General features: G+C 45.9%; 1 protein-coding gene and 1 long non-coding RNA gene across 4 annotated transcripts; one reads left to right on the top strand and one right to left on the bottom strand.

The window, feature by feature from the left end:
* Positions 1-478: 478 nt before the first annotated feature.
* Positions 479-41,811, top strand: LCMT1 (leucine carboxyl methyltransferase 1). Of its 3 annotated transcripts, XM_042971505.1 has the most exons (12): positions 628-729; positions 10,809-10,893; positions 16,859-16,950; positions 19,381-19,502; positions 24,545-24,621; positions 27,115-27,176; positions 28,342-28,444; positions 32,192-32,312; positions 36,100-36,201; positions 37,295-37,386; positions 39,328-39,425; positions 41,601-41,811. In XM_042971505.1, exons 1-12 carry the CDS (start codon positions 711-713, stop codon positions 41,621-41,623), a joined length of 996 nt encoding a protein of 331 aa, XP_042827439.1. In that variant the 5' UTR covers positions 628-710; the 3' UTR covers positions 41,624-41,811. The 3 variants fall into 3 exon arrangements, with proteins under 3 accessions (XP_042827438.1, XP_042827439.1, XP_042827440.1); XM_042971504.1 differs by lacking the exon at positions 10,809-10,893 and having other exon boundaries at positions 479-729; XM_042971506.1 differs by lacking the exons at positions 628-729; positions 10,809-10,893 and adding an exon at positions 12,602-13,377.
* On the bottom strand, positions 22,176-24,618 carry LOC122234573. Its single transcript, XR_006212404.1, has 3 exons — positions 24,528-24,618; positions 24,114-24,219; positions 22,176-23,339 (listed from the first exon to the last, which is right to left on the bottom strand). It is a non-coding gene; the product is annotated as an uncharacterized LOC122234573 (long non-coding RNA).
* Positions 41,812-60,948: the final 19,137 nt, after the last annotated feature.

Here is a 60,948-nt window from a genome sequence, read left to right as displayed (position 1 = left end):
AGCGACCGCCTCCTGATTTCAGTTGGGGTCGTGATCTCACGGTGGCGAGATGGAGCCTAGCGTCAGGCTCTGCGCTGCGCATACAGCTTGTTGCAGATTTTCTCTCTCCTTCCCGTGACCTTCCCACTTGTCTTCTCTCTCTTTCTCTCTCTCGCTCATAAATAAACACACACACACACACACACACACACACACAAATGAGTAAATGAATAAATAAGTAAATAAATAAATAAATGAATACCCAATGCACTCCCAGCGCACCCACGACCACAATTCCCAGAAAGCATTGCGGTGCTCTCGTTTTGCGTCCACTTGTTTCCTTCCCCTCCTCAGCCTACTTCCGGGTGGTGTGGGCGGGACCAATAGAGCTATCCAGTGAACCGTTCCCGGGGCTAAGGGGGCGGAGAAATTGTCCAATGAGCGTCTGGGCAGAGGCGCCAATGAGCGGGAAGGTTGCTGGGGCAGCTGACGTGAGCGGCGTCACTGAGCCGCGCCCGCTGAGGCCGCTGGAGCCCAGCCCCTGTCTCCAGCCTTCTCGGAGGCTCGCTCCTTTCCAGGGCGTTTGTGGAGCTCGCTTCCATGTCCCCGGTGGGCACGGCACCCCGGAACCTCCACGCCCATGGCCGCTAGCCTGAGGAGGCCCTCTTTCTCCGCCTGTTCTTCCTCCTCAGCCGACCCAGACGACGAGGGGGTGCGCGGCACTTGCGAAGATGCTTCTATATGCAAGAGGTGCCTGCCGGCGCGGGCTTAGGGGCCAGCGTCCCTGGGGGGCTGGGGCCTAGGTGGGAGGCGGGCCTGTGATGCCAGCGTATTAGGAACATCCTGGTGCGCCGGAAGGTAACCGTCAATTTCGGGCGACCCTGGTTTCACACCTGTGAAGTGCACAGAGCAGCGGTTCATTTATTTAACTGGTAATTGTCTTACTCTGCCGTGTGTCAGGCCTGGGGAGAGCGTGACTGGGAATCCGGCCCTAAACCAGGCACACGGGGTCTTGTGGCCTTCGTGAGGCTCAAGTCTTCCTGGGAGACAGACTGCACTTCACAGACAGTGAAGCAAATAATTCTAGTCTTGAGGACTTAGAAGTGCAAGTTCTTCCTATTTAATAGGTTACGTTTCATTGGGGGTTGTTACGATCCCCATCGTGCCCCTGAAACTCAGGCCAATCGAGATGGGGGGGTGGGGGGGGGGAATGGCCTGCCGGGGCCCCATAATGTTGCTGTGCAGAGCCAGCATTTTCCAGAGCTCTTGCCTCTATGCCACAGGGGTCTACATACTTGGGGGTGTAGTGAGGGCAGTATCGTGAGCACAGACATGTATCACACACCTGGAAGCGCGAGGCTCGAGTGTACTTTATTCATTCGTTCCACAGAAATTATTGAGCGTATCCGTTGTGCCAAAGCCTTCTTTTTTGAATGGTTGGTGGGTATTCAGTTATTGGGAACACATGATGAAAGGACTGACGTGGCGTCTGAGGGCAGCACCATCTCCTCGGAAAAGACAGGAAGCAAATAATTCCCTGTGAAATCCATAATTACGGTTTTGTGTTGAGTCCTGAGAAATACGGCATGCCATTCGAGTTTGTCATTGAGGCAATAATGTTGAAGCTGAGATCACAAGGCTGAATGCAAAACGGGGATATAGGAGGGTGTTGGGGCAGAGCAGAGGAGTGCGAACTGTTAAAGGAATGGATAGAATGCCCTTGAAGCTGGGGCCACTAGGGAATGGAGGTGGGGAATGCCAAGGTTTTGGGTTAAGGCTCGCACTTTTTGTAGGTTCTTGGAGACTAAGCGTAGTGATTTAAAACATGGACCTTGGGGCCGGGCTCTGTCAAGCTGATCCTAGCTCTGCCACTAAACCATTCTGCATCAAGTTTTTTGATCGGGCTCTGCTGCTGATGCTGTGACTCCCTCTCTTTCTGCCCCTCTCCTGCTCATGCTGTGTCTCTTTCTCTCAAAAAATAAATAAATGTTAAAAAAAAATTAAGAAAGAAAGAAAGAAAGAAACCACAGATGCTCACGTCCTACTCTAGACTCACGGAATCAGAATCTGCTGGGATAGGTCCTGGGCTGTAAAGACTGGGCGTGTTTGCCATCTGGGCGCATTTCATTGAAGCTTCTTTTGCACTGGCCTTTCCCTCATCTGAAAAAAACACGCAAAAAGATTTTAGAATTCTTAAGTTAGTGTTTTAAGACATGTTGTAGGTCTCTCTCCTTCAAGTTCTGTGATATCTTCACCGTAATGTGTTAAACCCTTCAATCTTGTCAAAAGATCACGTTATTAAATAGGGATTCCTTGCATGAACCGTGGGCTGTCTGTCGTCTGAGTTTTGAAGTGGGGGGATAACAATGGTAACCCACCTTCGGGATGTAAGGATTCAATGAGATCACAGACACGAGGCAGTTAGCACAGGATCTGGCACAGCGTGAAGCCTTCAATAAATTGTTACTACTGGTTTTGATTTCCCTCCATTCCGAACACTGTTTGGTTGAAGTTACTGAATATGTCATACCTGTGGATCAGGCTGGTTCCCCCCGCCTTAGGTTACGGCCATAAAAGCCCTAATTTAACACAGGAGCCAGTTAGCTTCCCAGGACTCGTGCGGTTCTGTTACTTCTCTTGCAGGTTGTTCCCTCCTTCCTTTCAGAGCCCTCCCGGGGATAGTAGTGACGTGAACGGTGTCAGACGGCTGTCGGCAGGATTAAATGTGGCGCGCTCCCCACAGTGCCTGGCACACGGCAGGTGTCGAAGACTGGTGGTTATTATCAGCACTGTCCCAGTCGTCATCGTCAGTGCCGTGACCATCAGCATGGGCCTGTGCTCTCAGTCCTGCGGTCCTACAGTGAGAACTCTTCTGAGCGGACATTCTGGGCTTATGCTTAAAAATTCCATGGGATTCCGCAAATATTTTTCCAGCACTTACTGTGATCGCTAACTCTCGCCACTACCCATCTCCCCTCTCCTTGTCTTCTCAGTCCTGTGCTGCCCGCCCAAGGCAGTTCCCTCTGTTGTTTACCCCTGACCCCCTCTCCCCAGACCCTCCCTGTGTCCTGGGAAATTCCCACTCCTTAATCGCCAGCCTCGTCTCTTTCCTCAGCCTCTCCTTAGCCATCTCTTCCCTCTCTTTGCTTTGACCCTGGTCCTTCCCCGGGGATATCCTTTTTTGAAGTCCTCTCAGATGGTGCCTCTGTTTTCTCATACCCCGGGGTATGAGATTTCAGGATCGGGGGTGCAAGATTTGTGTCCTTGTTCTTTGACCCCCCCCCAACCCCCCGTTTCCTTGAGATCCATGGTCCCCAGGCGGAGCATCCTCTCTTCCTCCTCATTACTGTTTTCTCCTGGTTATTAACTTGATTCGTGGACGCCTTGGGTGCCTGGCCCACAGTCCTCCTGTCTGTCTTGACCTTCTTGCCATCAGCCCAGTCGGCTTCACTGTGCGTGTGGAGGACCCAGGCTACACACAGGGCACTCATTTTCTGGAACGCCTCGTCTGTAGCGATCACCTCTTCTCATCCATGTCTGTCACCATCGCCGCGGTGGCACCCTGCGTTTCCGCCCTGGTGCCGCACCACCTGATGCGTGAGCAGCGCGGCCCCTCTCGACCCCGATCTCTGCTTTCCACCTTGCTTGGTCAGTTATTTCTGCTATGTCCTCAGGGTGTTTTTCTTTAGGACCTGAGGGTTTTGTTTTTTTTTTTTTTTTCTGTCCTTTAGATGCCACTCTAGGCTGGTATCTCTGAGTAGAGCTTAGAGTTTCCCCTGAGATGGCCCCCTGAGAAGGACAATGGTGGGGACAGACTTGTAGGAGGTGAGGGAGGGAGCCCTGTGGATGTCTCTGGAAACGGTGTCCCAGGCAGAGAGCAGGGAGGGTAGGAAGCCCCATGGAGGGAGCAGGCCTGACTTGTTCCAGGAAGGACCAGGCCAGCATGAGGGAGAAGGAGGTGGGCTGAAGGGGTCTTAGGGACTTGTGGTGGTGTCCAGTGGAGAATTTTGAACCGAAGAACGAGGTGACCTGACTTGGGTTTTAATGGGATCACTCTGGCTTCTCTGTTGAGAGCAGCCTGTAGGGAGCAAGGACGGAAGCAGGGAGATCAGTTAATAGGCTGATGGAATATTCCAAGACAGAGGCGCTGATGTCTTGGGTCAGGATGGTAGCACCGGAAGGGCTGAGAATCGACCAGATTCTGGGTACGTTTTGAAGGAGGAGGTGATGGGATGTGTTGACAGATTGGATGTGGGTGAGGCCAGTGAGTGAAAGAAGAAGCCAAGCCCTCTGGCTCATCTCAGATGCGGCTCCCACCAGGAGGCCCCTGACACCTGCAGACCAGGCCCAGCCCCTTCCGTGTTCTCTGTGCGTGTCCTTGGCGGTAGTCAGTCCAGCTGCGGCGTAGGCAGGCGTAGTGTTGAACATTTGTCTGCCCCCGCGAGAAGAAAGGTGCGGGGAATGACCGTGTCTGCCTTAGCCACGTGCCTGCTAGACCCATTTCTCAGGCGGCCAAGTGACGAGGAACTGAATGCCGATGCTCAGGGTTGCACTTCCTGATGAGGTCTCAACATTCTGCTGTTCTGTTTCACTGGATTTGAGTGGTCTGTCTGTTTTAGAAGCCAGGCCAGGGGCTATAAGACTGAAATCCTGTTGTAAAAATTACAGAAGTTAATCGGATTTCAACCGAATCCAAAAATGTCCCCCTTGAGGTGCAGGTGGGTCACAGGATCACCTCCCTGGAGAGGCGGCATTTTCCCAAGGGCCTAGGCCTTTCCAGCACACGGATTGCATCTTTGCAGCCATGCCCAGAGAGCAGGGCTTGAGATCGTGATCTGAATATTTGAAGGTGGGGGCTGCTGCTTTCCATCCTCAGAGAAGATGTGTCACTTTAGAATTAGAATATTCTGGCGAGGATAAATTAGCTGCCCAACTTGCCCATCACGAAGGTCCCGTAAATCGTGGATTTTCTGCAACCCTCCTCATTTTTTCAAAAAAGCAACAAATTAAATTTTGGAAAATATCTATGAAAAACAATGGTTTCTAATCTAGAATACTAATTGTTTTTAATGATTATGTTTTTAAGATTTTTTCAATTTTTTAAACATTCTTATTATTGATGTTTTGTTTATTTATTTTTGAGGGGGGAGGTGGAGGAGCAGAGAGAGGGTGAGAGAGGCTCCATGCCATCTACGTGGAGCCCAGTGTGGGGCTCGGTCCCACAAACCATGAGATCGTGACCTGAGCCAAAATCAAGAGCCAAGCGCTTAACCAACGGAGCCACTCATGTGCCCCTAAGATTTTTTTTTAAATTTTTTTTGTTATTTTTTTAATGCTTATTTATTTTGAGAGAGAGTGTGCCCGAGCGAGCATGTGCAGGCGGGGTTGAGGAGGGTGGCAGAGAGAGAGGGGGAAGGAAAGAATCCCAAGCAGTCTCCACTCTGTCAGTGCAGAGCCTGATGCGGGGCTTGATCTCACAAAATGTGAGATCATGAGCTGAGCTGATACCAAGAGTCGGATGCTTAACTGACTGAGCCACCCAGATTCCCCCCCACCCTCAAGATTTTAAGTAGTCTCTACACCCAACGTGGAGCTCAAACTCACAACCCTGAGATCAAGCATCACATACTCTTTGAGCCAGCCAGGTGCGCCTTAATGGTTAATTTGTTAAAGGGCAAAAGTGAGTACTTTTCCCCAACTCATTAGTCTAATTTGAATATACTGTACATATAAGTTTTCGTCTCCATTTTTTTTGTTGGTGTAATGGCTGAACAGTATTCCACAATATGGTTTTAGTTTATGTGACTGTTCTTCTGTTCATTTGGGTAGCTATGATTTTGCTATTAAAGCGGGGCTGCAATAAACATCTTTGCATGTGCGTTTCAGTTTTCCAGTGAGATGGATTTCAGGGGAGAAGCCTTTGCAAAGTGGTCCTCGAAAGAGGTTGTGTCCGTTTCTGTTCTCATGGTAAAAGAGATGCTAAACACAGAATATTCTCAGTCTCTTAAATTGTTTGTCAGCTGGCAGGTGGATAATACCTCTTAAAATTTTTTATTTTATTTAGAAAACTTTTTTATTATACTCACTAGTAAGACTGAGTATTTTTATTTAAAAAAAAAATTATGTTTATTTTTGAGAGAGAGAGAGAGAGAGCAAGCGGGGAAGGGGCAGAGAGAGGGAGAGAGAGGATCCGAAGCAGGCCCTGTGCTATTAGCACAGAGCCTGGCACGGGGCTCGAACTCACAAACTGTGAGATCATGACCTGAGCCGGAGCCAGACGTTCAACCGCCCGAGCCACCCTGGCGTCCTAAGACTGAGCATTTTTAGTTCTCCACTATCTCTGATATTTTTTTACATGAGCCTTTCTCCTTATCATTTTCCTAACTGGGTCTTTGGTTTTTTGTTTCATTTATGTTTTTATTGGTCTGTAAGATCTTGTCATATGTATGGTAGTAGTCCTTTGCCTACGTATGTGTTCCATTATTTTCTCTCAAACTGTTGCTTGTCTTTAAGATGAGCTTGTACCATACATTTCATGATGCAGAAATTCTGAATCTTTATGGTGCCAAATCTGACAGTCTAACTTTATGGCTTGGGGCTTTTGGGTAACGTTTTATGAGACCGTTTTCAATCACTGCCTTTTCTTTTAGCACTTTTATGGTTTTGGCTTCTATTGCTTAGAGCATTCATCTATCTTTATAATTTTGTATAAGTTAGCAGTTTTTGTTCCTACACTGTCCGTTGATGGTCTGTATCCTCCATTGTTTTGAAATATCACTTACATACTAAATTCTTATTTATACTTTAGCACAGCAATGCGTAGATCATTCTTGACTTCCAGTCGGAATTGCTTTTTTCATTTCGATGCATAAACATTTTGACTTGCGAAGTGTTAGTCGTGACTTGCCAAGAGCTCCTCTAGCTTGGGGTAAAACAGGGTTGTATCAGGGACTAGCACAATCTCCTTAGTTCATTTGAGCAGCTGTACTCCAGGAAGAAAGAAAAGAAAACGATACTAACAAAAGCATGTGTTTGAGTCTGTGAAAGCAATAGCTTTTCAGGGAGTCCCACCCTGTAGACTTCTACATACTTCTCATTGGCCAGAATTGGGCAGGTGACCTCACCCCTAGCTGCAAGAAAGTGTGGGAGGGGAGAATTTCTCACGGGGCAGATTGATACCTCAAACAAAATGGGGGTAAGGAGGAAGGGGTAAGTGGATATTGAATGGGGAATATCCCCCATCGGAGGGTCAGCTATATTGCTCATCTTTCTTGTTCTTCAGAATTTCCCCAGGTATTCTTAAGAGACAGAGGGAGAGGGGAAGGAAGAAAATGGAGGTGGGAGAGCAGGGGTGAGAGGGTGATGATTTATAAAATAAAATGCTCAGGTCTTTAGTGTTCAGTTTGATGAGTCTTAACAAGTGTATATGGTTGACTCTTGAACAACATGGGTTTGAACTGCACTTATATGTGGCTTTTTCAATAAATGCAGTACAGTACTCTAAACGTATTTTCTTTATGATTTTCTTAATATTTTCTTTTTTTTAGTGCTTATTGATTTTTGAGAGAGAGAGAGAGAGAGAGAGAGCGAGCGCACACGTGCATGAGGAAGGGAGAGGCAGATGAGGGAGAAAGAGGTCCAAAGTGGGTTCCGCACTGACCGCAGAATGCCCAATGCAGGGCTCGTATCCATGAACTATGAGATCATGACCTGAGCTAAAGTCAGACACTTAACCAACTGAGCCACCCAGATGCCCCTCTTAATATTTTCTTTAGCCTACTTTATTGAAAGAATACAATATATAATAAATCTAACGTACAAAATACATGTTAATCAACTGTTAAGACTTTGGTCAATAGTAGTCAATTTGTAGTTAAGTTTTTGGGGAATCAAAAGTTATACTCAAAGTTTTGATTGCACAGGAGGTTGACACCCCAACCCGTGTTGTTCAAGAGTCAACGTACACGGTATATCTGTGTACCACCGCCCAAAACAAGATATAAAATATATTTGAAACTCTAGAAACTTCCCTTGTTATATGTTTCTAATTAGTCTCCTTACCCTCACCAGTCATTTTCTGGTTTTGAAATCTGTGGTAGATTAGATCTGCCTGTTTTCGAATGTCATAGAAATGGGGTCATACAGTATGTATTATTTTGTCTTCTTTCACTCAACTGTGTTCCTTGAGATTCATCCATGTTGTTTGCGTTATCAAAGATAAAGCCAGGGGCACCTGGGTGGCTTGGTCACTTGAGTATCTGACTCTTGATTCCAGATCAGGACATGATCTCACGTTTTCTGGGATTGAGCCCCATGTCTGGCTCTGCATTGACAGTGCAGAGCCTGCTTAGGATTCTCTCTCTTTCTCTCTCTCTCTCTCTCTCTCTCTCTCTCTCTCTCTCTCTCTCTCTCCCCCACCCCCTGCTCCTCCTCTGCGTGTGCATCCACGCACACACACAGTCTCTCAAAATAAATAAACATTAAAAATTTTTTTAAAGATAAAGCTAGATACTAGTTCACGTGATGAGGACAGAGTTTAATCAGTAATTAACTATTCCAATAAGGAAAAGAGTCCAGAGTGAATGAAACTCAACTTCAGTTTGTACAGAGGAGATTTTATCGTTTTTTATTTATTTTTGGCACAGAGGGAGACAGAGCATGAACGGGGGAGGGGCAGAGAGAGAGGGAGACACAGAATCGGAAACAGGCTCCAGGCTCTGAGCCATCAGCCCAGAGCCTGACGCGGGGCTCGAACTCACGGACCGCGAGATCGTGACCTGGCTGAAGTCGGACGCTCAGCCGACTGCGCCACCCAGGCGCCCCATGTACAGAGGAGATTTTAAAGAGAGAATGAGGGAGTAAAGTTGGGGGTGAATAAAGTCAGAAGTAAAAAATTACAAAATCCAGGAAAGGTATTGGTTCATGTGAAACCACCTGGATTTGCTCACTGGGAGACAGGGACCTGATCTTTCAGTTTTGGCTAGAAGAAACAATGGATGCTTTTGGCAGCCTTGAGTTTTCTCGGGCAGGCACTAAGGGGTACCGGAATCATCCTAGGGGTGGAGCCTTGAGCTGTTAAAGTCTACGTTAGTGTTTGTTCGAGTCTCTATACAGTAAGTCAAGGTTGAAGCCTAGTCGAGAAGAGGGCTCGAGGAACCTGGCTAGAGTTTGGTCAAGGAAAGGGTCTTTGTCAGTGTAGTTTGTTCCTATACATGTATGAATACACCATGATTTGTTCGCGTGTTCTCCAATGATAGGACATTTGAGTTGTATCGAAGTTTTTGGTCATTGTGAATAGGCTACAAGGGACATTCTTATACAGGTCTTCAATTTCTCTCAAATAAATGTCTAGTAATAGAATTGCTTAGTCACAGGGTGGGTATATATTTAACTGCTAGACTAATTTCCAAAGTGGTTTATCGCTTTACACTTCCCACCAGCAATATATTGAAACTCCAGTTGCTCAACATCCTTGTTAACATTCTGTATTGTCAGTGAGGGTGAAAGAGCATCTCATTATGGTTTTAAATTGCATTTCCCTGGTGACTAGTGATCTTAGGCATCTTTTTGTGTGTTTATTGGACATTCCTACATCTCTCGTGAACTGTCTGTTCAACATACATGGGTAGGAAAATTAAAATTGAAAATATTGACAATAGCATCCAAAAACCTAAAGTGGGTAGGAATAAATATAACGAAAGACGCAAAACAACTTTACACAGAAAACCGTAAAACACTGTTGAGAGGAATTCAAGAAGACTGAAATAAATGGGAGATACGCTTTGTTCATGCATTGGAAGATTTGATGTTTTGAGATTCCTGTTCTCCCTGACTTGATCCGTGGAATCAGTGCAATCACCGTCAAAATCCTAGCCATCTTTTTTTTTTTTTAGAAGAAATTAACAGATTGTTTTGAAAATGTATATGGAAACGTGAAGGGTCTTGAATAGCCAAAAAAGTCTTCAAACGAAGAGCAGAGTTGAAGAACTTAAACTGCTTAATACTGCTTGATTTGAAGACTTGCAGTAAAGCCACAGCAATCAAAGTCTTTGGCATAAAGATAGATCAGTGAAACAGAATAAAGAGTCCAAGAAATAGACCAAACACAAGTACTGCTGGTTGATCTTCACCTAGATTGTCAAGCCAATTCAGTGGGTGAAAGGGACGTCTTTTTAATGAATAATTCTGGGTAAAGTGGATATTCAAGTGGAAACCAAATGGACCTTAGCCCCTACCTCATTCTGTACACATGAATTTGGGATGGATCATAAACCGAAATATAACAGCTAGAACCATAAATCTTTTAGATGAAACCATGAGAGCATATGTTGACAACCTTGAGGTAGGTAAATGTTTTGGATACAGAACCAAAAAAAGCACTAGTTACAAAGGAAAAATGGATGCACTGAGAAAATGATCAGGCAAGACAGACTGGGAGAAAATATTCAGACTACATGAGCTTAAATGTTTTATTTTTTCCAAAAGAACTTTAGCATTATTCAGGCCCATGACATCCTGTTACTATATTCTGTATTAACTGGGTTTTTTGCTTGCTTAAGTCAGATATGAGACATTGTACCATGGGAACTTTCTGATTGACTTCTCCTACTTAACTCACTCTCTTGTGAATGTTGGTTCCTTTTTCATAAATGCCTTGCCCACTAGTCAATGAGTACTTACAGTGGAGGCAGTAGATTTTAGGACATATTAATCCTTGTAAAGTAATTGGGTGTTAGCTGAAGCCAAAAGGCAGTACCAGTAGCCTCTGTTAGGAAGAAACGATAGCGTGTGAGTTCATTGAGGCTCAGTTTTGTTTTGTTTTTTTTTAGGTGATTCAACACTTAAGGCCTTGCGGATCTACTTAAGAAAGCAACAGAGCTCACAAGAAAGGAAACAAACTGAAAGTCTGTTTAGGTACAAAGTCTGTTGCCCTTAAGACTTTGCTTCCTGCCTTCCATGTATAACCAAGAATAAAACTACCAAGAAATAGAAACAAAAAAAAAAATGAGACTAAAAAAAAGAACAATAAAATTAACAATAAGAGGTAGAGCAGTATCTTAGGCTAGTATGCAGTATGTAGTTCAAATTTCAAACTTAAAAATTGATGCTAAGAGTATCGGATTGATTTTTGCAATTGCATTTAAGTACATTGTATATATGTGTATGTGTGCATACGTTACATATATATGTTTAATGTACATATATATGTGTGTGTGTGTACATATATACACACACACGACCACGTAAACACACACACATACACACACACACAGATATCATTTAAGCAGCTGAAGTGTCGGGGGAGGGATCCAAATCCAGGTGAGTAAATAGGTCGAAAAGCAATAGAATGAAATTTTCTTTTTTTTTTTTTTTAATTTTTTTAAAGTTTATTTATTTTTGAGACAGAGACAGAGCATGAACAGGGGAGGGTCAGAGAGAGAAGGAGGCACAGAATCTGAAACAGGCTCCAGGCTCTGAGCTGTCAGCACAGAGCCCGACGCGGGGCTCGAACTCACGGACCGTGAGATCATGACCTGAGCCGAAGTCGGCCACTTAACCGACTGAGCCGCCCAGGCACCCATAGAATGAAATTTTCTACAGGGTTCTGCAGCTTGAGGGACCGACCTTCACCTTAGTCTGTAAAGCAGTGCCTTCCACGGGGGGTCATTATGAGGGTTGTAGGCGTTCCGTTCCTATCGGTCAAGCATTTGGACTGATGCCTGGCATTGTAGTCAGCTCTCAGGAGTGTTGATAGAAGTAAATGAACCTGGCCTTGATCCTCACTGGCTGGGAGAGCGCGGAGGGCCCCTGCCCTTTCCTTCAGATGAAGAAATCCCTGGCGGAGAGCATGTCACACCTTTCCTGTTGTAGGTGGTACTCATGCCTATAGGGCAGAGTCAGTAAATGCTCTCGAGTGAGTAGGCGGTTGGCCCAGATCAGTGTTTCCCACGGAAGGAATGTGAAATGACTTTAGGTGGCACACAGATGTTTGAAATTTTAATAGTTACGTATTTATTATAGTGTGTGTTATAGGTAGCACGTCAGACCCGAGTACTAAAAAAAAGCGAGTTGATTTAGAGAAATGTTACACTGAACAGGTGGTACGTGAATGTCATGAAAATTTCAAAAGCAATAGGGATTGACCGAAGACTGCGAAATAGGTCTTTCCAAATCGGAGATTTTTGATTCTTTGGGTTTTAAACAAAGTCAGGATACCCAAAAAGAGGGGATATTTTCTGGGTTTGGGCAACAGAGGACTGTGGTGGGGACAGACAGACAGCAGCGCTAGGTGCACAGTGTCAGTGTAGAGGCGACCACTGTTCACCTTTTGGTGCCTACTCTGGGAAGTCTTGATATGTGTACTGTACATGTATGTATATTCACGTGTACGTGAATGTACGCATTCATCTAACAGAATTGGGAACATTCTGTACGTAGAATTTTGTAGCTTGCTTTGTTCACCTGATACCGTGACCCCAGGTTCAGTGTTCTTACCGAAACCTTTTTGTGTTCATTCTTGACTATTTCCTTAGGGTAAAATCCTAGAAGTGGGATTGTTTGGTCATCGCGTAAATATAACTCTTCAGCCAGCAGCCGAAGTGCCTCGTGGCATGGCAGTGACAGTTTACAGTTCTGGCGGCTCAGCTGCCCTCTTTCTCATCCTCACCAAAGCCAGGTTCTATTAAACGGTTTTGTTGCTGATTTGATAGCAGATTTACTGCTTGCTGTTTCTGCTTTCATTTTGCATTTTTTGGTTTCTTTATTTTGTATATTCAGTGATCACTTGGCTCTTTGGTGATCTGCCCATTTTTGGCCTTTCTTCGGGGATATTAGGATTTTTTTCCTTACTGATTCGTAAGTTCTTTATGTTTTCAGGATGTTACTATGTGATGTCACAGGTACTTTTCATCGCTTAATATTTGCCTTTTGCTTTGCTTATGATATCTAAGCTCACTGTTGCTCACGTGGTGAAGGCAACACTGTATTTGATCCATGCCGTGACACACGTTCTTACGTCTTTGCCATCAGCTGTGACTTATTCTCGATGTGTCCCGCAGTCACTGCCAAGTCGCGTTAGAGTTGTCATCACCTGTGCGAGTGGATGTGGTCATTGTTGCTTGCGGCAGGGCCGGATGACTACACCGTCAGCTCTTGGGTGCTTCTGCCCACGTGCCTTTTAAGGGCCATTTGCAGAAGGAGCACAAATCCTGATGCTGTTGGAGAACCATCCATGGATACCTCCTGATGAGATCAAGAAAGGCTCAGTAACAAAACCTGCACCTGGAGGGTCGGCAGCGTGGAAGGAAATCTTGGAGAGGATGATGGTGATCTCTTGGGGATGCAGCCTTGCCAATGCCCTTGGCGGCCCGAAGGTCAATATTGTGTGGAAACTCACAGGTACCCCAGAAGGGAAGACTTAACCCTCTTACTGCATTCATCCATTTCCTTTCAATCCGCTCAAATAAGCATAAAAGGGCTTTTGCAGGAGCGTCTGGTGGCTCAGTCAACAGAGCATGCAACTCTGGATGTGGTTGTGAGCTCAGGCCCCACGTTGCACACAGAGCCTACTTGAAAACTAATTAAACAAACAAACGGGCTTTTTCCAACAAGCACAAAATTAAAATTGTAAGCAATAAGAAAAACATTAACTAACTGGCAGTGTTTCTTCTTTCCTTTTTCAGTCTTATAATTGATAATGTCTTAGATGAAATATGGCATATAGTTCATGGAGAAAGAGTTTAAAACATAGAGATAAAACACACACACCAGAAATCGCCAGTACCCTAGTACTTGTCCTTAGATACGCACATACGCACATACACGTGTTCACGGGCACATTGGCTACATCGGTTTTTGGCCCAACATTTTTCCATTCACGGTGTCTTGAACATCTTGGCATGTCTGATCCTTCTAGTTCATATCTGAGATGACCGGTTAGTGGTTCCTTGTGTGGATCCACCATGTTCAGCTGGACTCCCAGGGGTGACAGAATTCTAAGCTCTGAAACAGGTTGCCCATCTCCCTTTGGAACTCCCCATCAGCAGTGCCCGCTAGTTCTTTGACCCGTACTCTTCTTAGCAGTGCTCTGTAAATCTTCTCATGTTAGCCACTCTGAAGGGCAGATCAGTGACATCCTTTTCCTCCCAGAACCCACTGGCAGTCTTCTAGATCTGGAGACCAGAAGGAGACGCATGTTGGAGACATTAGAAAGTGGGAGTCGTAAGGACTCGTGACCGGATACGTTTGTGTTCTGTCCCCACCTGTTACGTTTGTGCACCTCGCCGTGGTTTGGGGCCGCTGCACGTGGCTGCAGAGGTCTCTCCCTGGCTCCCACCACCCGCCTCTCTAGTTTCTCCTGTTTCCCCGCTGTTCCCCAGCCTCCCTGCCGACGTTCTGTTCCTGGAACATTCCAAGGCGGTTCCTGTCCAGAGCATTTCTGTCTGCTCTTCCTCCTGTCTAGGACACCTTTTGCACAGCTTTCTCCAGTTCTGTAAGCACCCAACTCAGCCCATTCCCTTTTCAGAGAGGCTTTCCCTCTCACATTCTCTAACGTAGGTCCGTCTGTCCTCCATGCTGTTGTCCTTCATCTGTCACAAGCCCTTCCTTATCTTTGTGGCTGGTTCACTACTGTGTCCCCAATGGCTGGCACTTAGCAGACACTCACCAAAGATGGCTTGATGGAATCAATAGTATTAACTTGACGGAGAATACAGTTGAGAGGAGCGGAAACTGCTCCTTGTCATCCAGAGGAGGGCGGTAGCAAGTCCAACGCAGAGCTTGTGGAGGGGGGCAACTCGATCAGCTTTTCAGCAGCTAGGGCTGCTGGGCATTGGAGTGACTGCCTTCTTTGTGGTGCGTAGTCAGGCAGAGGCTTGGTGTTGTTGAAGGATTCTGGCATCGGATGTCAGGGTTGACCAGGTCAGTTCCAAGGCCCCCTCCAACCCTTACGTCCATGTTTGATGTTCGCATCACTAGTCTGTGGTTCTTGGACTGCAGACACGGCCTTTACCACTAGATGGCACCAGGTGATTCCTTTGAGGCCGGTGCTCCTCAAATCCGCCAACAGGGAGAACACCATCTTCTCTCTTTTTTTACTTATCAAAGTGTAGTTGACATACAATGTTACATTAATTTCAGGCGTGCAACATAGTGATTTGACAAATCTACATATTACTCAGCCCTCACCACGGTTAAGTGTCGTCACATCTGTCACCGTACTGTTACAACAGTATTATTGACCGTATTCCCTATATTCTACTTTTCATCTTTGTGCGTTACTTATATGACTGGAAGTTTGTACCTCTTAAGCCCTCTTTGCCTATTTTGTCCATCCCCCCGCCCCCTCTGGCAACCACAACCTTGTTCTCTGTGTTTAAGAGTCTATTTTGTGTGTTCGGAGAACAGACTTTTCATTGCATTTTACCCCAAACACCCACTTCAACAAAAGCTTCACAAAACCGTCTTAACTCTTACAGTGTGGAATGCATACTGATATTGTCTATTTCACTCTATTCGACTGCATTTTCACAGATGGAGACTTGCAAACTACTACACTGATTTTATTATACGGATGGGTCATAATTCATCATTTGAAAAGCACCGTTTTAGACAGCCGAGCCTGTTCACACTTGTAAAACTTGGACAGTCTGGGCCCGTAGCAAATCGTGTCCCTTAATGAGTACTTTGTGCATTTCCGTGCTGACTTGCTGCCTCGAGAAGCCAAAAGTATGTGCTTCCTTGTGTGTGTGTGTGTGCGCGCATGTGTGTGTGTGTGTGTGTGTGTGCGCGCGCGTGCGCGGATGTGTGAACGTGGACATGAGAGAGACTGGGGGGGATAGGTTTGTACAGGATTAGCAGCGACCACAGTCAAGGCAGCGATAAGCCTCGTCAGTGGACGTAAAGAGAAGATGTCTTATCTGCCTCTGGGAGCTCAGACTCTAGCTGGGTAACAGTCACTCACCCCTTCCCCTCTCAGCTTGGTCGTCAAGAAACACGGAAATGAGCTCCTACACTCAGGATATCACTTAGGATGCTTCAGGGTGTAGCAGGTAACAGAAGCCTGACTCCGTTCGGTTTAAGCGATAAAGACATTTAGAAACTCTCAAAATGTCTGTTGAGAGGTAGAGCGGGGTGCAGGCCCACAGTGGCTCGGCCTTAAGGATCCAGGTTTCCTCCATTACATGTCCTTGTCCTAAGGCTGGTTCCACTCATGGTTGCCAGGAGACCTTAAGTGGTCATTGGGGTTTCAGATCCCTGGCTTAGAACACTAGAATTTTGATTCCCTGTCGTGTGGCCTGGGGAGAGGTTAGGTTACTGTAGCATTTTCCAGGTTGTAGTGCATGCCAGAGAGGGTAAGCTACAACGGCATTTTCTAGGTTGTAGTTGTTCTGTTTATTTGTTCCTGGTTTTTCCTTTTACTCCTTAAGGGACGTGAAATGACAGAAATGACAGAGCCGGGGGAAATACTTACGGAGTCATTAGCGATGTTTACAAAACAATTCTAGATCTCCTTTCCTGTGGACCCAGAACTTCTGGTTGAGTAGAGTTGTCTGAATAGTTCTGGCCAGTGAGTTTGCTGAGTGAATAGATGGTTGCACGTCTTCTGGGTGAGCTATGAGGTGAGGTTATATGCTCTCCAGGGTCCTGGAAACGGAATTAGCAGTCAGAATAAAGAGAGGTGACACATGGCCGCTGTGGGAAGGGTGAGAGGAGTGTAAGTGAGCACTCGGCGGATGGCTGAGTCTGTTTACATTTGTAACGGAGTGCTAAATGGGAGTGTGTTGGCCTTGTGAAGTAGATGGTTTTCCTCCTTGACCTGGTTCCTGAGAGCCTGAATCTACTGACGTCTACTCACCTGCCTCCTTTTTATCCCTTCCAGGTTTGCAGTAAGCATTGGCTACTGGCATGACCCTTACATCCAGCATTTTGTAAGACTGTCTAAGGAGAGGAAGGCCCCCGAAATTAACAGAGGCAAGTGACCCCCTCCCTTCTCACTATTCCCTCATCAGCTGAGAGGCCTGGGGTTTTAGGGATTCATTCTTTTTTTTTTTTTTTTTAAACAATACAAATTTATTATCTTACAGTTCTGAAGGTCAGAAGTCAAACACGGGTCTTACTAGGCTAACATCAAAGTGTCATCAGGGCCGTTTCTTTTGGAGACCATAGGGGAGAGTCTATTTCCTTTTCTTGTCTACCTTCTGGAAACCACCTACATTCCATGGAAGATGGCCCCTTCTCCATTTCAAAGCCGGCAGTAGAACATAGGGATTCATTCTTAACATGAGAGTTGCAGTGTTCCTTCTCTCCGGTAGTATATGAAAGTGCTTATTTCCCAACATCCTCACCAACACAGTGTATTATGAAACTTTTCATCTTTGTGAATCTGATACATGAAAAATGGTATCTTACAGTAATTTTATTTTAGATTCCTCTTATTTTTGGGTGAAGTTGAAGATCACTAGGATTATTTTTTTAATATATTTTTTAAATGTTTATTTTGAGAGCAGGCGAGCGAGCGAGAGTTCACTTGCTTGCAAGCAGGGAGGGGCAGAGAGAGAGAGAGAGAATGAGAGAATGAGAGAGAATCCCAAGCAGGCTCCATGCTGTCAGCACAGAGCCCGATGTGGGGCTCAAACCCTTGAACCGTGAGATCATGACCTGAGCTGAAATCAAGAGTCGGACACTTGCTTAGCCAACTGAGCCACCCAGGTGCCCCAAGATCATTTTATATGTTTAAGAGCCATTTATATATCTTTTACTGTGAACTGTCTGTTCATGGAAGGAATGACTTTTTTTGGCCTTGTTAAAGTGATAGTAACACTGTTAGGCTGTACAAGTCATTTCTATCAAGGCAGTGAAAGGATTTGAGACAGGAGGGTGACTTAGTCTCAGCTAGATTGAGAAATTGGCCAAATGACCCTAGTTCTTGTGGGTGCAGGGCATCTTGGCCCTAAAGATGGATCCTATGGGTAGTTTCAATAAGAAATGCAAGAAATTTTAAAGTGGTGCTTCCTGAGAATAAGGACATGGTACTTACTTTGAGCTGAGGGTGAAACCAGGCATCAGTAAGATTGGACGAGGCCTGGCTAAGAGGCCTTAAGCCTCCCTCCTGCGTTCTTGAGGACACTTTCCTAACAGACGCTGCAGAGGCAGGGCCCCAGCATGGTGCCCTGGGTGCTGGGGGCCCTGGGCAGCAGGTCAGCCCTCCGGCCTTCCTTCTTCCTCTCCCTGGGTTGGCATCGCTAGACTAGGGCCCCACAGTAGGAGAGTGCTTCCCAAACAGCGTGTGGGGAGCATTTTAAAAATTTTTCCAATGTCCAGTCCATTGCGGATGATACTCTGTAACCCACGGTAAAAAGGATTTACTAGAAAAGTAAAATGGAAGAGACACGTAACGTTTACTTATATTTGAGACAGAGAGAGAGACACAGCATGAACAGGGGAGGGTCAGACAGAGAGGGAGACAGAATCTGAAACAGGCTTCAGGCTCTGAGCTGTCAGCACAGAGCCCGACAGGGGGCTCAAACTCACAGACTCTGAGATCATGACCTGAGTCGAAGTCGGACGCTTTACCGACTGAGCCACCCAGGCGCCCCAAAAGAGACATGTAAAAAGACAAGCTCAAATTATTTACTAGTAGAATCCACAGACATGAAATCCCTATGTCAATTTGCAGTAAGTGTCTATAAATGCCACTCAAATTTTGTTTTTAAAATAGTAATACTGTAAGCAGAAGGGCTTTAGAACCCAGATCAATTTTATCTTCCTTTGACCCTCTTTTATTTCTTGTCTCCTCTGTTCCAGCTTCCCACGCCAGAGCTTAACAAGTCAGTTTATTAGGCACCATTTGCCTGTGCACCGCCCCCCGCCCAACCCCGCCTGTGATGTTTTACAAACATCCAGGCTCTAACCCGCACAGGATGGAGATGAAGGGAGCACGCTAAGAAACATGGCTGTCTTTGCTTTGACATTTGTCTGCCCCATTTCCTGACCCCAGAATACTTTCCAGACGGTCTCCCAATTTTGAGTTTCAGCCGAATTCTGAATAGCTTTCACTTAGCCACGAAAAGACACATTTCTAAGAGGGACATTTAGATCCCATGTTTTGATGTAAACTATTTTTCTTTCATATGTAGAATTGGGGGGCGTTGCGTTTTCCTTAAGGTAGTTGATCCAACCATTAGATAGATTGTGCTTATTTTGGTTCAAATGGCTTTAAAAAAAAAAAAAGAAAAAGGAAGAGAATTTTAAAGTCATTACTTCTCCCATAAGGTCTCTGGATAACCTAAACCGCTACCCCTGAAGAAGGGCAGAAGGGTTGTGTTTTGTCCTCCTGGTGTGGTGAACTTTGCAAGGCTTATTTCCATCATCACTGAGTCATGGCTTGTCTCTGTCTCTCAGGATATTTTGCTCGCGTCCATGGCGTCAGTCAGCTTATAAAGGCATTTCTACAGAAGACAGAATGTCACTGTCAGATTCTAAATCTTGGGGCTGGGATGGATACCACCTTCTGGAGACTAAAGGTAAATTAAAAAATACCGCCCCCTTGTTTCCCAATTGTTTAATTTTGTGAAGGTTCCCAGCGGGTTCAAAAATGTCAGGGGCGCCTTGGTGACTCTGTCTGTTGAGCACCCGACCCTTGATTGCGGTTCAGGTCATGATCTCTCGGTTTGTGGGTTCAGGCCCCGCATTGGGCTCTGTGCTGACGGCACAGAGGCTGCTTGGGATTCTGTCTCTCTCTCACTCTCCCTCTCTCTCTGCCCTTCCCCCATCTCTCTCGCAAAATAAGTCAATAAACATTTTTTTAAATGTTAGAAATATATTCAAAAGGAATGCGGTGACTGCCTGTCTCGCCTCCCTGTCCCCATCTGCTTGCACCTGCTGTGCAACCACTGTCAGCCATCAGTACGTGATGTCACCAGGGCCCTAGATATGTGCCTTGCTTCTTAGCTCCTGCTGTTACAAACAGGGGTTTTGATAAAAATCCTTGTATACATTCTCTGCGTGTGTGCGAGAGCCCTGCCAGTGGAGTAGCTGAGACCAGGGGCCCATGCATTTGCCGTTTTGACGACAACAAAAGATTTTACTGTCGTCGTGACGGTGTCTTCAGTATAGTTTGGAGATTTGCAAGGCTGTAACATGTAACATGACACAAAGCCCTTTAAAGTTTAGTTATTCATTTTGAGAGAGAGAGAGAGAGACAGAATCCTAAGTGGGGCTTAGATGCGGGGCCTATCCCACGGAGCACGAGACCGTGACCCAAGCCGAAATCAAGAGTCCGAGCCCAACTGCCTGAGCCATCCAGGTGCCCCTCCATTCTCTGATTTGGTCCTTCACCTCCTTCGTTAGGGTTCAAGAGCAGATATAATTACACTCACTCACAGAAGAGGAAATGGGTCCAGTTAGTGGCAGAATCAGGACCACAGGCCTGGTCTTTGATTCCGGGCTGGAATTGTAGCACCAAACCTTTTCTCTACAACGATCTCACTGATTTGCTTTCATTGCTTTCTCTACGCAATCTCACTGATTGCGTTTTCTTTTTTGTAGGTTTGTACAGATCTCTCTGGGTTCTTCTGTCAGGTCGGTCATGTGGCAGTCATGGGTACGTGCATTTCCCCAGATTCTTGCAGAAGTACACCAAGATAAACTAGAGTGTGTGGGCCTAATGCGACCTGAGTGTGTATTTTGTCCCTCATCAGCTCACCCGATGAGGTCTTTGGTCATCGGTGCCCCCAGCGTCTCTCTCACTGAGGCGAGAAATCAGTGGCCTCAGCACAGCCTTAGTATTAACCGGTTGCCTCTGCATTCTTCATTCAGGATAAGATAGCTAACGTTTCTGAAGGGCGTGCACATCCACGACCTCGGGAATGAACATGAGAGCTCTGCAGGTGGGGGGGTGGTACCCAGACGGGGCAAGGCGGGCTCCGAGAGCTTGTGGCGTCCCCAGGTCGGACAGCCAGTGGCGCTGGAGCATGGAAGAAACAACGGACTGCAGTTCGTCCGCGTCCAGATTCCCTCCTTGTTCTCTCCAGAGAGCCCTGCGGCTGCTCGGGGGGTGGCGGGGGGGGGGGGCTCTTTGCTATAGGTCGGCGGTGCCTCTGGGCCTCAGAGAGCACAGCGTGGTGGAAGGAACTGGAAGAGAATGCGGTGGCAGAATGTGTGCGGTGTGAACAGAAGCCACGGGAGAAACTCCTCCTTTGGGCTTGACACCCTTTTCAACGTGGTCCCGTGGTTTGGTCTCTCCCCCCGCCGTGTAGGTGGGTTAATCGTTACTAAATCTGAGATTTTTATTTCTGAGCAAGGTACACTGAAGCTCGTGTGCCCCTTCCGAGGAAAAGGTCATCTGTCAGCAGTGAGGAAGGAGAATAGTGCAGGGTCTGAAAAATTTGGTGGAGTTTTTTCGTTTTGATAATGACATCAGTCTAAAGGGTTTTAAAAAACCTAAGTTTCTTTTTAGAAAACTGATGCTTGTTTGCTCTGTGGAGCAGGAGCTGAACGGGCCAAATTTAGGCTGCCACCTATGTTGGTAAATAAAGTTTTACTGCAACACAGCCAACTCCCAGTTCCTTCCATCTTCCCTGTGGCTGCTTTAGCCCTAGGGCAGCAGAGTGGAGAAGTCACAGCAGAGACTGGCTGTTTACAGCAAGTTCGCTGAGGCCTGTTTTTGAGCTCTACGTGCTTCTGTAAAAGAGGAGGGGAGATCTCGTCGGCTAGTCTTGTTGTCTGGTGCACCTTCCACCTGGGAGGGTCCCCTGGCTGCACCATTAGAGGCTTGGCTGTGGGTCACAGGCTCTTTGCTGCCGCTGGTGTGTGAGCTCGTTCTGTATGACGTCAGGCCCCAAGACCAGTCGAAGGGACAGTTGAAGGCTCCCACCTTCAAGCAGCGGGTGAGAGTAGGGTGCAGGAAAGCCAGTACAACCCCAGACAAAGAATAAAGGGTGAGTGAAACCCTTTAAGGGACCTCAGCTTCTTGGTGTCTCTTGAATCCTATTTCCACACGGCCAGAGGATCAAGGACGCAGGGGGTCAGTCTCAATATGGCAGCCTGTGCAGCGGTCGGCCACGTTGGATCTCCTTTGAGCCTACGGGATACTCTTCCTCATGGTTGTCCCCGGCTGCCCTCCGGTAGCTATGCACGGTCCTGCTTGCCTTCCATGCCTTCCATGCCTTCCATGCCTTCCATGCCTTCCATGCCTTCCATGCCTCCTGTGACATGCGAGCTACTGGCGAGTGGAGTGTCGGAAGGGCTCGGGGAATCCCAGAATAAAAAGTTGAAGCGTCATGTCCCACAGCCATTTGTTGCCCCTTTCCCAAAGGCAAGAAAGAAGATGTCTGTTCCTTAAAAGCTCCAGGTGTGCCTTTTGGAAGCTTTCCCTCCATGGTGACCCCTTAATCGGCATTCTTAAGAGGGCAAGTAGCTGATGAGTGGGAAAGCTTTTTAGAAAGTCAGAAGTCCTAGACGAGCTATAGGATCGTATGCTGTCCTGCATTTGCTTTTGTTCTCCAGGCCTTCTAGAATTTTAGCGTGTCCTTAACTTCATATCGTGTGAGCGAAATCCTTAGAGGGTGTTCTGGAATTTCCTAGCAAAAGTCATCTTCTCGTATGCTCTAAACGTTTCCTCCAAATATCTTCGGACAGCTTTTTACCCGGCCCTGCCCTACACACGGGCAGGGGAGCGCGGCAGCACCAAGAGAGAACGGTTGAGATTGGTGAGCATGTCTCTTCTGATGGGTCAGGAGACTGTCTTTGTCTCTGTCTTCCTGTCTCCCCCTTCCTCCCTCCCCCTTTGTCCCCCAGACCAGATCCCCTGAGATTTTCCAAGGGCTGAGGGGTAGCTGGCTCTCCCAGTTCTGACACTTGCCCTTAGGGGTCACCTCCTACTGGAAAATTCTTGCTTGTGATTGCAGCCCCCCCTGCCCCCCCTCCCCGCCCGTCATGCTGTCTTGGGGGCCGGCTCCCTCTCTGTCCCTGCTGTCCATCGCTCGTTACTGTGCACGTAAATGGTGTTCTGCGCAGTTGCTCAAGTCAGAAAGAGGGGTGTCATCCTCACCCCAGCTCTTCCTTAATCCCGGCCCACACCTGTGAGGCCCACCACCGGGTTCTGGGCACCAACAAGTGTCTTTTTCTTGGTCTTTCTTTCCACTTTAAGTAAGTGGCTCTGTACTTGTGGACTGTAAGTACAGGTGGATACGGAGGCATTAGAAGAGTGCTTTGGGGGGGCGCCGGGCAGGTCACCAGGTTGTGGAGCGCCTTGTTTCTTTCCCCAAGCCTCAGGGGCATCGGGAGCTGCTGCAGGCAACACGCAGGGTGTCTCTGAGAGTCCAGACAGCGGTGTCCTTACAGTGTGTGCAGTTGGCGAGCTGAGGAGGAGAGAATGCGTTCGTGAATACGCATCGGGGCTGAGGGATTGATTGGACGTGACAGAGAATGTGCTAGGATGGCCAGGGGGCCAAGGGGAGACCAGGCCGGGGATGCAGAAGGGGGAGCAGGGTCGTGTGTGTGTGTGTGTCTGTGTGTGTGTGTGTCTGTGTGTGTGTGTGTGTGTGTGTGTGTGCGTATCTGCCACGCTTTTTTACTGCAGCCCTCAGTAAAGATAAATGTACACCCCAGGCCAAGACCTAATTCTAAGTACCCATGTCAATAAGGTTTTTAAGTTTATTTATCTAACTTGAGAGAGAGAACCGGTGGGGGAAGGGCAGAGAGAGAAGGGGACAGAAGATCCAAAGCGGGCCCTGGCCCCTACGTGGGGCTCAAACTCACGAGCCGTGAGATCATGACCTGAGCCAATGTCAGACACTTAACCGACGGAGCCACCTCGGCGCCCCGTCCCCATGACAGTCAATGATAAAGGCACACACGTGGCACTTACTAAGGCAGGCCCCGTTCTGAGTGTCCCTTGTGTGTACTTATTTCCTCATTACTCCTCACAACCCCGTGAGGTGCTGTCCCTGTCTCTGCTTCGCAGAGGAGGGAAACTTGGCCCAGGTTGTGGAGTGACTTTGGGGCCTCGCGGCAGACAGGCGGTGGAGCTGGGATTCGAACCCCCGTCCCCTGCTCCAGAGCACCTGCCCTTTACTACCCGCTGCATCCTCCCCTCACAGAAAAAAGTAAACGTGTCACAAAACAGTACTCACCCCCACTGTGTGCGATGCTTCGGGATTTTTGCTGTTTTATTCCATTTTATCCCTCAAATGCTGGTCAGCATTGGTGTCCTGACCCTCTCTGATTCATCTCGATCTGCTTTTTGGAAAATTCTGTCAGGTCCTACTCCCCCAGCGCCTCCACGTACCCCCACCTCCATCCCAGGCACTGCTCCCCCAGTTCAGGTTCCCCGTGACTTCTTCCCTGGACAGCTGTGAACCCCTGACGCCCGTCCTCCATCCATTCCCCACGTGGAGACCACAGTAATCTGGAAAATACATCTCTGCCCATATCGTTCCTGGATGTCAAACCCTTAAGTGCCCTGATGCTCTTCGGGGCCTAGTACTCGCTCGGTACGTGAAGGTGGTCAGTAAATGTAGGAGTGAATACATAATTCTAAAGCTTACTGCGTGTTTTTCCTCAGGATGAAGATCTTCTCCCAAGTAAATATTTTGAAGTGGACTTTCCCATGATAGTCACGAGAAAGCTGCACAGCATCAAGTGAGTATGGCTTTGACTACAGGAGAGAGCCCGGCAGGATTCAGGGGCAGCGTTCAGGAGGTGGCCGGTCTGAACACCAGAGACCTCGTTTTAGGGGACTCTTCCCTTTTACCCCCTTCCCGCCTTCCTTCTGGCCCCAAGATCCCCATTCCAAACTGTCTTCAAAATGAAATGTCCCCTCCCTTGCAACTCTTCTGTCCGTTAACCTAATTTCTCTGAACACTTAATAGAAATGACCTATAGTGGTTTAATTTTAATCTGAAATTTAAAAAAGTGTTTTAATGTTTTATTTTTGAGAGGGGGGGGACAGAGTATGAGTGGGGGAGAGGCAGAGAGAGAGACAGAGACAGAATCCAAAGCAGGGCCCAGGCTCCGAGCTGTCAGCACAGAGTCCGATGTGGGGCTCGAACTCATGAACCGTGAGATCATGACCTGAGCCAAAGTTGGACACTTAACCGACTGAGCCAACCAGGCGCTCCAATAATCTGAATTTTTATGTGTGCTCCGGCTACTTCTGTATCTCCAGAGCGTAGAAAGGGGCCTGGCTCAGAGCAGATGTGTAGTAAATAGCGTTTGAATGAATAATGGGAGGCCAAACTGGCCATTTACTATATATGAGGTAGTATGGGGGCCACCCTGAGTCCATGTTTTAAGAATTCTGCAGTTATAGATGGCGAGTTTGTGAATCTTTGCTGAGAGCTTTTGTAGCACCATGTGAAATGCTTCACTCAGATGATCTCATTGAGTCCTCAGAGCCGACTCAGGAATGACATGCTTTTATTAGCAGTTGAGGAAACCAAAGCTCAAAGAAGTTAAGCTAATTTCCATAAGGTTACCTGTTGACAAAGGGGTAGAGCTGAAATTTAAACCCTGACCTCAAGCCCAAGGTCAGATTTTCTCAGTGGTTTTTAACGTATACTTCTTCCTCTTCTTTTTATTTTTTTAAAAATTTTATTTTAACGTTTATTCATTTTTGAGACACAGAGAGAGAGAGCATGAACAGGGGAGGGTCAGAGAAAGAGGGAGACACAGAATCTGAAACAGGCTCCAGGCTCTGAGCTGTCAGCACAGAGCCCGACGTGGGGCTTGAACTCACAGACCGCGAGATCATGATCTGAGCCGAAGTCAGACGCTTAACCGACTGAGCCACACAGGCGCCCCTTCTCCTTCTTTTTAAATTAGTCATTTAAACAAAATCTTAATTCTGACATTTAAAAAAAATTTTAGTGAACATTAAAACTTTCACCTTGTCCTTTAAAGATGTGTATTTCCCACAAGCTAGAAATAGTTTCCAAGTTTTTTTTCTAACTTACCCTATGGAATCAAGTTTTCCCCTTTTCCAAATACAAGATTGTATTACACGAAATGTGCATTTTATCTAAAAAAAATTTTTTTTAATATTTATTTATTTTCGAGAGAGGGAGACAGAGTGCAAGCTGGGGAGGGGCACAGAGACAGGGAGACACAAGAATCCGAAGCAAGCTCCAGGCTCTGAGCCGTCAGCACAGAGCTCAACGCAGGGCTCAAACTCACGAGCTGTGTGCGAGATCATGACCTGAGCCGAACGAAGTTGGATGCTCAACCGACTGACCACCCAGGCGCCCCATGTAGTGTGCATCTGAGATGCGCTATGGCATCTGACGCTGTGCAGCCACAGAATACGACCTAGCTTGTTAGGACACCAAGTCAAATAAGAGCAGGTGGGCTCTCACTTAAGCCTAGAGGAGGTTTCTGGGGTGAAAGATGTGTGTATGGTGGTTGCGATACTGAAATCGGCTCTCTGATGTCTAATTTTTTGCACATTCTGGAGGAGAGCAGAGTTATCACATAAATGTTACTGAACGTCAGGTCTGAGTAGGAATCGGTTTATTTAGTTGTCTGTGATTAATAATGGTTAAAATTTTTTTTTTAATTTTTTTTTTTTTAACGTTTATTTATTTTTGAGACAGAGAGAGACAGAACATGAATGGGGGAGGGTCAGAGAGAGGGAGACACAGAATCCGCAACAGGCTCCAGGCTCCGAGTTGTCAGCACAGAGCCTGACGCGGGGCTCGAACTCACGGACTGCGAGATCGTGACCTGAGCCGAAGTCGGCCGCTCAACTGACTGAGCCACCCAGGCGCCCCAATAACGGTTAAAATTTTTAATTGAGTGAGCAGAAGCGGGAAACGAGAGACGGCTTGGAAAACACTGGAACGTTTGGAGACACATCGCTAGCCTATCTTTGGCGATTTCTACGTCTTGAGTGTTTCATGATCAGTTTGTGACTTGATGTCAGATTCGGAGTGTAACGCTCACTGACGTACTCTGAGACCTGACCCACTGAATTTTTCATGTGTGTGCCTAGGGTCAGACGTGATTAAGCAGCAGGCCCTCTGGAGTCACCCTTGCTTTGAGCAGTAGCGGTACCTACTGGCCATTTCGGTAGTGGGTGTTTGCGTTTTTTCAGTAACTAAGCTACTTGACTCATTTCTCTTTCCCATCTTGCCATAGATACAAGCCTTTCTTACTACAACCCATTATAGAATTACATTCAGAGGACACACTGCAAATTGGCAAGTACCCTTAACCTAAGTAGTACAGTATGGGCTACCTCTCTGCTTTTCTTCCCCTTTCTTTTTAAAGATGGTGTGTGTGTGTGTGTGTGTGTGTGTGTGTGTGTGTGTGTGCGCGCGCGCGCGCGCGCGCACGTGTGCGTCTGAGTCTGCGCGTGTGTGCACATGACGTCATAGAGTGTATACTTCTGCATCACATCTACTGTGAAGGAACTTGAAACAATTGTTTGTATGGCCCCTCTTAGATGTCCATAGGTCCCAATCTGAAATCTTTTGAAAAACATTTCAGTGAGTTGCAAACATTTCAAATATAGGAACTTTTTCCCGAAAATCTTTCCTTGGAAAAATCCAGTCCGGCAGCCTCAGACCCTGACTCCTACATGGCTGCTTCGCTGAGGGGGAATGCACATCCCCACCAGTGTTGTCTCGTACCTGACCCGCTTCACCTGTTCCATTAGGTCCTTGGCCCCGGGGCTCAGTTTTTCCCTGTAAGTTTTCATTATGAGTGTTTCCAACAACTCTTTCCTCCCTTCTAAGCCTTTAAAACTAAGATCAAAAACACTCTTCCTGAATGTTCCATTGTGTTCAGTGTGTGTCTGACAGAGAAGTTCAAGGGGCTTATTAATAATTCAGGTCAGAAAACATGCTCAGAGAGGATGGCCTTAGATGGTAGGCACAGATAACACAGAAACGTCAGGCAACTAGACAGGCCTCTACTTCAGCACAGTGCCCTCGTCACGCTCCTAGTGAACAGACTCCCACAGAAAATAGTATCTCCCCCATCCTTTGTTTCCCTTGTACTTAACACTACTGTTAAGTAGGAAAAGCAGTTTTCAAAAGAAGAATTGGCCCTGTTTTCTTTTTTCTGTGTGATGTGTGTATGTATTTGTGTGACAGAAAATGTGCTTATGTTGTGTGTATGAGTTTATATTGTATGTATAGAAAAAAAGACTGGAATGTTCTATACCAAAACATTAATAGTTGGAAGATGTGATTTTCTTTCATTCCACCCTCCTCCTTCTTGATTTTTTTTTTCCTTTTTGGAGTGGGACATGTATTTCTGTAATGGAGAAAAAATAATTTAATTTTGAAAAAAAAAATCCATTGAAATGATCACCTCTGGATGAATTTCTGTTGAAATGATAATCTCTTCTTGGTTTTCCAGATGGACACCTGTTGGATTCAAAGAGATATGCCATTATTGGAGCAGATCTCCGAGATTTACCTGATCTCGAAGAGAAGCTAAAGAAATGTAACATGAATCCACAGTGAGATATTTTTTTAACCTCTTACGCGTTTGTGATTTCATGCGAATACGAAATAAGGTCAGGTGAAAGTGCACCATGATACCCGTGTTCCGTTTTTAATTCTGAAATGTTTATCATTTCATTGCTATGAGGGAGGTTTTCTAAGTCTTTGAGAAGCAATGTTTCTCCTGTTTTCACATCAGAATCACGTGTGTTGCTTTTATAACATACTGATGCCTAATACCATAAAGTTTGAGAGAAGATAATTATACGTATAGAAACCTATAACTGCAGGGCGCCTGGGTGGCTCAGTTGGTTAAGCGTCCAACTCTTGATTTCCGCTCAGGTCATGATCTCACGGTTGGTGAGATCGAGCCCCATGTCAGGCTTTGCGCTGACAGCTTGGAGATTATATTAAGTATGCGTGTGAAAGCAGTTAAACGGAAATTGGCGCATAAACTATAATCTGTAGATTATTACAGTTGCAGTGGTAACCAGCAGCAACCCGCTGCGCACGTAGAAACACACCATTTGGGCAAATGTGCTACATAGCCAGGGAAATAATCACTTACAAATCAGGAGAGCTCTTGGGATGCCTGCGTGGCTCAGTTGGTTAAGCATCCAACTTCTGATTTCGGCTCAGGTCGTGATCTCCTGGTTCATGAGATTGAGCCCCACATTGGGCTCTGTGCTGACAGAGCCTGCTTGGGATTCTCCCTCCCTCCCTCTCTGCTCCTCCCCTGCTTGCCCTCTGTCTCTCTCAAAATAAGTAAATAAACTTTAAAAAAATTAATCAGGGGAGCTCTTGATAGGGAAGTTTGCCTCACTTTTGGAGATCCACAAAATGGATAAGGAACAGCAGCTATCACAAGTATTAGAATTACATCCATAATTCTCTGGGGTTCATTTGTGCTCTGTGTTTTCCTCTGTGGGCTGTTTTTGCTTCGCTTAGATTTCTCTTCTGAAAAGTATTAATCCTGTTTTTAATATTGGCGATGGCTGCCTCTTAAAAATATATTGTAAACGTGTTTAACTTTTCATTTTAAAATAATTCAAATTTGTAAAAAAAGTTGCAAAAATTGTACAGGAAATTCCCACGTAGCCTTCTTCACCTGGCTTCCCCATGTGGTAATACCGTATGTAATAATCGGTGCCTTTTACATTATAAAGGTTTTTGGAGGGGCACCTGGGCAGCTCAGTCGGTTAAGCATCCGACTTCAGCTCAGTTCATGATCTCATGCTTCGTGGGTTCGAGCCCTACGTCAGGCTCTGTGCTGGCAGCTTGGAGCCTGGAGGCCTGGAGCCTGCTTCAGATCCTGTGTCTCACTCTCTCTGCCCCTCCCCTGCTTGTGCTCTGTCTCTCAAAAATAAATAAACATTTAAATAATTTTTTAAATAAATAAAAACGTTTTTGGAACTGTTTTTCTCTAATTACCAACCTATTGAGGTTTTGAAACTTTTTTTCCACTCACTCACTTTTTCTAATCATTTCTATTGATATAATCTGGGGTTTTAGACTTAGGTTAAAAAAAATTGCTTACTTTAAACTTCTTTTAAATGTTTTTCTTTCTGATTTTCAACTTCATGTGCAACTTGGACTTCATTGTCTATGCTCTGGATTTAGTTCTCTCATTCTTTGTACCATGACCCAGTTGGGTCCAGAGAGCATTTGTAGATATATACATACATATGTGTGTGTGTATGTATATACATATACATATATTTTTATTTTAGAGAGAGAGAAAGAGAGCATGTGCAAGTCAGGGAGAGGGGTAGAGAAAACGAGAGACAGATAAGATCCCAAGCAGGCTGTATGCTCAGCATGGAGCGCAACACAGGGCTCAATCCCACAACCCTGGGAAAATGACCTGAGCCGAAATCAAGAGTCAGATGCTCAACTGACTGAGGTACCCAGGCGCACCTGGATATATATTTTTAATTTCTTTTAATGTTTATTTATTTATTTTTTTTTAAATTTTTTTTTTTTAACGTTTATTTTATTTTTGAGATAGAGACAGAGCATGAACGGGGGAGGGGCAGAGAGAGAGGGAGACACAGAATTGGAAGCAGACTCCAGGCTCTGAGCCATCAGCCCAGAGCCCGACGCGGGGCTCGAACTCACGGACCGTGAGATCGTGACCTGAGCTGAAGTCGGACGCTTAACCGACTGAGCCACCCAGGCTCCCCAAATGTTTATTTATTTTTGAGAGAGAGTGCGAGCACGAGCTGGGGAGGAGCAGAGAGAAAGGGAGACACAGAATCCGAAGCAGGCTCCAGGCTCTGAGTGGTGAGCACAGAGCCCAATGTGGGGCTCGAACCCATGGACTGTGAGATTATGACTTGAGCTGAAGTTGGATGCTTAACCGACTGAGCCACCCAGGCACCCCTGGATGTATATTTTTAAGTCACTTGAGTTATACAACATTTCCTTGTCAAAAAAAGAAAAGAAAAAAAAAGGAAATCCTGATGAACAGTAACAGTGGATAGTCGGGACTGTCAGCTCAAAGCCAGCAGCACTTGTGGGTAGCCTTTCTCTCTAGCGATCATGAGTCCAGGCACTGAGTCTAACTGCATGGGTTACATTCTGACACTAACGTACACGATGTTCTTTTCAGCAAATCTCTTGGGTATTTTCAGTTCAGACAATTTACTTGTTTTGAAATTCCCCGCCAATAAAAATGGGCAAAAGTAACCTACTTGCTGTGTGAGAAAAATAGCAACCAGCCGTGAGGAACAGCAGCGTAAAGGGGCAGAGAAGGAGGAGGATCCAGTAAAGGAGTCAGAAGGAGCCGGAATAAATCAGCAGAGCTCACATGATTTAGGGCTGCCTGTGTTCCCTTCCAACTGTAAAGCGTTTAGAGATTTCTGTAGGAGTTTATTGCTTTTCCTGTTTCGTAATTTGTTCGTTACTTCGGGTCTGGTAACTCAGACCGCAGGCTAATGTGTCATTGGCTGAAGACTGTTCGTGTTGTTTTTAATTCTTGATGATAAAAGTTTGTGTAAGAAGAATTAGATTCCGTTAAAGGCATAGCAGTATTTCTGCATTTTATCAGTCAGCTTTTGATGTGTACCAAAATCTCTGCAGCCTCAGCGGTCTCGAACAACTCACAATTCAGAGCAGTTCACAAGTTGCTCGGGATTGTGTGAGGGGACCATTTGGACGGGGCTTAGCTGGGTGGTTCTTCCACTGGAGCCAGCTGCAGCTGAGGTCCCCTCGGGTTCACTCCTGTAGCTGAGGTCCCCTGGGGTTCCCTCCTATGTGGATGCCTCATTCTCAGGCACAGGGCCTCCCCTCCGATAGCAAGCCAGCTTGGGTTCATTGCCACACGGGTTCAGACTTCCTAGCAAGAGGGCAAGGGCCAACGTGCAAGTGATTTTCAGCTTCCGCTTGCGTCGTGTTTGCTACTGTTTTATTGGCCACAGCAAGTCACGGGCCTAACCCAGATTCCAGGGGAAGGGAACTAGACTGCCTCGGAGCAAGGGGTCTGCAGGGCCACCTCGTCACCATGTGCGGGCATGCCGGGGGAGAATTCGTAGCAAGCCAGACAAAACCTTGCTCAGTGCTCACGTTGTTACGGTCTGAAACTTTGGGTCACGACGGGGCTCTCCACCTCTTACCGCCCTGATAGTTGACGTGCTATCCGGGGCTTCTCCTCTTCCTGCGGTGTGCACGCCAGGGTTTTCCTGCCCTGCCAGCACTATCCGTGGCTTTCGTTAGAGTCCCGATTTGATGAATACATACTTATGTGCCTTTTTTCTTCTCTGAAGATTGCCGACACTGCTGATAACGGAATGTGTGCTGGTTTACATGACTCCGGAGCAGTCGGCCAACCTTCTCAAGTGGGCAGCTAACAGTTTTGAGACAGCTATGTTCATAAACTACGAACAGGTAAAAGGAAGCTCAAGACCTTTGCGTGCTGTATGCGTTCGCGTGGTGGCTAACCCTCTCTGAGCAACCTCAGTATAAATTTCCACTCACTCTTTTCCTTCCGCCTCTGGCCACACACACATCTCCTTTTTAATCGATTCTAGCAATTCCCAGCGCCCCTGATTTCTTAACTTCCTGCAAACTCGCAGCCAGGGTTTTTGGAACTTCTCTCTTGGCCTTTACAAAAACTTTGTAAAGTTCACATTTTACCGTTGTATTAATTATAGAGTCATAGACCGCGATGGAAGGAATTTTGGCTAACATATGGGTGTCAGGGTAGCAAACCCTGATTCCTTCCGAGGCAGGCAGCTGATGCAGTGGAGGAAGTTGGCCAGGTGTAAGGCAGACAGGAGTGCTGGGGACTCTGGTGAACCACAGTTCACCCCTGCTCAGTGCCACCTCGTTGTTCCCATGTGGACATGGGAGCCTGGAGTTGAGAACCCCCAATTTTTCAGGAGAAGCTACAGTGTAGAATTTTAATGTAAAATTCCTAATTTGTAAGATCCCCGAGTTTGGCCCGCTGGTTGCCTGTTTTTCTCTTGTGATGTGGTGGGAAGGGTTCTGTTTTAGAGCTTTGGAATTATTCAGCGTGGGTCCGAGCCCTGGCCCTGGCTCTTATGATTGGCCGGGTGCCCTTAGGCAGAATTGTAGGGTGGTTGGGAGTCCATGCTCTGGAGGTAGATTGCCTAGCTGTGTGACCTGGACAAGTTTCATAACCTCTCCGTGCTGTCTCTTTATCAGGAAAATGAGAATAATAACAGTCCTGACGTTAATAGGTTGTAGTGAGGAGTAAGCGAGTTAATTTGTACAAGAGCATTTTCAGGATTGCCCGGCTGCTGAGCAGGTATTAGCTGTGATTTGGATCTTTCTGAGCCCCAGGTCCTTGTTTTTGTTTTTGATTAAGTTTTTAAAGTTCTCTACTTATTTTGAGAGAGAGCATGAGCAGCGAAGGAGCGGAGTGGCGGTTGGGGGTGGGTGGAGAGAATCCCAAGCAGGCTCTGTGCTGGCAGCCTGGAGCCTGACGCGGGGCTTGATCCCACGAACTGTGAGATCGTGACTTGAGCCGAAATAAGGGTTGGATGGACGCTCAAGTAATTGAACCATCCCGGTGCCCCCGCCAGGGCTTTGTTTATAAAGGGATAACTTCTCTGGACTATTATGGGAGTTCATGAAATGATGTGTAGTGGGGGGCACGTGACTGAATACATGGCGCTAATTTTATTGCTTATTTCATTGTAACTTTATTGATTTTATTTTTTTCATCTCATTTTATTTTTAAATTCCATTACGGATGAGAGCAGTAAAGGCTTTGCCCCGTGTCACATAATTATGGACAGATCTACGGCTAGACCTTACCTTGGTTGACTTTCTCACCCCTTCATGCTCCAGGCCACATTCCCGTAGAGGTGGTTCTCGGTTGAGTTTTGTTCCTTCCCTCTGTGTAACTGGGGGCATTCCTCAGACTCAGTCTTCAGTCCTGGTGAGTGGACATAATGGTAGCTGGCCTCATCTGGCTTCTGTAAATCCTGGCAATCTGTCTTTGCTTGCAGGATACCAGGACTGGGGAAAATGAATTCTGCTTGCTTGCTTTTTTTAATTTATTTTATTTTTTTAGCGTTTGTTTATTTTTGAGAGAGAGAGAGCGCGCAAGCAGGGCAGGGATAGAGAGAGAGGGAGACACAGGGAGACTCCAGGCTCTGAACCGTCAGCACAGAGCCCGACGCGGGGCTCAAACTCACGAATTGTGAGATCGTGACCTGAGCCGAAGTCGGCCGCTTAACCGACTGAGCCACGTAGGTGCCCCTGAATTCTGCTTTGTTTTCACACATTGTGGGTGTTCACCCTGCTCTGTTCACCTTGTTTCATTCGTGCGCTCTCTTATTCAACATCATATAGCAATGGTGGATGAAGTGAATCTTGACCATGGACCCAGTCACTTGGGAGCAAGCCTGGGGATGTGTCCGTTTTCACTGAATTCCGCAATTTTCTAACAAATGCAAACCATCAGCCTCCTCAGGTGTACTAATTGCTCACATGCCTTCCATGATTTCCTAATCAGTATTTTAAAATAACAAAAATCACATGAATGATGAAAAAAAAATTTTTTTTTAATATTTATTTATTTTTTAGAGAGAAAGCAAGCAGGGGAGGGGTAGAGAGACAGACAGAATCCCAAGCAGGTTCCATGCTGTGAGCACAGAGCCCAGTGCGGGGCTCAAACCCACAAACTGTGAGATCATGACCTGAGCCAAAAATCAAGAGTCGGTCGCTTACCGACCGAGGCGCCCTGAGTGATGCAAATTTCAGTACTGATATAATAAGGGTAGCGAACTTGTAGAAGTTGCTTGCTATATAGCAGGCACCTTCCATGAGTGTGACCTGTATTAACCTACTTGTCACAGTAACCAGGGTGTGGCAGGTGTGGCCGGTGACGGGACCCAAGCACAGAGGGATTGGACAGCTTGCTGCCCACGGCCTCACGGCCTCACGGCTGGTAAGTTTCAGGCCAGGATTCAGACCCAGGCAGGAAGATGATGGAGCACGTGCTCACAGGCACCCAGTGTGACCATTCATGCCACGTAAGCCTCACACGTCCACCGAGAGAGAGTGATGCTGCTTCTTGCCTGCCACCGTTGTCACAGGAGCTCTGGGAATCATTTCGTATAGTAAACTGTTGACGTTTTGGGACAAAGTAATAATAGTGCGTGGTGTATTATGTATGTTTTGTGACATTTGTGCGTATAGATACGTTAATGGTTTTTTTGAAGTGGTAAATGGGGGGCACATGGGTGGCTCAGTCAGCTAAGCATCTGGTTTTGGCTCAGGTCATGATCTCACGGCTCATGAGTTCGAGCCCCACGTCGAGCTCTGGGTTCACAGCTCGGAGCCTGGAGCCTGCTTTGGATTCTGGGGTTCCCTCTCTCTCTGCCCCTCCCCTCGTTCATGCTCTGTCTCTCTCAAAAATGAATAAACATTGTAAGAAGGGGGTTTTAAATGGTTTCTCATTAGATAAGTAACACCACATGCAAAACTTCAAAAAAAAAAAAATCAAATAGTACAAAAGGGTATGCAGGGAAAGGTAAGTGTCTCTTCTACCCCAGACCTTAGTGAGTCCTCCAACCTGGGAAGCAACACTGCCAGATTCCAGAATTATTCTGTGCATATATAAATGTAGCTAGAGATTTTTTTTTCTTAAGGGCAGACAGGAGCATGTTATGCACATCCCTCTGTACTGTACTTTTTGAGTGTCTGTTATCTGACATTATTCCACATCTGTATCTGTGTATGTGTGTCTACGTCTGTACCTACATCTACTTGGATGTCCTTTTGCTGTTTTCATGGCAATGTGATATTTCATTAGACGACCATGCCACAACTGCTTTAACCCCAGCGGATGGGCATGTGAGTCCTTCCGTCATAGTTCCCGTTACACATCATGCTGCGGAGTAAACCCTCTTGCAGCTGGCGTGCACGTGGGAGTCTACCTGTGGAGCAGCCGGTCAGTGGTCTGACCGGCTCCCAGGCCGAGCACACACCGCCCGGTTGCCCCGCAGGGGGCGGCAGCAGACGACGCTCTCGTCAGCCCTGCGTGCCGTGCCCGCACCCGACTCCGTTGACTGCACTGGGTATTAGCAAACATCAGTAGCAAACATCAGCCTTGACGGCTCAGAAACAGAATACTGTTGTCTGATTTTGCGTATTCGAGAAGCCCTTCTGGCATTGCCCAGCCTCCTCTTTCCCTTCCCAGGTGAACATGGACGACCGGTTCGGACAGATCATGATCGAAAACCTGCGGAGGCGACAATGTGACCTGGCGGGAGTGGAGACCTGCAAGTCATTAGAGTCACAGGTCGGAGAGCAGGGCGGGGACATCCTTTGGTACCCTTTACCCCCCAGGGAAGGGCACACTCCCTTCTCAGATCAGAGAATGTGAGAAGCCCTGTCGAGTGCCCACCTGAACGGGCAGCTGGGGTTCCACGTGGCCCACTGGTTCGTCACGCTAAAGAGGTCCAAGACCTGGGCCGCCATCTTGGTTTGGAAAATACACATTCCCATTTCCCATACCCTATTATTACAGTTTTTCAGTATGCATATTTTCAAACAACATGAACGTAGAGGGAACAGTAGGACGAAAACCCATGTCCCATCAGCCAACTTTGGTGACTCACATCTTTCAATATTGTTTTATTTATCCCCATTTTTTGTCGGTGTTGTCATCGGAATATTTTAAGGCACATCCAGAGAGTATAGCATTACCCCCATAAATAGTTCCATGTGAATCTCCTACCAGTAAGCATTTTCTTCCCCCACCCCGGGATAATGGTAACATCATTATTGTACCTCACACAGCAGCCGAAACTCCTCCATAGCACCTACTCCACAGTCCGTGTTTGGATTTCCCCAGTTGTTTAAAAAAAAAAGAAAAAAATTCTATAGGTGGTGTGTTTGAAACAGGATCCGAACATGGTCCAAACTTTCTACTTGACACATCCCTTACGTTTCTTAGAATCTGTAATAGAGACTTTAAATATCTTTTATTTATTGTTTTTTTAGTTTGTTTGGTTTTTTTTCTTTTTCTTTTTCTTTTTTTATTTTTATTTTATTTTTTTGCTGAAGAGACACCACCCAGCCCTGCCCCTATTAAATAGGTGAGATTGTATATGTCTTATGTCACATTACCCCTCGAACGCATTCAAACACTCTTGCTCATGGAGAAGTTCCTACCTTTATTTCTCTTTAAATATACATTAGTGACTTCTCTCCCATGACAACAATGCATGTTCGGTGTAGAAAATTGGAAAAGAAAAAGAAGAAAGATGGGGGCCGGGATGGGCTTTTGAAAAAGGAGTCATCTAAGAGAAATTCTCATGTGCTCCAAGAGTGCCTTGGATTTGTACAACGGTGCCTCGTGCCTTCCCTTTTCTCTCCACTGTACATTCTAGAAAGAACGGCTCCTGTCGAATGGGTGGGAAACAGCATCAGCCGTCAACATGATGGAAGTCTACAGCAGATTGCCTCAAGCTGAAGCGAGCAGGTGTGGATTGGCGAGAGTTAGTTTCACGGCGAACAATTTTGATTGATTAAAGACATAACTGTCTTTTTTTTTTTTAATGTTTATTTTTGAGACAGAGAGAGATAGAGCATGAACGGGTGAGGGGCAGAGAGAGAGAGAGACACACAGAATCGAAAGCAGGCTCCAGGCTCCGAGCCATCAGCCCAGAGCCCGACGCGGGGCTCGAACTCACGGACCGCGAGATCGTGACCTGAGCTGAAGTCGGACGCTTAACCGACTGAGCCACCCAGGCGCCCCCATAACGGTCTTTAATGTAAACACAAACACAAAAGAAACCTCAAACCTCCAACCCTCACTAGATATATTTTGAACCATGTTAATCTGCTAATACAGGCTAAACCATAGCACCTTGAGAGGAACTCATTAGCCACTAACGGAGATAGGGTTTGTGCCAAAGCGGGTTATTTTGGTCAAAACGAGCAGTCACACCTGTCGCACTCCCAGAGCACCCTGTGCGGTGGCAATTCTGCACAATCCCTGTGTTTTGGAGGAGGGAGATGACATTGCCCAAGGGCTTCTGAGGGGGAAAAGTCTGCTTGCAGATTTTTTCTTTGAACTTATTTTTATTTTAAGAGAGAGAGCACGAGTGGGGAAGGGGCAGCGAGAGAGGGAGAGAGAGAATCCCAAGCCGGCTCTATGATGCCGGTGCAGAGTCCGAGGTGAGGGCCTTGAACACATGAACTGTGAGGTCGTGACCTGAGCCAAAATCAAGAGCCGGACGCTTAACCGTGCCTCCACGGTGCCTCTTTGTGTATATATTTTAAAGCTTATATTTAAATGCTCTTTTGAAAAAAATCATACAAGCACATGATAAAACAAAACAGAAGAAGACAATGTAGAGTACGAAGACCACCCTTCCATCCTGCTCCCCTCACCACGAGTCTCCCACCTTCTCTCAAGACACAAGTGCCCTTGCCTGTTCTTCCAGAAGTGAGCTACGCGTGTGGAAGCACGTATGTCCCCCACTTGCTCTTGACGTAGATAGTAGCGTACTCTGCACGTTATTTACTCTACAGTTTGCTTTTCGAATTCCACGGTGAGCCTTAGAGACTGTGCCAGGTCGGTGCACACAGACCCATCGCATTCTTTCAGATAGCTGCATATCCTCCAGCTGTGTGAGTGTGCCATAGCCTCTTGAACCCAGCTCTCCTCGGTTACAGCTGTGATGCAGCTGTGAGGCTGCAGTCAATATTCTGGAATGTACATCTTTGTACATATAGGGTAAACTCTTAAAGGCAGAACTGCTGAGTGGAAGGGTGTACATTTTAAATGTGGGGTGGGGGGGGCACCTGGCTGGCTCAGTCGGTAGAGCATGCAACTGACTCTTGATCTCAGGGTCGTGAGTTCAAGCCCCACATTGGGTGTGGGGCCTACTTAAAAAAAAAAGGAGGGCGCCTGGGTGGCTCAGTCCGTTGGGCATCCGACTTTGGCTCAGGTCATGATCTTGCAGTCCGTGAGTTTGAGCCCTGCGTCAGGCTCTGTGCTGACAGCTCAGAGCCTGGAGCCTGCTTTGGATTCTGTGTCTTCCTTTCTCTTTGTCCCTCTCCCTACTCTCACACTCCTCTCCTTCAAAAATAAACGTAAAAAAAATTTTTTTTTTTATTTAAAAAAAAATTATAAAAGGTTTTCTCATGACGTGTACCAGCGCTTTACATGGCAAGGAAATCTACCCTTTGTCATTTGTATACTAATATTTTTTTCTAGTTTCTCATTTGTCTTTTGACTTTGCTTATGGTATATTTTTGTACAACAAAAGTAAAATGGAACCATACCATATGCACTATTTCATAGCCTTCTTTCCTTTTAGTATAAATATGAACATCTTTCCATATCCCTAAACTTTCGGTCATCATGTTCATTTTCATTTGCATAAATTCATACTGTTTTTTATTCTCTCCCCAGAATAGAGTCACTTGAATTCCTGGATGAAATGGAGCTGCTCGAACAGCTCATGAAACATTACTGCCTTTGTTGGGCAAGCAAAGGAGGAAGTGAACTAGGTACGTGGTTTTACATCTGTTGATTGGACCTAGAAATGGGGACCTTTTTCTCTCCAAAGAATATAAGACATGCCTGGAAAAACTGGAGTATCGTATGTGTGTGTTCATGAGCCTATGCAGAAAACTAGCTGTTCCCTCCTCCGTGTTTTCATAGCACAGAAACCCGGTGAATTGTTCAAATAAGTCATGTGGACCACACTAACAAACCTACGACGCTTTAGCAGTCTCGTGGCATTTCCTCAGTTGGAAGGGAAAAGACCTTGAGAGTTGAAAGCAGTAATCTTAATAAAAGTAACCACTGTTTGTCTCGTTAATCACCTTATAACCAGGTTTGCTAGACATAACCTAGACACATATGAGGATATGTCCTCATCTGTGTCTCCAGCAAACCCTTGCAGCTGCGGGTCGAATTTCTCCCTCTTGCCTCTTTTTTATGTTTATTTTTGAGAGAGAGACAATGTGTGAGCAGGGAAGGGGAGAGAGAGAGGGAGACACAGAATCTGAAGCAGGCTCCAGGCTGAGAGCTGTTGGCACAAAGCCTGACGTGGGGCTTGAACCCATGAACCATAAGATCGTGACCCAAGCCGAGGTCAGACACTTAACTGACTGAGCCACTAGGCACCCCACCTCTTACCTCCTATGATTAAGGTGAAGTCCTCTAGCCTGGCAGAAGAAGGCTGTGGAGGGAGCATGGATCCTCGCCTCTGTGTTTCTTGTTTCCTCGGTCTTGACCCAGTTCCTCATTTACAAGGGGCCCATGTTGGTCTCGCTTCTTCTGGGGGGGTCATCCCCTAGGGCATCTCTCAGAGCCTCGTGGAGACCATGTTAGATCCCAGTTTTGGCCTTGATTGGAGTAGCCGCCCTTCAGACTTCCTGCAGAGGTCATCCTGCAGCCGGTCCGATGAAATACAGCCTGAGGCAGGGAGCCCACACGAAACACAGAACTTGACGGAGCGAGGGCAGAACTTTTCTCCTGTGCGAAAATCCCATGTTGATATGTAGCTGTCAGTCTTCCCCCTGGGGCTTATCATTCCAGTAGTTTATAAATTTACCGAGCAGTTCAGCCCAAAAAATCCTTTTAAAAGTGTCTTTTTATTTAGAATGATTTATGAGTGGGGTTTTATACTGTCATTCCCCTCCCCCCCCAATTTTAAAAACAACGTGATTCTTAGTAGACTTTGGAAGCTTCTAAAACGTAAGAGGAAAAGCTTCTAAAAGAAGAGGAAGATTGCCTGCGCGCCTGTCACTCAGAGACAACCCTAGTAGCTCTTTCCTTCCACTCTTTTTCTAGCTACGTGCTCTTTTTAGCAGAACTGACTTCCTGTGCTGTGTAACTTGGAGTCCTGATCTTCTCCATTTAGTATTATGACAGCTATCTCCCTTGCTGTGAAAAACTTGCACTGAGGATAATTTTAACAGCTTTATAAAAATTCTGTCCTGAGGCTATGTCCAGATTGACTCAGCTTTCCCACACTTTTGGAAACGTAGTTTGTCCGGAATACTGCGAAGCCGATTCTAGTTTTTATTTTTTATAATTTTTTAAATGTTTATTTATATTTGAGAGAGAGACACAGTGTGCGAGTTGCGGGGGGGGTGGGGGGAGGGGGCAGAGAGAGGCAGACACAGAATCCGAAGCAGGCTCCAGGCTCTGAGCTGTCAGCACAGAGCCTGATGCAGGGCTGGAACTCACAAGCGGTGAGATCATGACCTGAGCTGAAGTCGGACGACCAACCGACTGCCACCCAGGCGCCCCTGATTCTAGTTTTTATAAAGTTTTTTAATACACCGAACACCTCTGTGTCAGGGGCAGCTTTGTGACACGGGTGCTGTATTGTGTGAGGTGAAGAACCACCCCGTGTCCGCACTTGCTCAGAGTTCATTACTGAAAGGGTAGACTTTGGGCGTTACCTGCAGAGAGCCCGTGAGCTGTGACCGTGCTCTCTTAATCCCCTTGTCACCCCTGCACACGCAGCCTTGTCCAGTCTCTTGTTTCCTCGCGGCTGATCTCGTACCACGCCAGAGACCAGAGCTGCCACGACGAGGCGTGTGGCCCGTGCCCCCGAGCCGGTCGCCAGGGGCATGGGGTCCAGCAGGGCCTCGTCCTCCTGCCGCTGCCTGCTTTCTCTGCCCTACAGTGTGAGTCTGCTAACAGTATTGTGTGTTTCCCCTCCTCAGGTTTGAAGGAAATCACTTACTAATCTATTGGAAGCCCAGGCCGAGCTGGGAGCTGCTGCCACCAACCTTCCCAGAGTGGACTGGCCACGTTTCCTGGGCGGTGGCCAGCCCTGGGCTCGTCCCACACCCTGACAGACCTCACTTCCCAGGGCTGTCGCACCACCTGCTGTGCCCGTTGGCTTACCGTTTAAATAAATCTCTGTTGCCAGTTGCCTTTGGTCCTCTGCACTTGCTCGTGTGCTGCTCCCCTGGGAGGGCTCTGGTTCACCGCCACGTCAGCCAGAACCAAAGCTCCCGAATCTTCCTCCAGCCTTGGCTTGCTCCCTGTGAGTCAGACTCCGCTCAGACCCCAGCGTCCATTTGGGGGTTTATTCCCACGTGCTTGTGTTGTGGCAACTGATGTCACACCTGGCACCTTGACCTCGGCCTCCACCTCCAGCTGAGGCACGTGCCTGCCTGAGCCTATCTTGGTTATTGCAGCAGGCTGGGTGAAGGCCCCTGAAACGTCTGCTGCTGTCCCTTGAACCTGTGAATGTCTCACCTCATATGGCCAATGGGGTTCGCAGGTGCGATTAAGCTAAGGACCTTGACCGACATGGGGAGATTATCCAGGCGGGCCCAGTGCAGTCACAGGGTCCTTACAAGGGAAGGCGGGAGGGTGGGAGGAGAAGGAGGTGTGATGGTGGAGACAGAGAACAGCGGTGCACTTTGGAGATGAGGAAAGGGCAAAGCCGACAACGTAGGCGGCCGCTAGACGCTGGGAAGAGCAAGAAGACAGATTCTTGGAGCTTCCAGAAGGAATCAGTGTCGCTGACAACTTGAGCCCAGTGAAGCGGATTCCGAATTTCTGGCCTCTGGATCTGTAAGAGAATATTAGTGTTTGAGGCCACCAGTGTTTGAGTTTGTGCTGGTTTGTTACGGCAGCCACAGGATACTAATCCAGTTGTACAGACGAATAGGGCCCAGGAAGCCTCCCCAGTCAGGAAACAGAAGGTCTGTCCATGGCTATTGCCTGGGGCCGGGAACCTGAACCTGCACGTGCAGGACGGCAGCGAGGAAGCTGCTCCCCTTCCCACCTCCGGGATCTTTTGAGTCTTAAGAAATTCAAAGAGAACGGGGCGCCTGGGTTGCTCAGTCGGTTAAGCATCTGACTTCGGGTCAGGTCACGATCTCACAGTTTGTGGGATCAAGCCCTGCGTCGGGCTCTGTGCTGACAACTCAGAGCCTGGAGCCTGCTTTGGATTCTCTGCCCCTCCCCTGCTCAAGTGCTCTCTCTCTTTCTCAAAAATAAAGTTCAAGGGAAGCTCTCAGGCTGGTACTGGTATGTTCAAAAAAAAATTTTTTTTAATGTTTTTATTTATTTTTGAGAGAGAGCACAAGCCAGGGAGAGGCAGAGAGAGAGAGGGAGACACAGAATCCGAGGCAGGCTGCAAACTCTGAGCTGTCAGCACAGAGCCCGACGCGGGGTCCGGACCCACAAACCGTGAGATCATGACCTGAACTGAAGTCGGACGCCCACCCAACCAAGCCACCCAGGTGCTCCAGGTACCGGTGTGTTTTTAACACTTCTGTAACATTCATTAATCCAGTGGTTTTGAAGCTGTGGGACCAAGCCACGTGGTGAATCCATGTAATGGATCAAAACCACTATTTTAGAAAGATGCAGAATAGAATAGAAAATATCATAGCACATTACTAGTAGGAAAAGTGAGTATTGCTCTTGGACACATTTCATTTGCACTGTGGCAGGTTGTTCCTAATGTTTTGGTTTTGGTTTTTATCAGTGTGTTAGCACTTTGTGAACTGAGGCAGCCACAGAATCTGGCTAAAATTCAAAACACCTTGCTTTGCTTCCATTATATTTCTCTTTTCCCTAGAATTTATTTTTTTGGATTACCTTCTGTTCAAGGCGAATGATAACACCATTACTGTTGACCATTGTGTTATGAAATGTCCATTAAAGTACCTACCAACTTCATTTCATTTTTTAAATTAAAACTTTTTTTAAGTTTATTTATTTTGAGAGAGAGACAGTACAAGTGGGGGAGGGGCAGAGAGAGAGAGAGGGAGAAGGAAAATCCCAAGCAGGGCTCATTTATTCCTGATAAACTTCCACATTTATCAGATTGGCTTGTTTCCCATTTGGGGGCCGTTCTAGATGTCAGTGATGAAGAGTGACCCCTTTCTCCAAAATCTTACAGTTCTTTGTGAGGCTTTTGAATAACTAGTAGCAGAAATGGCTAAAAAAACAAAAATGAAACAACCCCCCGCCCCCCCCCAAAAAAAAACCCAGTCAAACAAAAACCCAAAACATCAGGGGGTATCTGGAATGCTTTCAATTTCAGTAATAAAATATTGGAGAATATCATGAAGGACCTCAGTTTGCTCTTTGTGCTCTGTCTTCATCAAGATGTTGACTCTCAATCTTTTCTTTGTTACCTTATGATCATAAAGTAGCTGCTAGACTGCCAGGCATCACAGCTGCGTTCACGGGTAGGAAGAAAGGTGAGTCTTTTCTTCAGTGGTCTCCATCGTTTTATTCAGAATGAATTTGTTCCCAAATGTGCCTGAATATACGTTGCCTATATCTCATGGTGGGAACTGAGTAGCATTGCCAAATAAGATACAGGGTGCCTAGCTCAATTTGAATTTCAGGCAAGCAACACGGAATTGTTAAGGTATAAGTATGTCCCATGTAATGTGGAACATATTTATACTAAGAAAGTTGTATGTTGCTTGTCTGAACTTCACGTTTACCTGGGTGTCCCCTATTTTTATTTGCTAAATCTGGCCACCCTGGAACTTGGCCTCCTTGCAAGAAGGGCTAGGAAATAAAATACCTGGATTTCTGGCTTTTGTAATAATCCCAGATGGGCAAGAGAGAAAGAAATTGGAAAGCTTTTAGGTCATCGGCCACCCAGTGTGGGGTCATTTTGATTGTGTTTGTTCCACTGCACGGAGACTATGTTTACATAATATCAGAAAATTTATGAAGTTCAAAGCAGAATCAAACTATATCTTCATTTTAGAGTTTTTTTTTTTTTACTTTTTGGGGGGGAGGTACAGACGGTTTTGTATAAAATGTCTTCTGTGGGTAAAACATTTTAATTTTAGTTTACTTTTTTATATCCCTCCTCGTTCCACAGAAAGGATTGAGACAGCTGATAAAACTCCTTCATCACAAACGGCAAAAATAAATACTTTGGGGAGTGGAACATAAGTTTAAAAAATTAAGAAAGGCCCTCAGATGTGTGTATTTTTTTTAATGTTTATTTTAGACAGAGTGCAAGCGGGGGAGGTGCGCAGAGAGGGAGACACAGACATAGAATCGGAAGCAGGCTCCAGGCTCCACAAACTGTCAGCACAGAGCCCGACGTGGGGCTCGAACTCACAAACCGTGAGATCATGACCTGAGCTGAAGTCAGACGCTCAACCGACTGAGCCACCCAGGTGCCCCAGGTGTGCGCGGGTACTGCTGGGCTGCAAATCTGACTCCCACAAGTCCTCACAGAGACAGAAACACGCTCCAGCTTCCAGAAAATCACAGCCAGCCTCGTGCTCCAGAGAGGCACACCCCTTCCTACATAGAGCCCCGAGAAGCTTCTCCTGGGCCTCGTCAGTGGGATCTCTGTGAATGCTGGGGGCCGGGCTATGGAGGGCCTGCCCCAGGGCCCTCTGACACAAACCTGTGCCTTAATGCCGATGTGAAACTCCATGAGACCCAAATCGTACGGTCCAATTATCTATCTCTGGGACGCTAGATTAATTCCAGAGTAGAAGTTAGAAAATTTGGGGACAGTGAAAGGCCCGCAGAACTCACGTGCCTCAACATCGTTTCTGAAAGCTGGACACTTTATACAAGATTCCCCTCCAGAAAACCTGGAGGCTCATTGGCTGAGTGGTCCAGATCCAAGCGTTTTTAAGAGCCAGCCAGGGGCCGGGACTAAGGTCTTCATAAGAGAGTATAAGAATCTGTACAGCGGGGAGAGCTTCATTCCAAGGTAGCTGCCTCAGACATAAAATGGGCCGTTTGCGACACCCCCCTTAAAACCCTCAAGGCCCCCTCTTCCCCTTGGTATGAAGCCCAGCTCCTTCCCATGGCTCACAAGCCCCAAGACTCTATGTGGTCTCGCTCCTCCTCCCCTCTCCTAGTCATTTTGTGCCACTCTCCTACCCATGGCGCTTCTTCTAGCCCTGCCTTCTTTCTTCTCCCTAACCTGCCCAAACTCTGCCTCTGCTGGCTTGTGCACCTGCTGTTCCCTTTCCTGACTCAGCCTTCCCCCTTAAGGCTTAGTTGAAACCTCAGCTCCTTAGAAAAGTTCTCCCCCATTACCGTGTGTAAATTTCCCCTGTGGCTGTATCTCAGCACCCTCTTTGGTGTCTTTGTGGTTCTTTCCTGAGCTTCTCATCATTTTTATTCATTCCACAAGTATTTATCGAGCACCTTCTATGTATCAGGCACTGAAAGACAGTGAAGCAGGTGAACAAATAAATAAATAATATAATTATGGTGCTACTTGAGTGCTCTGATGACTCAGTGGTCATGGTGTGAAAGATGATGTAATCCTACCGTATCAAGGTATTTGATTTATAGCTCTGGGTAAACATCGCCAGAGTTCTGATGTGGGGGACTCAGCTACTATCATTAATAGTAGGTTATGAATATGGTGACACCTGGTAGGCTTTTACTTAAAGATCAACACACGAGTGTGGGGTGGGGGGGAAGATGCCTCCAGTAACAACAACTCTTGCAATAATGTGGTACCATTCAAGTGAGGCACCTCTCCAGGCCAGCGCACAAATGGCTGTTGAGCCCCCAGAGAGAAAGGCAGATAGAAAACATCCAAACCTTGCTAAGCTCAATGTCAGAGAAATCATCTTGCTCTGTCTGCAAACAGAGAACTTGTTAAACTCAGTGGTTGAGTAATAAAGTGTCCTGGGAGAGCTTTTGGGAACTCAGGTAAGGCTCACTGTTCACAGTTTACCCACCCACTGTTTCCCAATTGTGGCTGAGTTTGAGTGCTGGGAGGTCTGAACCCTGAGGGTGGGTCCTGGCTTGCAGAGCGGGGAGAATTTAGAGATGTAAGGAGATGGGACCACTGACGGAGTGGGAGGTGGAGGTGGTGCTTGAGGGGTGAGAATCGGGGAATGGGCTCTTGGAATATCCTGGTGAAATCATGCCAAAAGGAACACTGCAGGGAACCAAGTGTAGGAAAACGAGTCACAAAGGGCAGCAGCTTTTGGCTTTGGTGCTGGTGGTGAGGGGTGGCAGATCCCAAGGAATGGCCATAAAGTCTTCCATAGTCTCTCTCTGCAGCTTGAATCAGGAGTGGCCATGCGATTTGCTTTGGCCAACGGACCGATAAGAAACAGGATATGGGCATCAACTTGAAGGTGCTTGTGCACTGGGGTTCTCCTTCTCTCGCTGCTGGGGAACCATGTGGTGACTAGGATGTGAATAAGCCCCAGCTTGCCTGTGGGATGGGAAGACCACGTGGGAGCAGAGATGAGCTGTCCCAGATGAGGCCCTCCCTGGAGGCCCCAGCCAACACACCAGCGGACCACAGATGTTCGGGAGAACTCAGAGGAGATCAACCAAGCCGGCCCAGACTAGAAGAACTGCCCAGCTGACTTGCAGAATCGTGAGCTCAATGAATGGTTATTGTTTTAAGTCACTGGGCTTGGGGATAGCTGGCTATCCTTCAGTAGCTAGCCAGTACAGGTGTGGGGGTGTGAGGGTTGCCGGGAAGAAGGCAAGTATGGGTTGATCGGTTCTTTCATTAATGATTATTCTGTGCTGAGCTGCGTGCTAGGTATGAAGATTTCACAGTGGACACAGCGGATGTGGCCTCTGCACTTGCAGAGAACCATGCAGCAGCGGCCTTGAAAAAGAACTTGGCCATTTCAGTATCTTGTGGCAAGTCCAGGCGGTGCTGTGGGAGGTGCTAGGGACGTGCCAGGTGGGGGGGACCTGGACCAGGGGGCAGGAAGAGAGTTTCTGGCTGTCAGAGAGTCTGGATGGTTGAAGAGAGAGCATGGCCACCTGGCAGGAGCCTCAAAGGGGCTTCAAAGGGGCACACATTTCATCTGGAGTCACGGATTGTTCCCAGGGGGTCCATGAGGATCCTTGCAAGGCGTCCATTCCCAATGGAGGTGATAATGCTTCCAACGGGGCAAAACTTCTTTCTTGGGGGGTGGTTTGTAGCCCTCCAAAGAGCCAAAGTGCACGAACAGATTTAGTGTGTCTGTGGCATTAAAACTTGATGGAGGGGAGATTGGGAAGAAAAAAAGTCTAGAAAGTCTCCATGGGGGGGGTGGGGGACAATGAAGAAAGGTGGAGACACTGCTTAAGGGACTCTGTTTCCAGATCCTCACCTCGTGTGCCTGACTCACTTTCTCCACTGCTGTCCTAGCTCACAGAGGAGCATCCTTTCCCCCCCAAATCCAGCTTGGGAATTAAAGCCTGGGGTAAGGGAGCACTTAGAAATGCTTAGTGCGGGCATTGAAGAAGTGAGTAGTGACGGTGACCCAAGTAGCGAATCCTTTTGCAGGTATGGGAAGGTTTTGTTGCTTTCAACAAAATTGAAGGGGATACGATAGGATTGTCAGCTGGATTAAAACATTTGTAAAAGGGGCACCTGGGTGGCTCAGTCGGTTGAGCGTCCGACTTCGGCTCAGGTCATGATCTTGCAGTTTGTGGGTTCGAGCCCTGTGTCGGGCTCTGTGCTGACAGCTGGAAGCCTGGAGGCTGCTTCAGATTCTGTGTCTCCCTCTCTCTCTGCCCCTCCCCTGCTTACGTTCTGTCTCTGTCCCTCAAAAATGAATAAACATAAAAAAAAACTTTAAAAAAACCCCACATTTCTATAAGAATAGACACTAGGTTATATTTGGCATATAACTCAAACAGTGTTCAAAGAAGTGTGCAGCATTGCTCTAGAAAACGTCTTACAATCTCCTTCTATTTATTTTTGTGAAAGGTCTTTCCATGCCTACATCTATAAAAATGAAAAATGGAAATTGAATTGATGTTGAGCCCTGACTGGTGGAAACAAGCTAGAGTCATCTTGAGATATATAAACTCATTGAATAAATAAGTAAAACCTGCTCTATCCATCCCATTAAAAGATGCATTTCCAATGAAGTTTTAGTTTTTACGTTTAATAATTATCAACATTTGTAGTACATTGGGTTACATGGATTGATTGCCTACTACTAATGATTATAATGATAACTCAATCCAGAAGGGAATAAAATTAACTTTTAGAGCCAATAGTCACAGTGAACTTTTATAAAAGTATTCTCTGTGTATGTATGTGTGTATATATACACATATATGTATAATATATGCAATATACCATAATATATTTCAAGTATGTAATTATTAGGGGGAGAGGTATGACAGGATGACCAATAAAAAACTTTGAGCTTAACAAAATCTGGGAATGGTGGGGAGGGGGTTAAGTTAAATGAAAATGGAAGTTCAAGTTACTCCTTGAAAGAACCACGTTAAGATTTCCGACTCCTGAAGTTGAGCTTGTCTGTATATATTTTTTTCAATATATGAAATTTATTGTCAAATTGGTTTCCATGCAACACCCAGTGCTCATCCCAAAAGGTGCCCTCCTCAATACCCATCCCCCACCCTCCCCTCCCTCCCACCCCCCATCAACCCTCAGTTTGTTCTCAGTTTTCAAGAGTCTCCTATGCTTTGGCTCTCTCCCACTCTAACCTCCTTTTTTTTTTTTTTCCCTTCCCCTCCCCCATGAGTTTCTGTTAAGTTTCTCAGGATCCACATAAGAGTGAAAACATATGGTATCTGTCTTTCTCTGTATGGCTTATTTCACTTAGCATCACACTCTCCAGTTCCATCCACGTTGCTACAAAGGGCCATATTTCGTTCTTTCTCATTGCCATGTAGTACTCCATTGTGTATATAAACCACAATTTCTTTATCCATTCATCAGTTGATGGACATTTAGGCTCTTTCCATATTTGGCTATTGTTGAGAGTGCTGCTATAAACATTGGGGTACAAGTGCCCCTATGCATCAGTACTCCTGTATCCCTTGGGTCAATTCCTAGCAGTGCTATTGCTGGGTCATAGGGTAGGTCTATTTTTAATTTTCTGAGGAACCTCCACACTGTTTTCCAGAGCGGCTGCACCAATTTGCATTCCCACCAACAGTGCAAGAGGGTTCCCGTTTCTCCACATCCTCTCCAGCATCTATAGTCTCCTGATTTGTTCATTTTGGCCACTCTGACTGGCGTGAGGTGATATCTGAGTGTGGTTTTGATTTGTATTTCCCTGATGAGGAGCGACGTTGAGCATCTTTTCGTGTGCCTGTTGGCCATCCGGATGTCTTCTTTAGAGAAGCGTCTATTCATGTTTTCTGCCCATTTCTTCACTGGGTTATTTGTTTTTCAGGTGTGGAGTTTGGTGAGCTCTTCATAGATTTTGGATACTAGCCCTTTGTCCGATATGTCATTTGCAAAGATCTTTTCCCATTCCGTTGGTTGCCTTTTAGTTTTGTTGGTTGTTTCCTTTGCTGTGCAGACGCTTTTTATCTTCATAAGGTCCCAATAATTCATTTTTGCTTTTAATTCCCTTGCCTTTGGGGATGTGTCAAGTAAGAGATTGCTACAGCTGAGGTCAGAGACGTCTTTTCCTGCTTTCTCCTCTAGGGTTTTGATGGTTTCCTGTCTCACATTCAGGTCCTTTATCCATTTGAGTTTATTTTTGTGAATGGTGTGAGAAAGTGGTCTAGTTTCAATCTTCTGCATGTAGCTGTCCAGTTCTCCCAGCACCATTTGTTAAAGAGACTGTCTTTTTTCCATTGGATGTTCTTTCCTGCTTTGTCAAAGATGAGTTGGCCATACGTTTGTGGGTCTAGTTCTGGGGTTTCTATTCTATTCCATTGGTCTATGTGTCTGTTTTTGTGTCAGCTTGTCTGTATATTTTTAAAAATAGTTGTCAACTACATATGAAAGTCACTATGGTATTTGTATTTTATTGCTTAGCTTTGAAATAATAACACTTAAGTGACAATTTTGACATTAGCTCAGATCATGATCTCACAGTTGGTGGGTTCGAGCTCCGTGTCAGGCTCGGAGCCTGCAGCCGCTTCTGATTCTGTGTCTCCCTCTCTCGGCCCCTCCCCTGCTCATGCTGTCTCCCTCTCTCAAAAATAAATAAACATTAAAAAAAATTAAAAGAAAAGAAAATATTTTCCCTAAGGCTGAAGTTTGTCATTTCACCCCCTTACAAAATTTTTTGAAGAGCTAAAATTGGTATCAAACCTCAGAATTCTTTGTCTTGCCTAGCTCTAGATCCTGAAGGTATTCTCTTATGTTTTTTTTCTAGAAGTTTTATAGTTTTAGAACTTACATGTAAGTCTATGATAAATTTTGAGTTCATTTTTTATGAGATGTGAGACTCTGGTTGAAGTTCTTTTTTTTTTTTTAATTTTATTTATTGTTGCCTATGGATATCCAATTACTTCACCATGATTTGTTGAAAAGGTCTCTCCTTTGGATTGCTTTTGCAACCTTGTCAAAATTGTCAGTCTTTTTCTGTACATGGTATGTATTTTATGTCCTGCTCAGACAGGTCGTCCCCATTTCAATAGTAAAAATTAATCTACATTCTTCTCGATGTTTTTACATCTAAATTTTTACTCTATCTGAAGGTTATTTTAGTTTGATTTTTAAAAAAACATTTATTGATTTCGTTTGAGAGGGAGAGAGTGAGCTAGTGAGGGAGGGGCAGGGACAGAGAGGGAGACAGAGAACCCCAAGCAGGCTCGGCAGTTGTCAGCGCAGAGACCGACCCGGGGCTCGGTCCCGGCAACTGTGATTATCACTACCTGACCCGAAACCAAGAGTCGATGCCTAACTGACTGAACCACTCAGGTGCCCCAAGGTTATTATTGTCTTTTGTAAGGAAGAGCTAATGATCCAGTTTTCTTTTATTGCCCCAAAGGTTACCTAATGTCCCACTATCCTTGTACTCCCACTGATTTGAAACCTCACTTTTATCATAAACTAAATTCCTAAAAATATTTGTGGCTGTTCCTGGGCTGTTCATTCAGTCCCAATGGCTTGTCTGTTTGTTTCCTCTCTACTCCTAAACTGTTGAATCTATTTTAATTGTTGTTATTTGGAACCGGGTAGAGCCAGTTCCCTCTATTTCTCCTGTTTCTCTCCTGGATATTCTCACGTGTACTTTTCCTTAGGAAATTCATTGGCAGGTGTAGTTAGCTATCCCCCAGACATTCCTTCCTTCCTTCCACAGTGTTGGGATGATGGGTATGAAGCTGCTGGCCAGCCTCAGACTACATTTCCCAGCATGCCCCTCCCTCTAGGATGTGGTCATGTGACTAGGTCTCACCAATGGGATGCCAGGGGAAATGATAAGGGTCCTGCTGCTCCTGATGGGACTAAGAAGTGGGTCTCCTTCTCTACCTTTTCTATTCTCCTTTTCTGACAACCTTGGGAGCCAAAAGTTTATAATTGTGGGGACGTGGGATGGAAGCAGCTGGTCTCTGAATCACTGCGTAGATGGTCCCCTGCTGAACACTCAGGCATGAGAACAAAAACAGCAAAAAACCCCACTACACATTTGGTGTGTTTAGCCAGTGACATGAAAAGTTTGTATCACAGCAACTCCTGGTATTTTAACGGCTTTAATATCACTTCAGCAAATTCTCCAAAACTCCTCGTCTTACTTAGGGTGGCACTGAATTTATAACTCAGAGAGACCTGGTAACATCACAATATGGAACATGACATCTTTCTGTATAATTAGGTCTTCTTTTGTGACCATCAGTAGAATTTAAAACATCTTTCTTACCATCCAAAGATAGTGATAATTAATATATGGGGCTATATTTCAGGAATCTCTCCATGCAGTCATATACGGTATACATATTTACTTTTCCCTAAATGGAATCATATGACACATGCTGTAATTTTATAAATATGCATGTTTTTTCATGTTTATTTTGAGAGAGAGAATGAGCGGGAGAGGGGCAGAGAGAGAAGGGGATGGTTTTTGAAGCAGGCTTTGCACTGACAGCAGAGAGCCCCTGAGCTGAAGTTGGATGCTTAACTAACTGAGCCACCCAGGTGCCCCTATAAATTACATTTTTATTCCAAAATTTGTACAACACTACATAGAGATCTACATACAGAGGCTGGAAAAATTATTTTAAAAGGCCAGATCATTAATAATTTTGACTTTGTGGGTCCAGAGTGTATTATTACAGAGGTACTTAACCATTTAAAATGTAAAAACCTGCTTAGCTTTTATTCAATAAAATAACAGGCAGCCAGCCAGAGCTGGCCCACAGGCCATAGTTTGCCAATCGCTAGTATACATCATCATTTAAAAAACTACTTACTTAAGTAGTCTTATGTTAATGTACATTGATGTGGCCTTCCATATCAATTTGCTATTATAAATACTGTGGCAACATTGTGTGTAAACCCCTTCACACTAATGTATTTACCCCCAAAGGGTAAATTCCTGGAAATAGAATTGATAGGTCAGAACATATGATATTTTACTCTGTGATACATACCATCAAAATATTCTCATTTATGTTTACAGTCTCATCAGTTATGTGCAAGACCTCCTGTTTCACCACATACTTATCAACACTGGATATTATCAAACTTTTGATTTTTTCGGCCCAATAAGTGGGAAAAAATGATGTCTCACTGATGTTCTTACACTTACTATGGCTATCTTTTTGCATATTATTGTGAATTTATTATTTATGAATTCCTTCTTTGTGCGTTTTGCCCATTTATCTCCGTGATTTTTTCACATTGATTTGTAACAACTCTTTGCATAATAGAGATAGTAACACTTCATCATTTGTGGGCAATATTTTCCCCCCCAGTTTTTCATTTATCTTATTTCTGGTAATCATTTTTCCTTTCCATTTTGTAAGTTTTATATTTTATCTGGTTCAGGTCGTTAGAAACTTTTACTATGTAATAAGTGTCTGGTATGCATTACCAAGCCTCTCTCCTTTTATGATTACAAAAGCATTTGCCTGTGTTTTTAGTGCTTTTATGGTCTTTCTTTTACATTTTAACCTTTGGTTTATTCAGAATTTATTTTGAAGATTCACCCTTATTTGTTTGTGGTTTTTTTTTTTTAATAAGGCTAGCCAGTTTTCCTAACATTTTTTTTAATGTTTATTTATTTTTGAGAGAGAGAGACAGAATGTGAGCAGGGGAGGTGCAGAGAGAGAGGGAGACACAGAATCCGAAGCAGGCTCCAGGCTCCAAGCCATCAGCACAGAGCCCGACGTGGGGCTCGAGCTCACAAACAGTGAGATTGTGACCTGAGCCAAAGTCGGACGCCCAACTGACTAAGCCACCCAGGCGCCCCTGTATAGACATTTTTAATCCACAATTTTGAACCCCGTTATAAATTTCCATGCATTTAGCCTAAAAAATGTCATTGAAAAAACTCACCAGATATCAAGGAACTGAGTATTTTGATTCTAGCAAGTTATTCACTTCTGGCTTTAAATGAAGAATTCCTTGAAAAATGAGGTATGCCTTATCTTTGACTGGAAGCTTTTTTACCTGATGGCAATTTGTGTATCAAAGATAAAAGTCTTATTATTCAGGTGGATAGGGTTGTTTGTATGTCCCCTGAGCGGACAGATACAATTATTTAGAATTGAGAAATACAGCTATACTGTTGCTGTGCAGCTATACTTTGCGTGTATGTGTGACCACGATTACAGACACGAACAAGTTTGCACAATGGGTCACCAAACCTAAATGTGGGGTGTCCCGATCGGAACGGGGCAGGGGCACCAAATGTAGGGTGCTCTGATTGGGTGGCAGCCGGTGGTGCGGGAGGTGAAAGAATTCACCCAGAGCAGAACAGAAGAGATCAGAGTTTATGGAATATACTGTAGGGGGGCAGCGGGCAGGACAGCAAAGGAGAGACTGCCTTATACAGGGGTGTTGAGGGGTCGCAGTTATAGGGCAGAGTGAGGGAGCCTGGGGACGGATGGAATTTTCTGTTTTTTGGGAACTTAGGCACTGTGCCCGGTTGTGACTGGTCAGTGAGGGCCTCTGGCTCTTTTGGGGTGGGTCGCCTAAAGAGCCTGTTTGCATTCAGCTCGGTGGCTTTGGGCCCTTTGGTTTTGCTCTATGCTAAAGAGTTAATGATCCTAAGATGACGTTTCACCAAATTTAAAGAATAGAAAAGGCACCAGTTTGGGTGCAGCCTTGCATCCAAATTCCAGCTCCAGAGTTCACAAGTCTGTGGTCCTGAGCGCGGCCCTTCCCATGTCTGGGCCTCCGCTCTCTCATCTGTAAAATGGGTTAATAAGTATAACACCGATCTCATACTGCTGTTGGCAGGACTGGAGGAAAGCTGTAATCTGCTGTGGCCGGGGTTAGCCGCTGACACCCCATTGCCCTCACGCCTGTGGTCTTAAGGTAAACTCCCTTTCCCATCTCACACCAACACCTCGGTTTCTGTTTTGTTTTTTGTTTTTTTTTTGTTTTTGTTTTTGTTTTTGTTTTTGTTTTTGTTTTATTTAACAAGGCACAGTACATGTAGCAGAGTCCTTGACCTCGGCTTTGTTCCTGCCCACCCCTCCCCCACTGCTCCCGGGGTCCTGCACCCACCGCAGTCTAGTGCCACTCAACTTCCATTCTCACCCCAGCCCGGAAAGCCCTGGCCCAGCGTGGGTGGGACCTTGTTGCTCCATCCAGAGCTCGCCCTGTCCTCTGAGCCCCCTCTGCATTGGGCTGCTGGCTGGGGTCCCACTTGGTCCCGCCACCTTTCCCTTCCCTTGGAGGATACTTACCCCGAGGTGTCTACATTCCCAGAGAGGATGATCGGGAATACGGATGTCTGCTCTTACTGTCTGACTTCCTGGCGTCATGACAAAGAGGCTGTCGGATGGCCCAAAGTCAGGTCATCAGGGTGGCAGCCATCCATTCCAGGGCACTTCATCGGAAGATGGCTTTTGCCCTCACACTTTGCCTTCTGTAACAGTTCTTTATGTGCCTGGCACATGTCCCTGATTCACGAGAACTTATCTCTTAATCATCTCTATTCTGGGTAGGCAGGCGTGCCTCTGGGTGACTAAGGCCTTGCCCTGCCCCGCACCCACCAACAATTGTCTGTGGTCCTGACACAACAAGGACAGGTTTGCTTGCTCAGATTTCAGAATCCTGAAATCTGAAAAAACAAAGGAAAGCTGGAGAAGAAAAGAGAGTGTTGTAAGTAGGAGTCTATTTTTTTTTTTTTTTTTTTTTTTGCAAGGGACAGAAACCCAGCTCCAACTGGCTGAAGAAGGACAAAGACCTGATCGGGGAAAATCCAGCCTGGCTGGCTTGGGGCCCGGTGGGCAGACAAAATATCGAGCTCATCCACCTTGTGCTCCGTTTGCTTTCTTTTCCTCGGTGAGTTTTCCGTTCTCTTTGGGCTCATCCATCATGGTGGCAGTGATGGCCGCTGGTGACTCCTGGTCCCTCCGCCCCTCCGAACCGCCACCCCCTTCCCAGGAACTCCAGAGGAATAGCACATCTCGTTCCCAAAAATCTCCAGAAAAAATGCCCGGAATTGCAAGTCAGGGCCTGACTTGGACCATAAGCTCATCCCCAAGTCAGTCAGGATGGCCTGAGTGTTTGACTGGCTCGACCCAGTTGGATGTCCTGCCCTTGAAGGGGTGGGGAGGACAGGTTGGGGAGCTGAGTGGTGGCAGAAAGCTGTCAGCTCTTCCCAAATTGTGTGAACCGAGAGAGCCAACGGAAGACCTGTGGTTTCCCCCGGGAAAATCAAGAGGCTATCACCCAAAGAAAGAGGGATTAGGTCTTAAGTAGACACTAATGCTAGGTATCCATTACGGGGACAGAGCAAGAGAGAGAGCAGATGAGAGAGAGACACATACAGAGAGACGGAGATATTAGGGAAGCCGACCACTGACACAGAGGAAAAAGACATTTGCAATTTTAAGAAAAGAAGTTCCTTTTTTTTTTTTGTTAGCAATCAAGAAAGAATTATTATACCCATGTTCCTAGTAGCATTATTCACAATAACCATAAGGTGGAAACAACCCCAATATCCATCGATGGATGAATGGATAAACAAAATGTGGCATATCCGTAAAATGGACTATTATACGGTCTTTAAAAGGAAGGAAGTTCTGACACCTGCTCCCACCTGGGTGGCAGCTTCATCGCAGGATTTTTTACCCAATACCCGGGATTCGTTGTCTTGCCACTTTGAAGCATGAAGAGGTGGACAAAAGTTTATTAGAGCATCCGATCAGAAAGGAAGATTAGCAGGAAAGCTCTCTTTACAGAGAGGGGGCATCTGAAAGTGAATGCCCACGGACTACAGGCGAGGGTCCTTGTTTTATAAGGTCCTGGTCAGCCCTCCCTTCCCTTCCCCCTCGTTCCTTCTCAGGTCCTACCCTTACTGGCTGGATAGCTCTACGTGCTGGGCTGTGCGGTCCTGACCGGCTCGACTCCATTGTGTGAGAGCTCAGACTGGTCTGTGGCCATATCATTCCTTGTGGGTCATACGTTTTATGATCCACTACTTATCTTTTGTCATGTCTTTTGTCAGATTCCTAAGGGGAACCTGAGGGGCGTAGGTGGCGTCAGTTACATTCTTAAGAGGGACCTGACGCTGGAGGGGGTTTGCTGTGATGAGCCGCTCCCAGCATTGTTCCCAAATCTGTTTTTTCCCATCCAGGGACCTCAGGCCCTAACTTTTCCCTCTCTTTTTACCTAATTTACCTATCTTTTCCTATCATACCTTGAGGACATTATGCGAAGTGAAATTAGCCAGACATAAAAGGACAGATATTGTATGATTCCACTTATATGAGGTAGTCAGATTCAGAGACAGAAGGTGTTTGTGAGGGACTGGGGGGCAGGGGGACGGCGAGTCATTGATGGGTAAAGAATTTTGGTCTGAGAAGATGAAAACATTCTGTAGGTGGATGTCATGATGGCTGCATGTAATATGAGCACACTTCATACCCCCTGAACCGCACACTTACAAATGGTTCAAATATTAAATTGTCAGTGCGGGAGACAAGCCTCAGATGAGAAGAAAATATTGCCAAACATATCACTGAAAAAAGGACTTGTATCCGGAGTATATATGCTAGTCCCAAAACTCAATAGTGAGAAAACAACCAAACAGCTAACATACGGGCTTGAAAGATTCGAACAGACATCTTAGCAAAGAAGATAGGCACGTGAAAAAAAAAAAAAGTTCAACAAAATGAGTCATAATTAGTGCAAATTAGAACGTCTGAACTCCAAAAGACTGGTCATACCCGCTGTTGGTGACAATCTGGAGAGCCCGGAAGTCTCAGACACTGCAGGCAGGACCTGGAAACTTGCTTGGTGGTTTTTTAAAAGTTAAATTCACACCCACCGTCCTTCTCTTAGGTAGTCACTCAAGGGAAATGACAACACGTGTCACTGAAAGACTCGTACAGAAATGTTCACAGCAGTTTTTTGGGCAGCATCCCCAAATTGGAACAAGGCCCATCCAAGGGCGAGTGGGGGAGGAGGCTGGGGCATGATCACACCGTGGAGACATCCACAGCAACCAGAGGAAGGGGACCTCGTGCGTGCTAGAACCTGGATGATGCTAAAATACATACGTCCAGGGAAAGAGGCCAGATGCTTGGTTTCACTTATGGAAGATTCTGGAAGACTCAAACCTATTCATAGTGTGAGAAAACAGATTAGTGGGGCGCCTGGGTAGCTCAGTCGGTTAGGCGTCCGACTCTTGATTTTGGCTCAGGTCGCGATCTCACGGTTAGTGGGTTCGAGCCCTGTGTTGGGCTCTGTGCAGAGCCTGCTTGGGATTCTGTCTCTTCCTCTCTCTCTGCCCCTCTCCCGCTCATTCTTTCTCTTTCTCTTTCTCTTTCTCTTTCTCTTTCTCTTTCTCTCTCTCTCAGAATAAACATAAAAAAAAAAAAAGAAAGAAAACAGATTAGTGTTTGCAGACAAGAACAGGGTCACAAGGGAACTTTGGGGGATGATACATATGTGTTTGCTGTCTTGATTGTGATAAAGGTCTCATGGTGTGTCCAGATGTCAAAACATCAACGTTTAAATGTGTGTAATGTATTATCTATCAACTATACCTCAGTAAAGCTGCTCAAGAATTGATAAAAAAAAAATCCAAAAGATCCTTCTGGTTTCTATTTTGAGATCGTTTACCTGTGGAAAGCAAACCGATTCTGAGCCCAGTTACCTTTGACCTTAATTGAGTTGCTGGGCCTTTGAACTTTGATTTCCACATTTGCAAAATGGGGACAATACCTGCCTCACGAGACTGCCCTGAAGAATCAGCAAGGTCAAGTTTGTTAAATGCTCAGTAGGAGGTCTGGGATCGGACTCTAGACCCCTAACTTTTGTTGTTATTGACAACAATTTCAATTACTGGAATACTAAAGGGTGTGGAGTAAAGCCTTCTGATTTTTAAAGGCAGTTTCTAAAATGGCATATTCTTATATTATGGGCATAAAACCTGGCAGCCCAGGACACAGACTGAATTCAGTGTTCTCTCCCAGGGACCCTAGATTCGCCTGCAAATTCCCTCCTGGTTTTATCCAAAAGGTAACTTCCTAAACACAGACCGGTTTTATTTGTAACTTTTTTTATTGAAATGTAATATACACACAGAAAAGCACACAACTGTAACAGCTCAGTGACCTTTCACAAACAGAACTCACCCTTGCCAGCATCCAGATCGGGAGACAGAAGGTGGCAACGCCCCAGAAATCTCCACGTGCCCTGTCCTTGGCTTTGCTTTGTTTGGAACTTTTTATATAGGACGTGTGCTTTTTCATGTCTGGCTTCTTCCACTTTGTGACATGCATCTAATTGTTAGCCAGCCCCCGTGATTTATATTTTCCATACTTTCTCTCTTGCTACCTTTACAAACATTCTCATATCTTTGTTCAGACTTGAAGGATGAGAGGTTTTGCCAGATTTAGAGAGCAGTGTGGGTAAAAGAAACAGACCATCCAAAGGCTTGAAGGTGTAGAGAACTATGGGAGACATGCATTCTGGGGTACATATTTCCTGGTTAGTTCAAGTGTTTTCATAATTATGATCTTTCAAGTAGTTCCCAGATTTTTCTACAACAAACGATGAAATCAATGTCCCTGTATATATACTCTTACCTATTGGAGGTTATCTTTTGTAGGATTGATTTTCAAATATGAGGCTTGCTGGGTCTGTGAGTTTAAATATTTAATAACTATTGCAAGATTGTGTTACAGAATATTGTAGCAATTTACATTTCCACTAGCAACAGGAGTTTACCTATTTCCCCATCGCAGTCAGTATTGCTGTTTTTAAAAAGGGGGTGCCTGGGTGGCTCAGTCGGTTAAGCATCCGACTTCAGCTGAGGTCATGATCTCGTGGTTGTGAGTTCGAGTCCCACGTCCGGCTCTGTGCTGACAGCTCAGAGTCTGGAGCCTGCTTCAGATTCGATGTCTCCCTCTTTCTCTGCCCTTCCCCTGCTTGCACTCTGTCTCTGTCTCTGTCTCTGTCTCTGTCTCTGTCTCTGTCTCTCTTTCTCTTTCTCAAAATAATAAACACTTAAAAAAAAAACAATGTCTGTTCTGGGGATGGCCCGGTGGCTCAGTCGGTTAAGCATGTGACTCTTGATCTCAGCTCAGGTCTTGATTGCTGGGTCGTGAGTTCAAGCCCCATGCTGGGCTCTGCCCTAGGCACAGAGCCTACTTAAAAAAAAAAAAAAAAAAAAAAGAATTCTGTCCTGTTGCTTTAATTTGAATTTTCTTTTTCTGGCTTTTAGAGAGACTGAGTGTCTTTTCATGTTTGTTGGCCATTTGGTTTTCCTCTTCTGAGAGTTATTTAATTTGGATAGTAGACACAGGATAAAAGCCAAAGCAAAAAAAAAAAAAAAAAACAAAAAACAAAAAACAAACAAACAAAAAAAACAAGACGAGAACATTCTAATCACGCATACGGAATAAGCTTGTGGTGTCCAGCCCACAGTAGGTCCTTAGTAAACAGTAGTCATTCTACCGTTTTAATTGTTCACCATTTACAGATGGTGACAGTGAACTTTATTGATGAGACTTAGCAGGCTGCTTCTTGTGTCTGATGACCCTCCTCTGGCTGTAAAGGGTTCTGAAATAACGCACATGACTGATGTCTTGTGACTCAAAAGATATCAGTCAAGGAAAGGACGTGCTTAGGTTTAAACGAAACCTGCAGTTTCGCAGACAGAAAAGTGGAAAAAAAAAAAAAAAAAAAAAAAGCTAGACTCTTTTCCAACCACTAAGTTGCCCTAAGCCCCTGGT

This window comes from Panthera tigris, chromosome E3, assembly GCF_018350195.1.
Source record: "Panthera tigris isolate Pti1 chromosome E3, P.tigris_Pti1_mat1.1, whole genome shotgun sequence".
NCBI classification, from domain to species: domain Eukaryota; kingdom Metazoa; phylum Chordata; class Mammalia; order Carnivora; family Felidae; genus Panthera; species Panthera tigris.
This window is presented reverse-complemented; position numbering and strand designations above follow the sequence as displayed.

Coding starts and splice junctions, on each gene's coding strand:
- LCMT1 (XM_042971504.1), top strand. CDS start 620: ATGGCCGCTAGCCTGAGGAGGCCCTCTTTCTCCGCCTGTTCTTCCTCC. Junction 36,202..37,294: donor GCAAGTCATTAGAGTCACAG/GTCGGAGAGCAG, acceptor TGTACATTCTAG/AAAGAACGGCTCCTGTCGAA. Junction 37,387..39,327: donor CCTCAAGCTGAAGCGAGCAG/GTGTGGATTGGC, acceptor TTCTCTCCCCAG/AATAGAGTCACTTGAATTCC.